Source organism: Carex rostrata, chromosome 9, assembly GCF_964058835.1.
Source record: "Carex rostrata chromosome 9, lpCarRost1.2, whole genome shotgun sequence".
NCBI classification, from domain to species: Eukaryota; Viridiplantae; Streptophyta; class Magnoliopsida; order Poales; family Cyperaceae; genus Carex; species Carex rostrata.
This window is the reverse complement of record NC_135926.1, coordinates 11,227,174-11,288,617: the sequence shown is the minus strand read 5'-3', so window position 1 is coordinate 11,288,617 and position 61,444 is coordinate 11,227,174. Positions and strand designations below refer to the sequence as shown.

The 61,444-nt window shown below is 33.6% G+C and overlaps 5 protein-coding genes across 10 annotated transcripts; 2 read left to right on the top strand and 3 right to left on the bottom strand.

Annotated features, from left to right (window-relative positions):
• Nucleotides 1–7,961: 7,961 nt before the first annotated feature.
• PP5.2 (protein phosphatase 5.2) lies at nucleotides 7,962–16,731 on the bottom strand. Its single transcript, XM_078308860.1, has 13 exons — nucleotides 16,492–16,731; nucleotides 15,940–16,069; nucleotides 14,833–15,002; nucleotides 14,335–14,406; nucleotides 13,523–13,673; nucleotides 12,678–12,786; nucleotides 12,336–12,453; nucleotides 11,520–11,667; nucleotides 10,853–11,101; nucleotides 10,259–10,384; nucleotides 9,737–9,837; nucleotides 9,201–9,275; nucleotides 7,962–8,278 (listed from the first exon to the last, which is right to left on the bottom strand). The coding sequence occupies exons 2-13, from the start codon at nucleotides 16,013–16,015 to the stop codon at nucleotides 8,219–8,221; spliced, it is 1,455 nt and encodes a 484-aa protein (XP_078164986.1). The 5' UTR covers nucleotides 16,016–16,069; nucleotides 16,492–16,731; the 3' UTR covers nucleotides 7,962–8,218.
• A 2,290-nt stretch (nucleotides 16,732–19,021) lies between these two features.
• Nucleotides 19,022–24,256, top strand: LOC144558936 (putative serine/threonine-protein kinase At1g54610). 6 transcript variants are annotated; one of them, XM_078307808.1, is made up of 8 exons: nucleotides 19,022–19,546; nucleotides 19,803–20,087; nucleotides 20,469–20,786; nucleotides 21,001–21,228; nucleotides 21,806–21,906; nucleotides 22,457–22,562; nucleotides 22,964–23,287; nucleotides 23,698–24,256. In XM_078307808.1, exons 1-8 carry the CDS (start codon nucleotides 19,190–19,192, stop codon nucleotides 23,983–23,985), a joined length of 2,007 nt encoding a protein of 668 aa, XP_078163934.1. In that variant the 5' UTR covers nucleotides 19,022–19,189; the 3' UTR covers nucleotides 23,986–24,256. The 6 variants fall into 6 exon arrangements, with proteins under 6 accessions (XP_078163934.1, XP_078163935.1, XP_078163933.1 ...); XM_078307809.1 differs by having other exon boundaries at nucleotides 19,023–19,546; nucleotides 22,460–22,562; nucleotides 22,961–23,287; XM_078307807.1 differs by having other exon boundaries at nucleotides 19,023–19,546; nucleotides 22,961–23,287.
• Nucleotides 24,257–25,861: 1,605 nt separating this feature from the next.
• Nucleotides 25,862–29,464, bottom strand: LOC144558938 (serine/threonine/tyrosine-protein kinase HT1-like). Its single transcript, XM_078307813.1, has 4 exons — nucleotides 29,136–29,464; nucleotides 27,893–28,911; nucleotides 26,902–27,375; nucleotides 25,862–26,443 (listed from the first exon to the last, which is right to left on the bottom strand). The coding sequence occupies exons 2-4, from the start codon at nucleotides 28,637–28,639 to the stop codon at nucleotides 26,189–26,191; spliced, it is 1,476 nt and encodes a 491-aa protein (XP_078163939.1). The 5' UTR covers nucleotides 28,640–28,911; nucleotides 29,136–29,464; the 3' UTR covers nucleotides 25,862–26,188.
• A 12,737-nt stretch (nucleotides 29,465–42,201) lies between these two features.
• LOC144559668 (transcription factor bHLH162-like) lies at nucleotides 42,202–43,095 on the top strand. The gene is made up of 2 exons (XM_078308769.1): nucleotides 42,202–42,399; nucleotides 42,730–43,095. The coding sequence occupies exons 1-2, from the start codon at nucleotides 42,280–42,282 to the stop codon at nucleotides 43,045–43,047; spliced, it is 438 nt and encodes a 145-aa protein (XP_078164895.1). The 5' UTR covers nucleotides 42,202–42,279; the 3' UTR covers nucleotides 43,048–43,095.
• Nucleotides 43,096–59,199: 16,104 nt separating this feature from the next.
• LOC144559432 (VQ motif-containing protein 4-like) lies at nucleotides 59,200–60,196 on the bottom strand. The gene has a single exon (XM_078308456.1). The coding sequence runs from the start codon at nucleotides 60,073–60,075 to the stop codon at nucleotides 59,476–59,478; it is 600 nt and encodes a 199-aa protein (XP_078164582.1). The 5' UTR covers nucleotides 60,076–60,196; the 3' UTR covers nucleotides 59,200–59,475.
• Between the last annotated feature and the right edge of the window lie 1,248 nt (nucleotides 60,197–61,444).

The window sequence follows — 61,444 nt, the reverse complement described above, 5'->3', positions numbered from 1 at the left end:
TTGGTGAACTTAAGTTTAAAATCTATTAAATCGGCTTCAAATGATGAATTCGAACCATTGAAATCCGTCTATCTTCCGAGTGATGCGTCTACATGTAAAAAAATAAATTAATTTTACGTAGAGTCAAGTGGTCAAAAAAATTCAAAAAATAAATGCATTAAATTTAATTTATTAACCTTCTAATTTTGACGGCTTGACTTTGTATTAAATTAATTCTAATATTTAAAATTTTCACACGTAGACGCATCACTCGTAAGGTAGGCGGATTTCAACTGTTCGAATTCGTCATTTGAAGTCGATTCGATAGATTAGTTCTACTCAAATATTAAATATATAATGGGACGCGGTAATATTCCATGTTGTGAAAAATATTTACCATTGTCCAACTAAAATTTGCACAATATCACATACATAGTCATAATTATTTAAAAATGAGTTGAACACGTCGTAAAAAATTATAATAAATATATTCTTAAAATATCCTTCTTAGTCTTCTTCAAAAAGTCGCTCAATTATCATTTAAAGGTGCTTATGCGAGAATAAAAAGTAGTTTTTATTGTCAGTATGATCACATATATTCTCGGAAATAGTAATTTATATTGGTGTACCTTTCAATAGTCACTTTTTGCTCTCGCGGATAGTGATAGATTTTTATAATATTATAAGTTAATGTTATAGATGATTTTTTATTGCTTCACATTTTTAGTTATTATAAAAAACAATTTACCTATTAAAAAGATATAGGTGACTAAAATGGTAAATATTGATAGTTTAACTCGAACATTGATGCACCTTTTTTTCCAAAGAAAAGGAGGATAATTTTTAAAGCAATATATAAAAATAAAAGAGTGTAGTAGATTTAAAGAATATACTATTTGGAGTCCTTGACAATGGATTAGGTGTTGGTTTTTGGGAGCTCTCAAATTATCTGTTTGACTAGATTTGCAAAACATATATAATTATATTTTACAATTTTTCTCTTGAGTATATATGTGTAGGTTCATGACAAGTGAAGTACTAGTAATTATACATCAATGATGAATTAATACATTGCAATATAACATCATAGATGTGGTCATGAAGGCACAAGATACTGGATAGCAAAAACATTAACTCAAAATTAAGGATAACTTATATGTAAGATTGGTAAAATAAACTTGAGATTGACCTAAGTGAGGTCTACCGTTGTCACGGTCCAGTGATCATGACAACAGAATAAATAAATCACGTACAAATCCCGTGACGCATAAAATAGATTTTAGCGTCACCGAACGCTAATCCTTCCAGAGGATTTCCGTGGTGGGAACCGTTGTAACGGTCATCTACCGTTATCAACAATGACCACCGTTATACTCCAAATTACTCCGATTGACCTACCGTTGTGACGGTCCCCTGTACCGTTACAATGGTCAGCACCACTTACTTTCTTTTTATCAGCTCTCTATAAATAGAAGCTATACCAAGGTTTAGGGTATCACTCTAGCTGCCTCCAACTTCAATATTTCGTATTTACAGATCTAGACAAAGCCGTTGTTGCTTGTGCACTCCAACTTCAATATACACAATCAATCTCAAGCTTATTCAATCAATCAACCAACTCCTAGAGTGATCCTGCATGATCGAATCATTTACTACTTCGAGTCTTGTGCTCATCTTGCAATCCTTCAAGTCCTTGCGACTCGGATTGTCCTGTTAGGGCCCTGTGACTTCCCAGAAGAATTGTAAGGGCTCACCGTAGTAATAATATTCTAGCGTGTCTACAAATTATTCTTGGCGGAAACTAGAATAACTTTGTCCTAAACTAAATGTAATATAAATAAAGTAAATAGTAGAGTTTAGAAACACTTGACACGAGAGTTGTTTACGGAGTTCGGCACTAACGCCTACGTCTCTGAGACTCGCGACCTTCTAAATGGCACGCCTTTCTTTACCCAATGAGAAAGGAGTACAAGGTGGAAATATAAAAAGACCTATTCACCCCCTCTAGGTGCCTTTGGGACTAATAACTAATAAAAATATTATATTAGTATTATCCGTTACTTACATGTTACCATTTTGTTATCCGATAATCAAAACGGATAAGTGTATGGTACAGATAAGATAATTTGTAGCGGGTAGGGTAGGATACTGATGGTAAAAATCAGAGCTAATAATATTTATAACTCTAATTGTTTAATTTACAATTGATTCACAAGCGCATCAATCTCTCGTGTAGTATAGATCGGGGTGTCTATCCACAGATATAGTGTATTAAGAGATTGAACAATAATTAAGTCTAGGTTTTTTATTGTTTGGATTGTTTGGGTTGATATTTTTTTTATAATATTTTATGAATCAGGTCAAAATATATTTAAAAAAAAAAAAAATTGTAGACACGTTATTAATCATTGTCATCAAACGATTTGTAGAATTGATCATTGTTAATTTCAAATCGTTTGATGAATGTTAATTTTTTTTTTATGTAGATAATATACACACAGTGTAAATTATATTGAAAATGTTGAATTTGAAATTTCAATTTGCTTTCTATGACTATCAAAATTGTGAATTTCATCCATTAGCAATAGATCTCCACCATACGCTATATCATGTCAATATAAGTATGCACTTGGCTCTGGTTTAAGTTTTTTTGAATTGAGATTTTTGTTGGTCTCAAAGGCACTTAGAGGGGGTGAATAGGGCATTTTTTTAATTTTTAATCTAAGTTATAAAGTCCTAGTGTGTCGTATAGTTATTCTTGGCGGAAACTAGAATAACTTTGTCCTAAACTAAAATATAAAATAAATAAAGTAAATAGTAGAGTTTAGAGACACTTGACATGAGAGTTGTTTACGGAGTTCGGCACTAACACCTACGTCTCCGGGGCCCGCGACCTTCAAGATGGTGCGTCTTTCTTTACCCAGTGAGAAAGAAATACAAGGTGGAACCGGTGAGCCTTTACAATCTTCTGGAAAGTCACACGGTCCGAACACGAGCACTAACGGCTCAAAGGAAACAATATGATTCGCGATGATTCAAGAATTGCAAGGTGAGTGTAAGGCTCAAGGTAGTAATTGATTTGATCACGCAGAATCACTTTAGGAGTTGTAGTATTGATTGAATAAGTTTTAGATTGATTGTGAGTATTGAAGTTTAAGTGCACAAGCAACAACATCTTTCTCTAGATCTGAAAATACAAATTATTGAAGTTGGGGGCGGCTAGAGTCTCTCACCAAACCTTGGTATTGCTTTTATTTATAAAGAGCTAAGAAAAAGGAAGTAAGTGGTGCTGACCGTTGTAACGGTACAGGGACCGTTACAACGATAGGGTAATTTGAACAAGTTTGGAGTACAATGGTATAGGACTGTTATAACGGTCCTCACAACAGAAGTCTCTGGAATGCTGACCATCAGGCGTCGGTTTTGATCGATTTAAACCGGTGCAGACTCAGCTGAGAATTTATTTATTCCGTTTCAACGGTTCTTGGACCATTGCAATAGTAGGCTTCACTTAGGTCAGTCTCAAACTTATTTTACCAATTTTACAAATTAATTGTCCTTAATCTTGAGTTAATTCTTCTGCTGTCCAATATCTTGTGCTTCATGACTACATCTTTGATGTTATATTGCAATTCATTAATTCATCCTTGATGTATATTTATTAAATCTTCAGTTGTCATGAGCCTACACAATGTCTCAAAAAGAAAAACTGTAAAATGCAATTTATGTATGTTTTGCAAATCTAGTCAAACAGATAAGTAAAGGCTCCAAAAGCCAACAATTTTACCTTCTAAAATAGTCATTTACTTGCATATAAAAGGTGATGAAATTTAATGTGAGTTTTTATCATGAGGAGGATTCAAATAACTCATATCTTTCATGTCTTATTGTGTCTTATATTATTTATCTTTTTTTTTTTAAGTCCAAACGACCAATCCGAACAAATCAAGATGATCTCCATATTAAGATGTGCTTGGAGACTAAATTTTGTACTTTTTGAAAAAAAAAATATTTATTTAGACAAGTCCAATATCAATGTTTTTGGACAATCCAAAACAGCGATTTTGTATCTATCTAAAAACAGTAGAAATTTTTTTGCAAAAAAATTTAAAACTTGTCTCCAAGCATATTTAAATATAAAGATAATATTTATTTGTTCATATCGGTTGTTTGAACTTTTAAAACAAAGATAAAATAATGTGAGCCACGATAAGACATGAAAGATAGAAGACATTTTAACCCTCCTTTCTATCATACATCAAACATATTAGATGACATTCAAATTGTATCAAAATTAATAGACAAAGCTACAAGATCAACACTATATTTATAATTTATATTTAATTCAAAATATATTGACAGGATTGTTAAATCAACGCTATGTTTAATGGATCCAAAACGTATATATCAATGTTGTAAAAAACGTCCGTTTAGACTGACTAATCGGCCGATTAGTTGTTGACGGTGATCAAACCGTTACGGATATTTTCTGACTAATCGATCGATTATTTTCAATTATTTCCAATTAGTCGTTTAGCGGTACATTGTCCATCCGACGACCACACACCGATATTTGCAACATTGGTATATATATATTAGTGGCCGCACGTGAGGATAGAATAGGAACAAAATGCCCGGAAAGGATAACCCATTTGAAAGTGATAAGAGTTCCATCAAAAAAAAGAAAGTGATAAGAGAAATATTCAATCAAAAAAATTCCCTTTCACATGCAAAAGCTAATTTAAAGGTGAACATTATCTTTTTGTTTTAACTTTCACTATCCGAAGTTACTTTTGCCAAGATGGATTCAGATCTTTTATTTACTTTCAGATGCTTCCAACTGATGTCATGAAAATGACAGTTTTAAATATGGATCGCTCATAAAATTCCATTTGAACTTTTTAATTCAAACTATATAGACACGGCTCCGTAGTGCTGTTCAATATGTGAGAAAAGCATTTGAAGTGAAAATCACTTAAAAAATATGTGCGTACTGAGTAGAGTGGAAAAAACATATCATGGCATGCTATATTGTAACTAATACGTTGTGATTTTGGTCTCGTGCCGTGCTACGTCGTGATCAAATTAATTTTTTACGTGTCGTGTTGTTCTGTCATCAAAATATCAAGTGTGGTCACGGCACGCGAATGATCACGACACGTGAGTCACACTGTGTCCAAACGTGAATGTGTCTCGCGTGACTCGCATGACCATTTGATCATAATTTAAATTAGTTTATTCAAGATTCACCATTTGATCAGTATATAATGGTCCTAATTACACGTGACCACGTGACTAGATGTTTCACGTGATGTGTCGTGCCGTGCCAAAATTTCAAAAGATGGTCACAACAATATGTGAATGGTTACGACACGGAATATGCGAATCATGACACGTAACTGACACAAGTGCCAAGCCGTTCCGTAACAGAACTGGCTCCGCTGTGTCATTTTTCCCACCAAATACTGAGTACTGAGAGAGAGAATTCAGATCAGGTGAGAGATATATTCCCAATCAATCCCGCCTATGACATACGGGATTCTTTAATATTAGTGTGGAGGGTATCTTGGTACAAATATCATCAAGTGCAAATATCTTGAAAAAACTAGAGCGTTTGGATTGTGTATTGCATCGGAGTCCGTGTCACCTCAGATATCTGAGGTACAATTTAAAATAATAGATGGTCCATGTTAATTTCAGCTAGAATGAACTCAATTCGGTGCCTGTTGTGTTTGCAGAAGCTAGGCTTTCTTTAAGATTTGTGCCGAGTTAAAAGAACGGTTCTTGCACTTCAACAGTTCAACTATCTGTGGTACGTGATACGGATTCATTGCATGATTACACATGTATTGTGCGGCACATTATCTCAATGTAAACATGTGCTTAATTTAAAAAGAAAAAAAAAAGGATTTTATTGAGATCCAAATTATGGAATGTCACATTAACATGTAAACATGATACGCTGTTTCAGTAATATATGAAAATTATGTTACGCTCAAAATTTGAATATCAAGTTTCCAAGGTAATCTCTTTCTTTCTTCGTTTTTTAAAAACCAATAGTTTGCAATATGTATTGCATCTTCAAAATATATATATATATATATATATATATATATATATATATATATAATTTTTGGCTAATATCATACCCAACGACAGTACCATATTAACCATTCCGACTAAACTCAGAGCTTGTTCTAGCAATAAATGTTCATCTTAATTAAACAGAACAACAGTATGCACTGAAGTGGATTTAACAAGCCTGAATTCTCAACTAATTATGACCCAGTGCGGGTAGAGTGGGAAAAATGGCACGACAGAGCCGGCTCCGTCACGGAACGGCACGGTTACGGCACGCAGGTTGGTTATGTATTGTGATTTGCGTATTTCGTACCGTGATCATTCGCGTGCCGTGATTATTTTTAAAAAATTTGACACGGCACGCGAAAGATCTAGTCATGGCACGGCATGTGATCACGCGAGTCATGTGTAATTAGGACCATTCGATCTTAATCAAATGGTAAATCTTGAATGAACTAACATAAATTATAATCAAATGGTCACGCGAGTCACGTTTGGCCACGGCACGGCGTCTCATATGGCAAGACCATTCATGTGTTGTGACCAACACTTAACATTCTAATCACAGCACGATACAAAACCAAAGTCAAGACGTATTAGTCATATCACAGCGTTCAAAGGATTTTTTTTTTTTTTCCAGGACAATTTTTCTTTATACTCATCCACCAATGAGACTTCGTCATGTATGTTGACTAATTCTGTGCAAAAACTCGAAGTTGTTTACGAAATTGAATCATTTCATTAGAATATGAACGTCTTATTAAAGTTTTTCTTGGACCGTACCGTGCCTTTTTTTGTAAAGGTATTATCGTCTTTCTGCCACATATTTTAATAACAAGAGAGACAATTTAGATAAGGATCTCGTATCTTCCAAAAAGGTAAAACACATCATCTTCAAAAATAAAAATATTAATTTTTACTCTTTGTTACAAATTGGTTACTCACATTTAATTTGCGACCATCATTGAACTTTATATCTGTTTTAATTAAATCACTCTGTTGCTATTTTTATCTAAAACACTATTATAATATAGCATAGATTCCACTAAAATCAAATTGATATATTTTAACTATATATAAAGTGACGAATTATATATGAGAATTGGATTATAACATGGCATAGATTCTACTAAAATCAAATTGATATATTTAAACTAGATATAAAGTGACGAATTATATATGTGAATTGGATACAGATATGGCATAGATTCCACTAAAATCAAATTGATATATTTAAACTAGATATGAAGTGACGAATTATATATGTGAATTGGATTATAATATGACATAGATTCCACTAAAATCAAATTGATGTATTTAAACTAGATATAAAGTGACGAATTATATATGCGAATTGGATGCTGCACCATATTTAGTTAGTATTCTAAACAAAAATAGTAAAAAAAAAATTAATTGGAAATAAAAAAGTTCAATGACTCAAAGATAAATCAAACTTGATAATCAATTTGTAACAAAAAGAGACAAAATGAGCTCTGAAGAAATTTACCCATATATTAAAACAGCTTTTTAAACGTTTTTTTTCGCAATATTAAGTCATCACAAGAGTTACCTTAAAAGGTGACAACTGATTCAATTTATGATTTACTGTTAAAACTCTAAAATGTCCTAACAATTTACTAAATCTTGGCAAAAACCAAAAAACAAATATCACGATTCACGAGTAGTATATATATACAAAAAAAAAAAAAAAAAAAAAATCAATGGACGGAACAAAAAATTCTTGTCAACTTTTACACAATACAAGTTGAGAAAACACAGCCTATAACTGAGGCAATGAAATACATTCTTACTGAACACCCATTATAGGATAATCTCATGAATAGGCCTTACTGCACCAGTGCACCCACTTCCTCATTCACAAAATTACCAAAACAGAAATATTTTGCATGTGTTGCTCTAAATTTAAAGAGCAATTTTGCCCAAGTCAACAAAATGTTTTACCCATCAAGTTAACATCAATAAATAATTTAACAGACCATGTAGCACAACTCAACAACACAAGAATAGCACAAATTAACATGAAACTACAAAGATCAAAATCATTGGCTCATCCTCAAAAATTATATGCCTACTAGATATGAGCCAATAAGCTTACCTTTTTCTTTTGCCCTATCAAATAACAAACATCTATGTTTAATCATTGAAACATCCTCAGGAAGTTGCTTGCATATGCCATTGGCTTCACATCCGGATGTGGCTGAAAATTGGTTTAACATTATTAACTTTTTTGTTCTATTAACATACTTGGAGCTTATTTGAAGATTTGGGAAAATTTAAGGCTTAATTTGGCACAGTTATTAACTTCAGACTTCAATGAACGATTAAGAGGACAGATGCATATTACATACACACAATATGGTGCTAACGAATACTAGCCATACTAAATATCTACTACAAACCAACTTCCCCCACGTTGACATGTCGACTCTGTACCACAACAGAAACATTTTTGACATGTTGACAGGACCCAGCCCGGTTTAGACAGACCTGCCAGGTTAATTTTTTCTGGTGTACAAGTCATCATATATCTCAACCCATTTGCAGGTCAAGCCAGGTCGATAGCAGAGAGATAAGGGTCAAGAATCAACATGCCCAGGTTTAGATTTGATTCAAAGATTTTATTTAATTTAAGGACCATGATCAAATAATTTTCACTCAGTAGAAAGATACCAACAAAGTCCAATCTCAGACTAACTATCCAAGCAATATTTGACCTGTTATGAGTCAAATCGACAGAATAAAGTTACCAGCACTCTAGAGGGGAGAGTATGACACGAGAGAAAACTACACAAAGTCAAAACTATGTAAAATGAGACGTAAATTTGACCCCCATAATGGGTAACTGCTGGAATGAAGATCAAAGCAAGAAAAATGACCAAATTTTCCCAGAAACATTTTTCCTAACTCAAGTACTGAACAATATTGCTTAAAGTTGCATCATATCTGGTTAGATAAATTTTAGTGCCAGCTTGGGCTCAGAATTAGGTCTGAGCAGGTTTAGGTAGGTTGACCATTTAACAGGAACATATATCAAAAGAATTTGGCTGTCATTTGCAAGGAAGAGAAAAGGAACTAATTAAGTGTGTAAACACCTAAAGAGCAAGAATAAAGATATATACCACAGCAGAGAAGGTCTTGATATCAGGCTTCAACTCTGGAGCTGTTAAACGAATGTAGGCACCCTTGTTGCCCATCTGTAATTATAAAAGATAGATAGATATTAGGATAGTAGCAACCAATGACTGACATGCAGGATATTCGTACTGTCGGACTGCTGATATTGCACCATCATCAGTTTAATCAATAGTACTTGATTTATAATGAATAGCATGGACTGATAAATGGTTCCTCTTGGTATTTACTATTTCCACTTAAATTAATAATTTTCAATCTCTCAAGGGAATTTTAGGTAAGAAAGATAACAGAAGCTTGGATGAGGTTAACTCCTTTCTGCATATGTATAGTATAGAAAATACTACAAGCTTGGGTATTAAATCCTAGCCTCCTAGGGAAATTCCTACTGGTGATGTTGTCATACTTGTGTTTGTGATGGAGGCAAATTTTATACACATCACATGTAGATTTTGTGTGCCAACTAATACAGTTATTGCATTTTGTGGTTCAATTTATTTTACAAGTAGATTCACAATGATACCTGATCACAATAATTGGGGGCAGAGAAAACAGTGATAAGTTTTCCATCATGCTCTATCTCATACCCTTCATCTTTAACTTCATGCGATCTTACCACAAGACCTATATTAACAAATGACAGGAAAAAAATCAAAATCATAATTAACTATTTACATTGACCCAAAAAAAATTTGGACGTCTAATCCAAGTTGGGTAATGTACTCATTAATTCAAACATATTCAGTACTTCATGTCTTTTCTTTTAATTAATTGAGTTGAGGTTTTGTGCAAGAACCATGCTTTGAGGCCTAAACATTAAGACATAGCAGTGGAAAAGGTAAAAAACCTAATTCTTGGAAACATTTACATAGATGGCATCTTGTCAGTTACATCACCTGGGAACATCATCATAATTTAATTTCAAAAATACTTCTAAATAGAGAAGCTAATTGAGGTAGTTTTCTAGTACAGGCCAAAGTTTTCCACTTTTCCCACACTAATTTTCACCAGACAAGCTAAATTGCTAGGGATAACAGTTACTGACTGAGATTATTGTCTTCTAGAAATCGTTTGGTGACATCAGCACCAAAGGAAAGACCAACACCACGTTTACTGGGGCCTCGGCCAAGCTGAGGCTGAGGATCGCTCCATAATATCTCGCACATTAACCCTGAGCGAGAAAAACACGAATAAGATGTTAGCCAAATTTAAGGTTAGCAAACCAAAATTAAAAGACATCATCCATAAATTAACAAATATTTCATACGCCAAATTTTACCGCCCTTTATTTTGTTACTTTGTTTTTAATTCTATCGTGTTACTTCACTATATAGTGATTTTTTAATACTCCTATTGATTAACATCTAATGTTAAAATGTTAATTTATGAGAGCATTTATCACCATCATTACATATTGGATAAATACATTAGATGGTTCTTGGATTAAGCTACAAGCTTTAATTAGTGAGTAGATAACAAGATATAACTTGGTCAAATCACCCCGAACTGCAACGGAGATGCTTTTTATTTAAAAATTGCAATGACAGTTTGGCTTGTAACAAGACAAAACAAATTTATTAAACACAAAGGAGAGTGGAAGTTATTACAAAAGAAAGGAGGATTAATATAATTTGGTCACCTTCCTCTGGAGGCTCGCAGAAGCGGTCAATGGCACGAATTTCATCGAGTTTGACACCATCTGTGCTGAAAAGGCCACCGTGCACCACAAACACCTTACCATTGATCACATGAGCCAGTGGTAGGCAGCAAAATACCTCGGCAAACAGATCAACAAAGGTGTCGGTCAACTTTGACCGAACCTCCCCCTCAAACCCATATATCTTATTCATCCCTCTGCTCTCATGGTTACCACGAGCCAGAAACATAGCTGCCCAAAATTAATGATCAATAAATAAAGGTATATTACAAATTATAACACTCTGCTAAAACAAATAAGTTAAATTTAACCAAAAGGCAGGTTAAATTGGGATAAAAAAAATGTTGGGACCATGTAACAGTTGTTTGCATATAAGAAACAACTTATAACAAGAAGGTTAATCAATGTTAGAAAAAGGTACGATAAAGGATTTTTTATTTTTTTCATTCCCCTTGCTCATTCAGGTGTTCTCCCAATTATTGAATCACCAAGTGTCACTGAAATTATATGACTGGGTCAGTTTTGGTAAATTGTTAGCATTACCAAGCTCAGCAACAAACATCCATTCTGGCCTGAAACAGCAAACAAACAAAAATACATACACAAATAAATGAACCAATAAATAAACAGAACGAAAAAAAGATGGTACCATTTGGATACAAGCACTTGAAAGCAAAAAGTGTGAGAATCACTTCAACAGAGAAAGAGCCTCTATCCACAAAATCGCCATTGAATAAATAGGGGTTCTCTTCTGACGGCAACCCATTCAGCTCAAATATGTTTACCAGATCATAATACTAAAACATTGAATAACCAAATGTCAGAACTTTTGATGATCCACAAATATCTGTCACAATGACAATAATGAGTAATTTCATATAACCTTGCCTAATATCTCGATAGGCGTAGTTGTATGTGATGGTATTTAACAGTATAATGCAACATAACAAGAAATATCAGTGTCCTTAGGTAAATGGGATATTACAACTGTTCCTTCACTTCTCCTTCATTCAAGAAGAAAGAGTGATCTGGTTATCCTTTGAAGAAAACTGGAGAAGCTGCAGGATACATATAAACTATATATGCACCGTATCATTTCCTATCAGGTGGTATGAGATTTCCACAAACAATAACACTTAATGCGCTTATGTTATGATAAGTAGAATGGAGAGAGAAGGAAATAATTCGTCCCATGAGAGAAAGGCAATAGAAACTAATGAAATATAATTAATCAGGTTACATACGGTGCCATTAATCATCAATAAAGTATTTAACATTAGATTAAAATACCAGTCTTATCAGATAATCATTCAAACCTTGTGTATTACACCTAAACTCAGTTTAAAAATCAGTTGTGCGACTAAATAATATAAAGCCAAGGAAAAGACATGCACAAAATGCATCAATTAGCAGTGCATAGAAACAGTGAATATGAAGGATAGGACTTTCGGAATAAATAGCTAACCTGCCCATGTACATCACCACATATTGTAAAATGATGGCCATCTGGGACAGTGACATCGACAAGCGAAGGCGTAGACTTTAGCAAATCTCTGGCTTGTAAAACTACCTGATACGCATACCTATGAAACCAGGAAGCACAAACTAAATTCACAAATGCACAACCAAACGGTATTCTACAGAGTGGCAGCATCAGTTTATGAGATTTTTATTCTTTGGTAGCTATACCCTCAGCTGTAATTTTAGTTAGATATTAACCAAAACTTTATTTTGAAATGCTCCAACAGCACTGCATCTGTCAGAATTGATGCCAAGCAGTGATACTCATAGCAAATTCCCAATGTACCTCTTGTGAATGCATTTTTGCTTCTTAAAGTCCTCCATCATGTGCTTCACAAAATCCAATGTCACCGTGTCGCCCTCTATTCTGGCCCCAGTGTACTGTGCATCTACCTCTGTCAAATTAAAATAAATAAATAAATATGAGTGCAGTCAAAAATAGAAACAATAAAGTAAAATTATATAAGACAAGTAACAAGCTATGTTACCCAGATATGGCTCTTTTGCCACCGCCCCTTCATAAATTATGCATCTAATAAGGACACGCATTACGATATGTGTCAGATATGCCTGCTGGCTTATTAAATATTAGATTATTTAGTTTCCAGCCGTTATGACTTATGAACGTGCCTTGATAAACATATCCGCACGGGCAAGACAACACAGAATTAAATGTTAAGTTCCTTGAAATTCTTTTTAATTTGCTGAACATATTTCCAGCCAATCACTTTTACCGAACCTAAAAAAATTTGCATGAATTAAATATGAGTTTTTAGGCATTCTCTAAGCATGCATTTTCTAATATTCAGAAAATAAATATACGCATGAAAAAATAACCTTCTGTTTTAAACCATATTAATGATAATAATAATAACAGGAATAATAAAAATTAATAATAATACATACAAAAAATAATGTTTCTTAGGATTTCAAAAATTGCACATCACCAAATTCACGTCACATAACACTTCAATACTTATATATGTACCATGCAACATAAGGACAAGAAAATTCCTACAAAAATATAGAAGCATCCTATCCTAGGATTCCAACCAATTGTGTACCTCAATATCCTAATGTATCAGATATAATATTCGTATCTCTATCCATGCAATAGGGGTAAGGAATTACCTATGCATTTGTAATCAATGGTATCAGCGACAGAGCGTCTTTCAAAATCTTGCGCGGAAATGGCCTCTTCAAATCTAATTTTCTGTACTGCTTTCTCGCACTCCTTCAGCTTTTTGCTAGCATCTGGATCATTTGGGGAGAGCCTTTTCACCTGTCCCAAATTAAGGAAGGAAACAGAGTGAGATTCACAGTTTCTACTACCCGTAGGCATGGAAAAACACCACGCTAATGCACTGCATCCTGATGGCCTGATCTGAAAAATGGAGGTTCTTAAAAGGAAATAGCACTCGAGTTCCTAAAAAGACAGAGGAGATTGTGCAGAGGTGGGCACACACTAAAAGTGAAGAATGACGAAGGCACAGGGATTTTTCAAAAAGTACTCTTTTAAGTTTTTTAATCACCTTTGCTTGTTAAATATATTAAAACTCCTCGAAATTAAAAGGAATGATCCAAATAAATAGACACCAAATCTAGCTCAAAACAAATTGTTTCCTATCTAAAAAAAAACCGGTTAAATTAAAATTATATTTTTTATTTATAACTTATTAGGTACCACAACATTACTACAGCTGACGAACTGCTAGGTCTTGGAACTACGATTGGGTTTCATTTCTAGTCTACCCCAACTTGTTTGGGACTAAAGGCTTGGTTGTTGTAGTATACTTTTTAAACTGAAATATGATACTTATACTTTTTAAACTGAGATATGATACCCATATATACAACACAAAATAGACCAAAAGAGGGACCAAACAAAAACCAACTTCCACTGCCCAATAATAATATTTTTGTTAAAACACATAAAAGTCAACCTGTTGGAAATCTTTCAAAGCCTCCTTAAACTTTCCCATTGCAAGATATGCGGCACCTCGCCTATAATAGCCCTGCCAAAAAATATGGAATTAAATTCAATTCACATGGTTGGTTCAAGTAGGAGAGGTGCAGCCGCCAATTAAAAGGTCAACATTATGAAAGTTTAGAGGTAGCAGATCAGCACATTACACATGAATTAGATCAGGTGAAATTGGTTTGATTCATGTACTCTTGTCCGAGCAGTACATTTCCAAGTTTAAACAGTTCCAGTCTCAGGTCACTTGGTAGCCTATAATTTTGTTACAAATTATTTGCAGGACTAACCTTGAATTTATTGTTGGTTGTTATTTTACAAATACCGGAAAGGGCCAATCAATAACAGCAAAATATCAGACAAGTCAGGGGCATTTACAATTATAATATATAGTACAGTTTGTAATAACAGAGAAAGAAAAGTATAGATGCATAAATTGAGTAACTTTCGGCCTCAATCTAACCTTAGAGTAACGAGGATCAAGTTCAATAGCCTTGGTAGCATCACTAATTGCACTGCCATACTCCTCGAGTTTTGTGTGGGCAAATGCCCGGTTGGCCCAATAAACCGCGTTCGACCCATTAAGCTCTATTGCTTCACTGTACAGCTCTATTGCTTGAGAAAACTTGTTCGCTATAAATTAAATTTAAGTTAGGATAGATATACAGGATCAAAAAAGTAAATAGTATTATTTTCATCATTCTGATTGGAACATGTGTACCTCAACGAACCAGCAAACCCAACTTCTCTCAATAAGACCTTAGTCTTCAATTTAACCAAACTTGTAAATCTAACCCTCAATTCTTGAACTCACTCGATTTTAAGTTTACCATAGTTTTTTTTTTTTAAATTGAGCTAAGCAGAACTAATTACCATTTTGTGACACTAAAAGAGCTTTGTATACAGCTTACCAATTTTTAGTTCCCGTAAACCAATTACATAGATCTGAAGCCATATTGGTACTGAACCAATCAGGCTCACTAATACAAATACAGCTGACATATACTGTAAAAAAATTGTTATGCAACTTAACAAGTATTTCTTTATCTTTGGGTCAAATAATTTTTTAAAACTATACATTCTACACTGAAGCTTTAGAACAATACTAATATAACAAAACAAAACAAAAATAATCTATAAAAGAAAAGGAAAAGGAAAAGGAAATGAGCAATGGACTGCCCACTCGTCTTAAAGGAGAAATCATTAAAATTGCAACAAGAAATGACTGTTTTACCGATAATTCCATTTGCAGTGATTAGAATATATTATTTAAGGTTAATCAGATCTTGAACCCTCGCCACCAATTTCCTACTAAATAATCTGTTATGACAACCTTTTTATATTTGAATACAGTTGATTGTAGTAAATGAGGTTTTTTCTATAGGACAAGTTCATTTATTTTTGTTAACACGTACAAAAATGATGGTGTGGCATTTTTCTCAGTTTTAAAAAACCAGAGCCACGCATTTTAAAACTTGATGAATCAATACGAAAGATTTGGTAAAACTAGCAGGACCACTTATGAAATTAACAAAAAGAGAAAAACCACAAATAAAAGCATGGTGCGCACCTTTGAAAGCCTCATTTGCTGCAGCTTTTAGCTCCTCAGCGCGTTTCAGGTTCGTGGTTTCATCTGTTCCGCTCATTTTGTGATCAGGTCCAAATTTTTGCACAATTTATTTCAACGCCGCTTAATTTACCTGTAATTGGAAGAAGCATCCATTAGAGCACGGGACTGGCAAATTTTCTGATGTGAAAACAAATTGAAATGATAATTGCAACTTTGCATAGTTCTTCTAATCACAAATTTCAATTGATCTTTCAATATTATTAGGCAACGCCTTGTGTTTACACCTCCATTCACATCTTTAGCAGCCTCAGTTTCCACAACTAGCTAAAAATTAGCTATTAATTGAAATATCACAAAACCATGATTATCAAAATTCATTCTCTGAAGCAAAACAGAGATTTTACCCATTGTTCGTTACTACCATGGTTTTGGAAAATCTAACAGTAGCCACGATCCAATTATTGGGCAATTTTCCAAACCCTAAACCCTAAAAGCGTTTTGGTCAAGGGAAGAATAACCCTTGAATCGGAACTAGGAAGAGAAGAGACTCACCTTATGTCCAAGCAACACCGATTATACTTGCTAGTAGTTGTTTGTGAGTGAGTAAGTGATTCTTCAGATTTGATTTATTTTACCGATTCAATTCTTCGGAAAGCCGCAAAGGGGATGTGATCGACTGATAGATAAGCAGAAGAAGAGATATTTGGGGATAGCCGATAGTTACTTAATAGGAGAAAGAAAGAACAAGGGTTTAGGGTGGGATCCGACGGCTAACAAATAGCTTGTTTGTTAGGTCGGTTAGTACTTACAACTTTTTTTTAAAATTTTAGGGTTGTTGATAATAGTTCAGGATTGTCTAAATAATTTGGTATGTTTGATTGTAAAATAAAAATAGTTAGAATAGTATTTTTGTCATTTTTTTATTATAATAGTTAAATTTAACTTTATGTATTAATAGATTATTATAATAAGGCAAAAGAGTTGAATTCATTATTCTAGCTATTTAACTTCATCCAGACAAAAAACAAGCTATTCTGAATAAATCTTGTTCTAAAAATAATATATTCTTACTTCAACCAAACAAATCCTTTGTTTCGGAATAGACATGTATACTCTGCGTGTACGATCTTTGATGTGCCATGTGTCTAATTTATTTTTTTTGTGACACATTAAAAATTTATGACATATATGAAAATTTGTGTGTAGTAGTAAAAAATAATATTTTCTAAATAACTAGCTATACTATAGCTATATATAATTTTTTGGACCATAAAAACTAAGCTATGAGATAAAAGTGCGCTAATTTAGTTATGACCACTATAGCTGTCATAGTTGACCGTTATTATCGTTACACGCTATGCTACGTGGGATTTTTTTTTTTTTGCGATTTACATGGACTTTTGTCTGTTATGATAAGTATGTTAAACCGAATTATGTGCTTCTGTTCCTATTTGTGATTTAGTCTCTTATTTTATATTAGAAAATATTCAAATATTAATTATTTCTTTTGTTTGCTCTTCGTTTAGTATTCACTTGTGAAATTATTGATGTTCGTTTCATTGAAAACATATTTGATTATTATAATATATAAAATGTTCAAATAAGTATACTGACTTCATTTCACTTATAAAATTAATTGCTCTTCATATATTATAATATGTAATACTATGAAGTGTGAACTATTTAATTATGTTATCTTGTAGATTCTTTTTCTTTTCTTCTTATTAGCATGATTGAAAAATGTATAGATTTAAATTAGTTGTTATTTAGTTGGTACTCCAAACCTCAAATATTGATCATGTTGATAATCAGTAGAAATATAGAATATAAATTTTGAAAGAAAAAAAATACTATGTGCAATAACTTTCGTTATAGCTACACTATTCACAATAGCTTTTTTTTTATCTCCTCGCTATGCTGCTATAATCGCTATTTAGAACCTTGAAAAATATACTAATAGTTTTTGACAATTTCTATTAATCAAAATAAATATGAATATATAAAATTTTAATGCGTCGTACAATATAAATTATGTATAAATTTTAATATGTGTACGGTACAGCTACCTTTTCGAACCTTTAAGCGATAGCTCATGGGTGATGTTTCTCATTTTCTATTTTTTTATTTAATTTGGTTATAAAGTAATTAAATGAATATTACGAACTTTAATATTTTTTATATTTTTATATTATTTTAATAAATATTCGATCTAATCCAGATCTGTATCTCTCTCTGTGTCCGTATCCGAAAAATTAAGAGATATAGATATAAATTTTAACACTGTCCGCTCCGCATCCGCTCACTATTCACCCTTAAATTATAAGCCATAATTTCTTTTGATTTAAAACCGACAAATCGGATCTATAACAAGCCCATATTAGAAAGCCCAGCTCAGTTTTCAACCCCTTTTTTTTCTAATAAATTTTGACCTTTCCTGTAACCTGTGACATTCGACGTTACCATCACTACTTGTTGCCTTGGTTACATTTTCGAAAGCGCAAAGCAAAATCAGTGATTGAAGAGCGGAAAGCAGGAGACATCCGCATTAATTACACTTCAACCCCCCACAATAAATTAATTATTAACCTCAGGTAATGGATAAATTTCAGTTTACATGCGGACCGTTCGATCTGCTTTGACACGAATTTTAATGAGATGAATTGACTCTGATTCTGATCGGACGGTCCACATATAAACTAACAAATTCTGTTATCTCAGAGGATACTGACTCGCATTAAATGACAAAACAGGACCAGCTCAGTTCAAAGCCAAATATGCTGTTTCCAACTCTGTGACATTATACATGTTGCTACCCACTAGAATCTATGTAAATAGAGAGAATAGAACCCGTTACAATATTAAAAGTTAACAAACTGCTACTAAATATCCTACTAACTCATGGAGTACAGTAGGAATTCAAATCACCTAAAATAACTCAAAGTTCGGGTTTACATGTTCACCGTCAGATCTGTTTTGGTACGAATATTAAAGTGACCCGGATTATGATCGAACGGTTACAATCTAAACGCAAAATTTGAGTTAATTCAGAGGATACGGACTCGTACAACAGTATTTGCAAAATTACAAAGAAACTCAAAAGACGACAAAGGTGAAGAACTGAGTCTTCACTCTGACCTATCAAGAGTTCAAGAAAAAGGAAAACAAAAGGGGAAATTAAACCTAATCTACCGATGGCGTTGCTCCGCCGTGCACCGGCAGCCCCGTGGCTTCGGTGATTCCTTGACGAGCCATGGGTTGCATTTGTGGCAAGCCTTCCCACATCAGAGACAGCCGTGAAATCACCACCTCTACCAGGGCAGTGCCACAGTCCGAGGCGTCGTCAGTGGGAGACAGGAGGGAGAAGCAACAGCTGAGCGGGTACGATGCTGAGAGAAGGAGAGAGAAGGAGAGGGAGAGGGAGAGAGCAGCGAGTTACTTGAGGCACAGTCATGGCCAGAGCCAGCGAGATACTATTGGAGCAATTTCGAAGGCGGTGCTGGGGGAGCAGGTGGCTGCGGGATGGCCGCCGTGGTTGGCAGCAGTGGCCGGAGAAGCCATTCACGGGTGGGTCCCACGCCGTGCCGATTCTTTTGAGAAGCTTGATAAGGTTTCGAATTTTGCATTTACTTTTTCTTATTTTTCTTTCTGGTTTCAAGGTTTGGCTTAACGTCTCCAAGAATTGTACTTAAGGCCCAAAATTTGATACTTTGAAATGCACATGTTGCATTCAAGAAGGTAAGACATTGGCGATTGTTAGGCAATGCTTAACTCCTAATAAAAATAGATAAATAAATAATGTCCCATATCCATTCACCCATTTTGAATGCACCAACAATTTGCTTTAACTTGTTTGGTGAACACAGATAGGGCAGGGGACGTACAGCAACGTTTACCGTGCTCGGGACCTCGATGGGAATAAAATCGTGGCATTGAAGAAGGTGCGGTTTGACAACTTGGAGCCTGAGAGTGTGCAGTTCATGGCCAGGGAAATCCTCATCTTGCGCCGTCTTGATCATCCCAACATCATTAAACTAGAAGGCCTTGTCACCTCCCGCATGTCGTGCAGCCTCTACCTTGTCTTCGAGTACATGGAGCATGATTTGGCCGGTCTTGCTTCTTTTCCTGACATCCAATTTACCGAGCCACAGGTGAGTCAGGGCTTTTTCCCTTGGTTGGTGTCTCTTTGGGTCTTTCAGGTCAAGTAGTAAGGATAATGCAATTCCGGCTAACAAGTTGAGTTTTGGCTATGTGATAGCGATACCAACCTGTCTTTACCTTAACAGCATAATTGAGTTGATTTGAACCCACAATGTTTTCGGTGCTAAATTTATGAATCAGACCTCGGGCTTTGTTGATTTGATGAACCCACACAGAGCTTAAAGTTTTTAACAAGTACATGCAAAGGTACAGTACCAGTTCATATTAGTACCAGACTTGGCAAAAAAAAATATTGTTACAATTAAGTAGGATCAGACCATCCAGCATATCTGTATTAAAAATTAATGTTATTTTGCTATTCCATGTTTCAGATAAAATGTTACATGCAGCAAATATTATGTGGTTTGGAGCACTGCCACAGCAGGGGAGTTCTTCACAGAGACATAAAGGGGTCAAACCTTCTGGTAGACAACAAAGGTGTGCTGAAGATAGCGGATTTCGGGCTGGCGAGCTTCTTTAACCCAGCACAGAAGCGCCCGTTAACTAGCCGGGTGGTCACACTATGGTACAGGCCGCCTGAGCTATTACTTGGTGCTACCAGTTATGGCGTGGCTGTTGATTTGTGGAGTACCGGGTGCATTCTCGCGGAGCTTTATGCTGGCAAACCAATAATGCCCGGAAGGACAGAGGTATGCTGCTCTCATTGTCGATGTGTAAAAGTGGCATTGTGTTTGTGTAAATTGTATTTTTGTGTGAAGAGTGTTTAACTGTTTGTACCCTGTTTATGATGTGTTTGTGTGATATGGCTTTTATGAATTTTTTATGCGTGAAAATAGCAGGTCAGATAATGCCCGTGGCAAAAGAGGTTTTATATGTTTCTTGTTTCTTATTTTGCATATCTAGGTGGAGCAATTGCATAAAATATTCAAGCTGTGCGGGTCCCCATCAGAGGAGTACTGGAGAAAATCAAAGCTACCCCATGCCACCATTTTCAAACCACAGCAACCGTACCCACGCCGTGTGGCTGAAACTTTTAAAGACTTTCCTGTACATGCATTTGCTTTAATTGATCTTCTTCTCTCCATTGAACCGGCAGACCGTGGGACTGCCAGCTCAGCTCTAAAAAGTCAGGTTTGTGTTGTGATGCCTTCTATAGTTGAAATCTTTGTAGAAATATGGAAGTGCAATTGAGATGCAAAATCAGTACCATACCATACAAATACTGTTTCGTTTGTGCACTGGTACCATATACAAGCTGTAGTTGAAATCTTTGTAGAAATCTGGAAGTGCAATTCTGGCCACTTTCTCCTTTACTGGGACTAAGTAGGGAGTAGGGATGTCATAGTGGATTTCAGTTCTGTCACTCTCTCTCTCTCTCTTTTTGAATAATTGGCAGGAGCTGCCAAATCTGTCGCTGTCTCTCTGTCTCTCTCTCTCTCTCTGTTTGTTTGTTTATTTTTTATTTGATTTTTCAATTTTGGTAAGTGTCATGTCATCAATAAATATCAAGTAAACTTAAATAATTGCATAACCCCTAAAGAAATCAATGAGCTGATCTATAATAGCATGACCTGGTGGTACGGCACCTGCACATCTGAAACCAAGGTCTACCTACATTTAGCATGTTTGTTCAGTATGTGAAGTTTCTGTTTCTGTCAATGCATATTTCACATGATAATTAATTATAGTTGCTCATATTTTATTACAGTATTTTATGACAAAGCCGTATGCCTGTGATCCATCAAGCTTGCCAAAATACCCCCCTAGTAAAGAATTCGATGCAAAAAGAAGAGATGAGGACTCCAGAAGGTATTAGCTTTAAATGGTTTACTATTTCACGTCTTCAAAATCCAATTTTTATTTTTGTCCCTGACACTCTAAATTCCGATGTTGGTTTAATGGTTTCATACGATGTCCTGTTTGGATGTAAAGGAAAAGACTATCAAAAGTAATTTCGCATTAAAAAAAGCAGCCAAGCAAGTTAGATTATTTTTCTCCGAATTATTATTTTCCTAAGTGAAGGTTCTTTACCCTAGGGATTCATACACATTCCTATGTTCCAAGCAGACCCCAAGTTTCTGTGGAATCCCTATAGAATTCAAATTGAGAAAACTGGGAAATGTTGGTTTGGATTATGGTTAGTCTCGTGTTGTAATCAGTTAGAACGATTAAATACTGATGGGGTATTAGTTGGAATTCTAAATTACTTGGCTTCTTATTTGCACAATAATCTGAAGGTCCCGGTACGTAAAATTGAATCCATATTATAATTATGTACATCTTTCAAATCATATTTTTTAGAGATGTTCTAAATTTTGTCGGTGCATTTAATAGCTGTATCCATTTTTGTCTGAATCAGTAGGAAAGGCAGCACAGTGATTAAAATACAACCAGAAAAACAACAAAGAGAGTCAAGGGCCATTCCTGCACCAGAAGCCAATGCTGAGTTAGCCTCTTCAATGCTGGTAATGGAGGGTCTGATGATTATATGCAGACTTTTTGTGTGGTATTCTCTGTAGCCCACTTTCTTGAAACTGTTCTTGTGTGGCACCACCTCTTTGAATTTCAACAGTTCACACAGGATGAATTTACCAGGCTTATTTTTAGTTTGGTTACCTCCTCCAAGAAACTTTATCAATAAATTTAGTATTTTAATGGGATGTATGATTTTCATTTGTGTAATCTATTAGCTGGGAGTTGGTTGAGTTTCAAGCCAAATCATTTCACTGCCAGAATTAGATGATGTTATACCAGTCCAGTCAAGTACTATTAATTTGCTGCTGCTGCAAATGTTAGCATATGAGCCAAAGACAAACCCATGTCTCATGCAATCTCTCTCTCTCTCTCTCTCTAACTAATTAAGCAGCGAAAGCAGGCTCAAGGAGGTTCAAAAAGCCGAAGTGAGATGTTTAACTCGCACACAGAAGAATCCGGTTCAGGCTTCCGTATTGAGCCCAGACCTGCTCACATACCTGATAATATGCAACAACATCCACATTTCTTCTCCAAAGCCGACACTCGCACATTCCATTCAGGTCCTTTGGTCAACCCGATTGTCCAGTCCTCTGCTGACAAACGAGACCCTCCACATGAGATGGTTGCACATGCAAGGAGGTCATCAGAGACAGGAAGAAACTACGAGGAAGAAGCCAAGGATCAGGTGGATGCCCATATTGATGCAACTGTTCTGGTACAATTTACATTTTCGATCCTTTAACCTTGTGCTTGTGTGTCTACTTTCTGAACCAAGATAATGGTCTTTTTGTATCCAACTAGCCTGAACAGGCATCAAACTAAAATTGGAAAATGCTTACCTGGCGTACAGATAATCAATGAAGCTATTATAATATGGAGTGAGGTTATGGTACTATGCATAGGTATACTACGTGCAAAGGCTATGGTACTATGTTAGCTGAGGGAAAGGCTTATTTTTAGTTTATGGTTAGATTGGATCAGAAAAGCTGAAAAAGTTTGGGGGGGGGGGGGGGGGGGGTGTAAGAGATAAAAATGTTTGTTAAGAGCAACAAAGGTATTTTGAGCTTCTTGGCTATGTATAATTTTGGTAAATGGTGACACTAATCATTGTAAATTCTATTTCAGGGATATGCGGGAAACAAAATTCACTACTCGGGTCCGCTGATTCATGCCTCAGGAAATGTAGACCAGATGCTGAAGAACCATGACCGTCAGATCCAAGAAGTATTCAGACGGTCCCGTGGCGGCAAGTCTAGAGCTAAAAAATTACATGGAGATGGGCTCCACCGCCACTTTGGGTACAAACCGGGTGAGCGTAGTGATGCCCCGCCTGTGTTCCCTTCAAGCCGTGGTACATCCATACCCTCTCTATTTTCCCACCGGTCCTTTGGCTCAACTCGTGGCCTTGGATAGTAGAATTTTTGTAATTTTTTTTTTAATTGGTGAGTTAGTGCTGGGGTTAGTTTGTAAGCAAGTTGGGATTGGCGGATGTGTATAGAGGTTTTTTCGGTGTGTTTATTTCAGGTAGTAAGGATGAAAATATGATTCGTTTATTACTTGGCAAGCTCGTGTTCTTACTACTTTTAAGTGGTCAAGTAAGAGACTTTTAATGTTATTAGTTGCGGTGTTAATTTGTCAATGTTAATATGTTCTTTCTATAAATGATGTATTCAAGTTGTAGTTTCATCTGTATCGTCCTTATTAGATAAATTTAACAAATAATAAATGAATAACGGATAATTCATGAATAAGTTGATGGCTTATATATTATAATAGCAATATAGCAAATAAATATACCACTTTAATCACATCATGTACATAAAAGCACAAAATATAAAAAATGTAATTATTGTTTGCATTATTTAAAAAAATATATATTGCTAATTAAATAAATTTATATAAAATATATTATATAAGTCAATCTCAACGTAATAATGTTATATATAATTAAAAGAGGAGGTTTCAAATGTCTCTACTATGTCTCTATTTTTAAAAACTTTAATAATTTAAAATTTAAAATTTAAAACTTAAAAGTTAAAATAAAATAGTTGAATATGTTCTACATCGTTTTATCTATGCACATGTAAAAAATTATGACATTTCAATTTTATTTTGGTTGTCATCAAGAACTTGTAAAAAACGTACTAATGTAGATAATTTCTAAATGTTGATTTTTCAACTTATTGATTCACATAAAAACAAAATTGAAATATGATAATTTTTTATGAGTACATAGAGAAAATAACATAGATCAAATCTAACGGTTTTATTTTGACATTTGAGTTTTAAATTTTGAGTTATTAAAGTTTTAAAAAATAGAGGCATTTGAACCCTCATCTAATTAAAAAAGATATCATGTCCATTCCTTATCTTATCTGTACACATACCCAATAATCTAATTAAAAAAAAAAATCTTACCCCCATATGTGCCTTATTGAATATGATACTGGTCAAGTAAATGGTTAAAAGGGTATCATTGGCACACCTACATTTAATATTTATAAAAGATATTCATCTGAATTTTGAACCCATGACTTTTTACTTAGGAGTGTTGTATTTTGCCTTTAAGATTCACCATTTTATTAAGATGTAATAGATCTAATTACACGTGATTCGTTGAGTTGAGTTGCTGCCATTCAAAAAGAAAGTCACCTACTAAATTTTCTAAAGGAGAGACAAATAGAATTAGGGAAATTTTCAATATATCTTAAAGTAATATTTTCCATGTCATCTATCTTACCAAAAACTAACTGTTTTTCCATTACCTATAATTGTTTATCCCTGATTCTATAACCTCCAAAAAGTTACAAAAAAAAAATAGCTGTAATAAGGTTTTATTAATTTCTTAACAAGGGATCTTTAAATGATAAGCCATTTTACTTAAAAGGTTTATATATAACTTTTAAATCAAGCATCCCTAATTCTTCTTGAGTTTTGCTTTTACAAACAATTCTTCAACAATATACTAATGAATATTTTTCTGTATATTATTGCCTCAAAATTAGAAGGATCTTCTTCTAAACTAGTCAATTATATTTCTTACCTTAGCACTTCAACAAACATTATGTAAAGAATTTTCTTCTAAACTTATCAATTCTATTTCTTACGTTAATTAAAGTATTAAAGTATCATCTATAAAGTGCAAATTAAGTATTATCATTATAATTAACACATGCTGTACTCGTAATATGTTTTGTATCCAAATAATCAATCTCTATCTAAAACCTCTACCAGATAATACTTTAATTAAAAAAACCCAATTTACTATAATAAAAGCTTTCTCAAAATCAATAATGAAAAACACTCCTTTTACTATATTTATTTTGACATGGAGAGAGTATTCAATATCATTTTCAGAATAATAATACCAGCAAGAGTATATTATCAAAACTACATCAATCATGTTCAAAATTGAATACTTAAATCTTTGATAAGATGCGATAAAAGAAAGCCACTACACACATTGCAGCACCGGTTCCCTGTTTAAAAATTGCCACCATTAAACTAATCTGGAAAAAAACACCACCACTACATGAAACTAAGCTGACAAAAGCATAGCTGGAAAAAAGAAGAAGTAATAAATGATAACCAATATCCTCCACAATTGAGTCTTTAATCAGCTCGAGCTCGCCAAATTGGAAGAGGGTGTCAGCTTCTTGATCAATTTGAAAAGCCATTTCTTCTGATCCTGGCATGTCACATGCTTGACCGAGTCGAGGGAACCCGTTTCAGCCAGAGCCAACTGAAACTGTTCAAGAACCTTCACAATTTGCCAGAACTCAGGCCTTTTATCAGGTCGTAAGGCCCAGCATTGTTCGATCAGGGCCCGCAATGCTGCAGGGCAATCAGGAGGGACCAGTGGCCTCAGGTTCTGAGGAAAAAGAAAAATAAGCATCAATAAATGAATGAATAAGAGATAACAATGTATCCCAATAACTCTATGCCCCTACCTTGTTGAAGGAAAGGCTCAAACTCTTCTTCATTTGTTTACAGTCAGTACAGAAAGTTATACACACAATACAGACAGTAGTTTCTGTTTCCAAAGTTCACATTTGTAAAACCATAAATAAGTACTCCAAAGAAAGGGAAAAAAGAAAACTCATATACTCTCCCAACTTCAAACACCATTGTTGGAACATTTGGTTCCTATATTGTGCTACTAAGAAATTGGGAACCATCAATATTTTTCTGGAACGACCAATGCTAATCCCCATCCCCCCCCCCCCCCCCCCAAAAAAAAAAATGGCAAATATAAATCACAAAACAAATAGATTCACATAAAGAATTTTGATAGGTGTGCATAAACACCGCACTGAATTTTCAATGTACCTTGTCAACAACAGCAAAAGCAGCCTGGATTGGTGTCATTTCCTCAAAAGGCATCCGCCCTGAGATCATCTCCCAAAGAAGCAAACCAAAACTGTAGACATCGACCTTCCTGCTGTACGGGCGGTGTCGTACCATCTCGGGTGCCATCCAGCGGTATGTGCCAGAGTCCTCCTCACCAACCTCCTCGCACAACCTCTCCTTGCATGAGATGCCAAAGTCGGCTATCTTGACATTCATACCGGCAGGGTCAACACTGCAGTCAAGGAGGATGTTATCTGGCTTCAGGTCACGGTGCACCACCCCTTGTGAGTGGATGTACTCCATCCCACGTGCTACACCGAGAGCGATCAAGACCAGTTCTGGGAGGGGGAGTGATGCATGGTTTTGCTTGTGAAGGAAGCTGCGTAGGGACCCACCTGGCAGGAACTCTGTAATTATGAAGAAGACAGGAGGGGCCTTGGTTGCACCGACCAACTGTTCATATTTTACGTGTGAAGAGAGTAAGAAAAATTGTACTTTGGTTAGCTTAAGTAATTGCTAACTGTTCTTTTCTCTCCTTGTTTGGAGTCTTTGTCTGATAGCTGCTTAATTGATAGTTCAGTTTATAGATGCATGTGAAGATGAGGCCAAAAAAAACACTCTAAAAAGTAGTTCCACGATTGATATTTTCCATCTCAAATTCTCAATACTGGGTTAGTACTATGCTAAATTAAAAATACTTGACCAAAGTAATTGGAATTGAGGTGACACAGTTATCGCACCTAAACTAAACCAGCATAGATCCCTTCTTTGATTCTTCCACATTTAATTGGAGAACTGATGGTAAAGCCTTTGAAACAAAATTTCTCAATTAAAATTAATGTAGGCTGAACTAACAAACCATAGGAATGAAGTGGTCTAAGTGAACTGGTAGTCATTAAAAGCTTGATTATGCAATTAGTTAGCTGAGGCTTTTAAGCTTAGAATCAGAGAGAATCACTATGACATGTACCTTAATAACATTGCTGTGGCACAGATGTGAGAGACATGCAACTTCCCTGTCATACTGCTTCTCCAGCATGGTAGACATCTCACCATTTTCGTCATCGTCAGACTGCGGACCTCGAATGATTTTCACAGCCACTTTCTCCTCTTTGTAGATCCCACGGAACAACCGGCTATGGGCTCCGCTTGCAAACTTTTCCCCGAAATACAGCCTTGACATGTCCACCGACCCATCAAACTCATTGCGTGTCTCCAGTGCACTCACCCGGCTCACGCCATGGTCAAAGTACTTCTTCGACCAGCGGCTCTCCTTCTTCAGCATTGGGGGTGACTTCACTGTTCTGTCTCCTATTCTCTCTCTGGGAGGTGGGGTCACAAACCGCCTTTTGGAAGTCTCCTTTGCCTCTCTAAACACGTCAGAGATATCTGTTGTTGGCATTGGGGAGATAGGTCTAAACTTGAATGCCGAACCTTTTTTTGTTGTCTTGGAATTTGCATCTGTTTGCACCTCATCAGTACAATCTCTACATGAGTTCAAGTTCGACATGCTAGTGCTTTGTCTGTCAGTATCAGAGACCTTTTGTTTGGAGGTCTTGCCACGAATGACCGGCATTGAAACGGAGGGGAGACTCGAGTTTAGGTCCTGGTATTTGGAAGCAGTAATGGTTATTTGTGAAGGAAGCATCCGGTGGTAAACTGCTGTAGAGTACCGGGTGCGTCTTAGCCAAGAGGTATTGTCATCAAGTAGGTCCATTAGATTATCTATCTCTCCAACCTTTCTCAAATTAGATGAGAAAGGGAAAGAGGGGTTAAGAGAAGGATCAATGGGGAAAGGTGTCTGAAGAAAGAGAGAAGAGGCTTTCTTGAAGAGAAATCTGAGCCATCACTATCTGGAACAGAATTTAATCTTTTTTCTTTTTTCCTTATCAAACACAGTTGCTTGCTTGCTACATCAAACCAAACAGGAACCCAACTGGGAGGAGGAGGAGAAAGATTCTACACCTCCAAATTGGGTTTTCAGGGATTCTACAAGATAAAAAAAAAAAAAATTAACAATCAAACAGAGTAAAATAGAACAAATCCATCTCAAATAATGGCAAGAAGAAATCGATCCTACCTAGAATCAACAAAGACAATAATTTCCATCAAAAACAACAAGAAGAGTTGGTCTTTGACACCACGATCAACAAAAACTATAAAAAAATCACATAAATTCCACCAAAAGATAAGGATTGGAAAGAAATACTCACAGCGCAGAAACCATAGTTGTGCTGAATCAATGCTACAAAGATCGTACGATGATTGCATGCGCTGTCATTAACCCTTCTCCCCCCAAGTGCAAGAAAATCAGAAGAGAAGAGGAGAGGAAGAAAGGGGAACTCCCTTCTTCCCTTCGAAATGAATCCCCTCTTTCTCTTTTATCAATCAACAAATTTCTCTCTATCTCAATGCCTTCTCCATATATATATACCCTCTCTTTCTTTCTCTCGACCAATTTGAGATCGTTCCCGAAATGGAGAAGAGCTTTTTTAAGGTTACAATTTCCTTTCCTATTTGATGATTTCTCCTGCCCCTGCGTAGATTTTGTTCAACAATCTGCTATTATTAGCTTCTGTGCCGCTGCTATTCTCATCTCCAGTTCTTTTTACTGGACGTGTCCATTATAATAACCTAACTCTCGGAGACTTTTGTTTTTCCCGAAGACTTTGATCTGTTAAGCCACTAATTTTTAATAAAAAAAACTAAAATTTAAACAGTATTTTATTTGAATATTTAAATAGACTATATATACTAATATCAGCCGCATTTACTATTACAATTATTAAGATCTATTGTAACTTGTAAGTAAAAAGCTTTCAATAAAATAAGTAATAGCAAAATCTTTTTTTTTGTTACAAGAGAAACGTAATATCAGGACGGTATGCGCTCGTCGGACGGACATGGTACTATCAAGCGAATAATTGAAAATAATCAGGAATAATCAACTGACTAGTTGGAAAAATCCGTAACATTTTGATCGCCGTCAACGTCCAATCAGTCTAAATGACTGTTTTTAACAACACTAATATTAGGTATTTTATTCTAATTATGCAATCAGTCATAATTATTGGAATATGTAAGCTAAAAAAAGTAGCATTTCTAATATTATTTCAAGTATTTATGGTAGTTTAAATTGTAAGTCAAAATATATATTGATGTGTGTAGAAAAATTTACGAGTTAATAAAATCAACATTTAATATTTAAGTAATTTGTAATTTATATTACCTATCAAAATTTCAAATAATTTATGCATTATTCTGATTGGACATTAATTTTTTGTCAAGAGGTAATGACTTGACCCAGTGTTTTGCTGAAAAACTGGAAGCCTGTTAGTAGTTAGTAAAATGGAGAAAAGGTAACAGCTGCAAGTACTTTCCGTTAGAATGCGTCCAAGGGCGAGATTGCTACATGGTGCAGGAGCATCACATCACATCACAAAATTCTCTTCTTTTTTTTCTTCTTTTTTTTTTGTCTTGCCTTTCTGTTTTCTATTATGTCATTTTTAGCCGAAATTTTTATTTATATCATATTAAAAACAAAAAAAAACAAAAAAAACCAAAAAAAACCAAAACATCCTAAATTCTGGTAATTTCTATTTTCCAAAAATCTAAATATATTTAATAGTGCAGTGCATTTTTAGTTTTTAGAGAGGCCTCCAAATCAATCTGCTGTTTTTCAAGAATGGGCCCACCAAACCATTCTACGGCCTGGTATTTTTCAAAATCTCCACAAATCATATTTTTTTTTTTCAATATGGTATAAATAAAAATTTCGGTATTTGACTGAAAATTGCTTGAGAAAAATTCAACATTTAAATTTATTAGTGGGGATACCGCATGCGTATGCAAGTGGGCATTTCGCTATTATACATACACATAGAATATTATTTCTAATACATTTCGTGTGGTTTTCATTTTAATTAGTTTAGGAATATCCTAATTAGAATAAAAAGAAATACAACCGGTTCAAAAATAATGGTTTTTGATACTTCATTCTTAAATATTTAAATTACATAAATTTAATTATTGTACTATTCATATGTTCAATAACATAAGTTATAAAAATTATTTTTGTTTTCAGATTTATTTATGTTTTATTTTGGCAAATACACATTTAATAATTTGCCGTTTTTAATAAATATTATATAAAAATGATATTATTGCATCCTTATTTATATTACTTTAAACATTATATACTTGTCAATGCTACATAGCTTACTTACATTGAATGGATCGGTTCGTTATGAATTTTTCCACAATAATTTTAATTTCGCTTATTCTTTAAAAAAAATTTGTAATATTTTCTTTCTTTTAAATAGTCATCGAGGTAAATGATGATTACTATTGATGCAAAAGAGAACTCATATTTCAGCCTAAATTGTCTCAATTTTTTTTTAAATTTTGGGCAGTGTTTGTATATGACATGATAAAAATATTAATATTCTAATAAATATTATAAAAAAAAATAATACCCATGAACATCTATATTTATATTGGTCCACAACTCCAGATATCTATCAATGCTACATAGATTTCTATTTTTTTAATTTAATGGAATTTATCATAAATTATCATAGATTTGAGCATCTTTATGTGATTTTGTTATCTGATTTTCAACAAATCTTGATTTGGATTTTTTTTTTAAAATAGAATCAAATTTAAATATTTTAACGAAACAAACAAGTTAAATTTGATTTTTATGGATCAGTGGTGGCAGTTTATTATGTTTACTATGCATGCAGTGGAGCAAATGTTTTTTTGCCTTCATCGATTCAGAATTAGTGGAGCTGTTTTTTATAAAAATAAAATTCAATGTACTGTTTCTTAGAAATATTTAAATTTAGTTCTATTTTAAAAGAAAAAAAATCCTCCATTTGTGTATATTTAGGATTCTGTATCTGGTTGGAAAATATTAATTAATAAAGTCTAAACCCTTGATATTAAACAAATGCAACAACGGAATCTTACATGACGTGTTGCACCAGGACCAATTAATAAATGCATCATCCAAAACGGCGGTGGTGGGACCCACTAATTCCTAAAGTCAAATGTACGATTATAGATGGTGGGAATTGCAAAATGGTCCCCGGCCTTTTCAAAACACTAAACTCTATGCACATGGTCTACAGTAGAACACTCCTCCTTTCTCTTCGTGGGTCCTACTTGCATATGGCTTGAGAAAATCGGTGTAATGCTACATGTGTTAACAGGGAAAGTACAGACTTAGGTTCGGAATTTAGTTTATTTCGTGTCGTTCTGTGAGTTGAAATAAGAATTGCGAAATGGATCGTATTTTCACGCAAGTGAAGGAAGTGATTGAAAATTTGAGATGGATCGTATTCACATTGTCGTTGGATTCGATATCCAAATTTAATTATTTAAATAATCAGTTAGTTTTAAAATTTAATATAAAGGGTTCAAATATTGTCCCCATAATTATTTTGAGAATCTAGTTGTGCAGGATCTAGAATTTTCATTAAAGATGGTAACAACATAACGAATCGAATTTGAATAGTTAATTGGATTCAAATCCATTAGCTAATATAATCATACCAAAAGTTAAGTGGAGGCAAATATAATTTCATAAGAAGGCAAAATCGGTCTGAACATGTAAATTTGTATAAAATTTTAAAATTCAGGGAGGGGCAATTGATCCCCCTGAATTAGGCGGTGTTCGTCTCTGCAGTGGTGAGTGCCAGACTGCCAGTAAAACAAATGTAGTTATTTTTTTTAGGTTCTATTATATATATATATATATATATATATATATATATATATTTGGTATTAAAAAAAAATCAAGTATATATACTATTATACTGTCATAATATGATAAAATTTAATGGATCCTCTTTCCAAACTCTTCATATTTTTTTTAAGAAGAATGATTTATTTAGAAATATATTTTTTAATATTTTATTGCTTCCTTAAAATAATACGATCAATAATACGATAAATTTTTTAATAAATGACTTTTGAGTATTGAATGATTTGTATTGAAGTTATGATAGATATCATACCGGAGAGATTTCTGAACCTTTTAAAAAAATATATAATCAAAGTCTACCACTAAGTCAAACGGAGAAATTATATTATAATTAAAGTGTACCTAATAGTTGATTCAAACTTTTGTTCGTATATTATACAAAAAAAAATAATTGTTGGGTGATCTGATTTATGATAGATCACTTGTCTTTATGGCTATATTGACTAGGTACGTAAAATACAGTTTTTTTTTTATGAAAAATAGGGATCAAAATCCCTATTTACTTTATTAATGAATTGTATGTAAAACATGTTTTAGGTTTCGAATTGAAACCTAATTTAAAGGTGAAATAAAAGTTCAATAGACTTGCACTTTTTACAATTTGAAAAAGAAAGCAAAAAAGGCTAAAGAGATGAAATGAATTTATAAAACTCTTCTGCTAACACCTCCTTGTGTCAGCTAATTGATGTTTGGATGCATATAACTCCACATATCTTCCACCTCTTCCAATAATTTGCTGATTGACTTGTATTCTTCTCTAAAAATTCTTGAGCATCTTTCTCTCCACGCTATAAATATCGTCATTGCCAGAATTTGTTTTGTTTTACTATCTACCTCCTTTCCCAGCAACCATCTTTGAGCTTCTTGTTGGTTAAAAACTGACAACCAATCTCTATTAGGTAAGTGGAATATGTCAACCACTGCTTTATAAAGTTGAATTGTAAAAGAACACTCTGAGAACAAGTGTTTTACATTCTCCCCTGCTGCTCTACACAAGAACACATGCTTGGTAGGTTCCATCCTTTCTTCATCAAGTTATCGGCTGTCAAGATTTTATTATAGAACACCAACCAAAAGAAGACTTTTAGGCTTGAAGGTATTTTGAATTTTCAAATTCTGTGGACTTGAGATTGAATTCTCGGCTGATCTTTCATACCCACATATGCTGATTTCACACTTAATGTTTTTGAGGTCTCTTTCTGCCATAAAGCGCTATCCTTGTCTCCTGTCAGAGGTTGCATTTAGTTCATTATTTCATTCAGTCTATTCCATTGTGATCTCCCTTGAACTATGGATTGTATTGATGGTATATTTGATATCAAATCAGAAATATTCTGCATCTGATAAACTTGCTGTACAGTGATGTCTTGATCTTTAGCTTCATTGTATATGATCGGCACTTCGTATTTTAAAATCCCATGTCCCCAATTGTGTAACCAGAACTTTGTATTCTCTCCATTTCCTAACACTCTGAGCATGCAACATTCACAAAAAGTTATTATGTTGTTGAGGATTTGTTTAAAAAATTTACTTTCCTAGTTGACTCTATATGGACAATTACTGTGTAGAGAATAGAGGAGTGTTTTCCAGGTCCTTCCTTCCAGTTTACACCAGTACCAGTACCATTTTGCCAATAGTGCCTCATTAAATATCTGAATATCTATTATCCCCAATCCACCAAATTTTTTTGGTTTGCACACCATCTCCCAATTCGCAAGTGAAATTCCTTTTCTACTCTCACTATTGTTCTTCCACAAGAAATTCCTTCTTGTTTTGTCAATTTCATGAATAACCCAAATAGGCAACTTAAAAACTGACATGAAATGGGTGGGGATTGCTTATAGAACAACATTGATTAGAACAATCCTTCCTGCAATTGAAAGTTGCTTTGACACCCACCCTTCTAATCTTCTGTTTGTCTTTTGTAGGAGGGTTAGATATGCAGATTTTGGTAATTTTTTGTCAGATAAAGGTAAACCAAGATAGTTAGAAGGATAGGAGCCTCTTTTACAACCAAGGATATGCACCAGATGTTGATTGTCTACCCCTGTAGCATTTTGTAAAATTAATTCAGACTTTTCCATATTGATACTCAAGCCTGATATTTCTTTGAAGACAGAGAAGACTATTTTCATAGTTTGCATCTGATTAGTCTCTGGTTTGATAAAGAACAATGAGTCAGATCTCATATTTTTGAATGGTAATCTCCAAGTTCCATTTTCCACCAATTTTGCTATCCATCTTGGTAAGAAGTCCATTGCCAAAATGAATAATAATGGCAATAATGGATCTTCCTGTCTTACCCCTCTTCTTAATTGTATCTTTTTTCCTAAAAGACCTTCAATTATTATCTGAGCTGAGCCTTGCAACACACAATATGTATATTACTAAAATATATACGTACAATCTTTTATAAATACTATCATATAGTTTGTTTAATCAAAGTGTTCGGAGTAGGTCCGATGTCCATCCGACCTACTTTGGTTCAATGGGTGTAGTGACCATCCAATTGCATCAAGATTCGTGTGCTCTGTATTAAAATCCGTGCATGCATGTATCAATTTCCATGCGCACAGATGTTAATGTTAATCGTACAGTGTTAGAGTTAATTGAACCTTAAAGTAGGTCCCATGTCCATCGAACCTACTCTTATCTCTTAATCATGTAGCACTATCAGGTTAAATGGAGGTTTCTAGAGGATCACAAAAAGCTCTTAGCTCATGATTCGATTGAGTCGATTTGAAAAAAAATTCTGCTTGAAACGAATCAAACTCAGTTCAGATTGAAATTGGTTTGAATCGAACTTGAACAGAATCTGACTCGGTTCAAAACTCTTATTTTTAGTTCTAAACTTTGCTTCAATTTCGAACTAGTTCGGTTCGAAACTGATTCGAATCGCACCGAATCAAACTTAAACTCTTCTTTTCATTTTGAAATCCCGCTTCAATTTCAAACCAGTCCGATTCGATTGGTTTGAACTCAAACTCCAACTAAATTAAGTTCGATTCGATTTAATTCATTTGCAGCCCTAGATGTTTGTACTATCGGAGTTCTTTTAGCAAGTATTATTCAAAATTACTTATATTGACCAACCAAATTTATCAGAGAGTTTTCTAGAAATTATTTTTCTGTTGTGTTGACGAAATTACAGGAACATATCAATTGCACATAAAAAAGATCTATAAAAGTTTAAATCGTTTGATACAAGACTAAATGCATGAAGAAATGAATAGATTGTGTAAATTATAAGTTTTTAAATAGCGATTATAGCGACATAGTGGGGAGACCAAAAAAAAAGACTATTGCAAATAATGTAGCTATAGCAAAAGCATAGCGTTTTTTTTTTTCCTTTTCAAATTTTATATTCTATATTTATACTAATTATCAACATAATCAATATTGAAAAATCAATATTTTTATCAATTATGCAAATAAGAAGAAAAAAAAAGATCTAAAAAGTAACATTATTTAATAGTTCATACTTCATAGTATTACATATTATAATAGAGCAATTAATTTTATAAGGTAAATGAAGTCAGTATACATATTTAAACATTTTATATATTATAATAATAATTAATATTAGCTTTTAATTGAAACAAACGATAATAATTTTACAAATGGATACTATACGAAGAGCAATCAAAAGGAAGAATTAATATTTGAATATTCCTCGATATAGAATGAGATAATAAATCACAATTAAAAACATAAGCACATAGTTTGGTTTAGCATACTTATCGTAGAAGACCATGCAGCATTAGAAATAGGAATAGAAGTACAAAAGCCCATATAAATTGCAAAAAAAAAGACCATGTAGCACAACGGTAGCAATAGCGCGTTGCGCATAGCGGTAATAGCAGTCAGCTATTACAGTTACAGCGGTCGTAGCTGAATTAGCGCACTTTTATCTCATAACTTAGCGTTTATGGTCCGGAAAAGCTATAGCTAGCTATTTAGAACACTGGTAAATTGTAATAAAGAAACTCAGTGTTAGGATTAAAATTTGCATGAAGATTTTTTGTGGATGTTAAAATAATTGGATGATTTGATCTTTATTTTTTTTTTCTTTTGTAAGTTATCTAGTATGTAGCCAGCTAACAATATATTAATATAAAAAAAGAGTTATTTACAACTCAATAATAAAAATAGTGTAATTATTTTTTTAATTTTTACTTTGTATTATAAATACTTGACAATTAATTTACAAAAAAAAATATTTGCGCATCACTAGTACGGAACAGGGGCAGATTCATATATATGGATGAGAGTCAATTGATCTCTATTTATGTTCAAAATGAATGTGCTTATACAATATTTTCTATATAATTTAGAGTAAAATGTTGTGAGTACTGACTAAACTGTAAAATTAATTCTCGTACATAGTATGAAAATTTTATATGATCAACTCTCAATGTGTTTTTCATCTCCATGACTTGAAATAGATAAAGAAACAATTTTATAAAGAGAACATTTTGTATAATTTCATTAATATTCTTAAAAGGAAAGCAATTAAGGAAAAAAGTTAAAAGAGTTAACCGAAATTTTTAAATATACTCTCAACCAAAAAAAAAACAAAAAAAAAATCAAAAGATCATTGTTTCTAAAAAATTCCATATTTATCAGAGCCGTAACGACAAGTGGCAAAGTATTCTTGGGGACCACCATGTGTCATTGCGGTCCCACAAAACTCAAAATTTTCATTTGTTTCCATTGAAATTTAATATATTTGTTTCCATTGAAATTTAATATATTTGTTTACTAATTTTAAAAATAGAAAGAATAATTAATAATTTGAATATGTTAGAAAGAAAATCAAATCAAATACATAAAACATCTTATAATTTAGATGTACTATAAGGATTCTGAAACATTTTTCAAGCATGATTTTTCTCGACTGTAAAATTTTTTTTAACTATTTCTTGGTGTGTTTTGGGAAAAATGTATGGAATTTTATTTTATTTTTCATATTTTTGAGAAAAAAAAAACTTGCTAAACTCCAATGGCAAATTAAAATCACCTTAATTAACATAATTTTTTTAAAACCTAAATTCTAGAATAGTTAGGTACAACTTTAGAGCTTCATTGACTTGAAACTTGAAAGTGACCTATTTTAAAAACCTAAATGCTTACGCGTCAAGTCTTGAGCACTGTCTTTTTAATGAATTTATTAAATATAAGAGTCTCCCAACTTTATCTTTGAGATTCATCATTCTAATTGTTTTTCTATTTAGAGTAACAAACAAAAAGTGGTTCTCATTGCTTTTGAGATTCGTCATGTAATTATTTTTCTATTTAAGTGATAGACGGTAGTTCCTCAGTTGTACAATTTAAAATATATTAACAAAACAATCTCCCTTGCTCCAAGCGAAAACGCAAGTATAGTGACAAATAAATAGTTCGGATTTGGTTCGGCAGGATCAGAAGTTCGTAATTCATGTATAATTCAGTACAACAAGGAAGAAAAAAAAAACCCAAACTCCCCACCCCTCAAAAAATAAAATAAAATAAATCACATTTTTTTGCATTTTTCTCATAAATAATTCGTGATTCGCGTTTTATTTGTGAATAAAATATCTTTTATATTTTTTTTGCGTTTCATTCAGAATTCGAATCATAAATATATATATAAAAAAAAACGCAAATTATTAACGAGTTTATCGAGTTTATTGTTACTATGAACCCAAATACTTGATTTGGATACGTACACATTTTGATAGGACATGTTTAAATTCATGCAAAGCACAAGATAGATGTGGAGAGAGCATTTTAAAAAGAGAAAAATTCAGGATGTGACTAGACCAAATTACCCTCCTCATTATCACATGCAATGAATGTGGTTAATATGTCAATATTTACACATTAAGATAACTGTTTATATTATTATGACATGTATATGTACCAGTGAAAATGGAACCAAATATTTATATTATTTATATAGAAAGTTGTTTTGTTAAAAAACTTTTAGTATGATGTTTAAACTTTGATACAAGTGTTTATCCTAATTCATGAATATTTCTGTACATAAATTCAGAGTAAAACTAGGGTGTTCTTTAAGTTCACCAAACTCTTTGGTGAACTTAAGTTTAAAACCCATCAAATCGGCTTCAAATGACGAATTTGAACCGTTGAAATCCGCCTACCTTACGAGTAATGCATTTACATGTAAAAAAAAAAAAAATTGCATAGAGTCAAGGGGTCAAAAAAGATTCAAAAAATGAATGCATTAAAATTAATTTATTAACCTTCTAATTTTGACATCTTAACTTTATACTAAATTAATTCAAATATTTAAAATTTTCACATATAGACGCATCACTCGTAAGGTAGACAGATTTCAACGGTTTGGATTCGTCATTTGAAGCCGATTCGATGGGTTTTAGACTTAAGTTCACCAAAGAATTTGGTGAACTTAAGAACACCCTAGTTTTACTCCATAAATTCATATTATAACTGAATCTTTTGCACATTAATTAATTATGGATCTATATAATCTTCTAAAAAGGTAAGGAATGAATGATGATAAATTTTGTTAAAAAGAGAAATTTGCCGAAATGCATGAAAAAGATGTATATGTGCTAAAGACGAAATGCTAGAAAAATGAATAAATACTGTTGTTAAAAAGGTGAAAAAGTGAAAAAACCAGAATAAACCAATAAAGAATGGCATTTGTATTTTATAGTTGAAGAAGTGAAGAAATTGCTTTTTGTTAGGATACATGTGTTGGGGTGTTCAAATGGTTCGGTTTTTTTGGTTTTAACTGAATTCAAAATTTTCAGTTTAAATGAATTGGTTCGGTTTAGATTTTTCAAAATCGACTAAATCAAACTAGCCGATTTATATTGGTTTGACTTTAATTTTATTAATGTTATAATAATTTCATTTAATCGAACCGGATCAAATCAAATCGAACTTTAGAAAACTTATTTAAATCATGCAATCAGAATACCAATAATTTTTCACTTACTGGAAGCATATATCGTTGGATTGTATTTAATTATCACACATAACATGCTTCTATTAATATTGTTTTAAATTAGGACCTCATTTATACTATCATAAAACAGAAAATTGTTTGTTGAATACTTTCAACCGCTTCATAATTTGGCAGTTGGATCTGAGCAGAATATTTGTTTAAAAATATATATATATATATATATTGACTTTCGGTACTTCAATGTGAACACACAGAAAGCTCGTACATATTAAAAAAAAAAAAAAATCCATGGAAGGTTCTAAGCTCAAATTAAAAGAAAAGAAAAATCCATCTAAGATTCTAACCTCGGATTTACACACTACATTATGAATTTTTCGTCCACCTATTGATAGCATTAGTGGAAAAAACGTGCCGTGTCGTGACTAACATGCTGTGATTTTGGTCTCGTGTTGTGCCGTATCGTCACCAAGTTAATTTTTCACGTACCGTGCCGTGCCATGATTAAAATATCAAGGGGTGATCACACCACGTGAGTCGCACTGTGCCTAAACGTGCTGTGACCAAACGTGTCTCGCGTGACTCATGTGACCATTTAATCATAATTTAAATTAGTTTATTCATGATTCATCATTTAATCGATATCTAATGATCCTAATTACACGTGGCTCGCGTGACAACGTGTTGTGCCGTAACGTGACTAGATCTTTCACATGATGTGTCGTAACGTGCTAAAGTTTCAAAAGATAATCATAACACACGACACACAAATCACGACACGTATTTGACACTCGTGTCATGCCGTTCCGTACTATTCCGTAACGGAGCAAGCTCTGCCGTGCTATTTTTCACACACTACCTATTGATTGCTCTCAAGTAATCTACATAACTATCCAATTTATGAAAATCTATAGGTGATCTGTTAACGTGGAGGCCCACTGGGCTTCTCTAAGGCCCTGAAATCAAGGTGTTTTTTTAATTTTTCTTTCAAAAATAAATAAAATTGCAAAATAAAATCTGTAACATAGATCATAATTGTTGAATTCATGGGTAAGAATATGATTGTAAACTTCCGATTTAATTTTTCTATTCCAAATTTCACATTCCATTCAAATCCAATCTAATTCCATAAATCAATTCTCCTTTTCCCTTTTAAAGAAAAGAGAGAGGAGGAAATGGAAGTGCTGCACAGCTGCAGCCAGTCAGTGTGACTTGGCTGCCTACCTTAATAGATTCATCCCAATCGCAATATCAGCCGTTGGATCTTGGTAGATCATCAGATGGACGATGTGGATCTGACTAAGAGAGGTTCTGTTGCATTGACTAACATCATCAGTCAACCTGACAATCTCTTTATGTCAACATCCACACGCCTTCATAATATCCCTTCTCCTATTACGAATTCTACGTGGACTCGGTCCAACGTGATCGATGTGGATTAACAACCAATATGCATGCCATATTGCCATCTCAAATATTAAGTATAAGCCACGTATGTAATAAAATATATGAAGCGCAATTTAAAATACTTTATTATAATTTTTTTGTTTGGAATTAAATAGTACTTCAATGGTAACTTAAATATATAAAAAAAATGTATTACAACTTTAGAAAAACTACAACGAATTAAAACCAATATTAGCTCGTGTAACCATAGTAACCAGATACTCAATTAATTCGTGAATTACTCGCGTTTAATTTGTTTTTTTGATGTTTTCAAACCGAACACCTAATAAAAGGCAAAATAACGTATAATACGTTTTATTTGCCAATAAGACGTGTATAAAACACGAATCACGAATTATTCATGAAAAAATGCGAAAAAAAGTGATTTTTTTAATTATTTTTTAGAATTTTTTTAGTTTTTTTTTCTTCCTTGTGATACCGAATCATTCTCGAATTATATCTGAATTATTACTAAATCACAAAATTTTAATTCCGCTAAATTGAACCTAAATATTCATTTGTCACTATGGGTGTAACAGCATCATGAATAGACCGAGACTATATGTAGAAAGTGAATTCCACACTCTCGAGTCAAAACTCAAAAAGGATCCACCGCAAGTGTCGACACTCGCTTTTGCAACAACTCCGAATATTCTCAGTTTTCAATAGTAATATTCTCTATCGTATTTTCTTGTCACATATATATATATATATATATATATAAAACTTGGCTACAGTGCTATGGGGAGCTAAGAGGCCTCCCGTGCTACGGCTCAATATTTGACTTTTTAAAATTCTAACGGTTGATCCGAACCGTTCATCTTGTTCTCCATATTAATATGTATTTGGAGACCAAATTTTACATTTTTTGAAAAATTTTACTATTTTTTTAGATTTATTGAATATTGCTGTTTTTTATGGTCCAGATTTATCTGAAAAACAGCGATTTTCAATAAATCTAAAAAAATAGTAAAAAAATTTCAAAAAATGTAAAATTTGGTCTCCAAACACATAGTAATATGGAGAACAAGATGAACGGTTCGGATCGATCGTTAGAATTTTGAAAAGTCGAATATTGAGCCGTAGCACATGAGGCCTTTTAGCTACCCATAGCATATTAGCCAAATCCATATATATATAAGACCCTAGTGCTTGTGTAACTGAAGCACAACCTGAGCTCAGTATAGAGATATCGCATCAACTGCACAAAATGGAGAGCTGCGGTTGCGCGCCCTGGAAACCAGATCGGAAAACCATGGAGAAGAACCGGCGAACTTATATCAAATCTCTCTACTCTACACTCGAAAGCCTCCTTCCGAGCGCAACAGAGGTTCACAAACTTCATATATATTTGTATTGTGTAATCTTTATATTATCAAAATATAAGTATTAGTGTACATGAATTTAGTTCATATAAACAGAAGAGGTGCAACAAGTTGCAAAAGGTTATTTATAAATTAATAAACAGCAATTATATATGTAAATGATCTGAGCAGCCTCAACACTTTTCTCTCTCATTTATTTTTCTTTTCCTTTTTTGAAGTTAAAAAAAGGACATGTAACTAGATAATTTATATATATATGATGGAAAATACACACGTAAACACACACACACTTTATAAAACAAGAAACATGCATATTGATTTTTTAAAATTTCTAGGATGGTTTCGCAAAATCAATACCGGACTCTATAACCGGGGCAGCAGACTACATAAAAGAGTTGAGAGAGACGGTCGAGAAGCTTAGAGAGAGAAAGAGACAACACATTGCCTTAGACTCAAGTACCAGCAGTGTTCAAGATCTCTCCGTCGGATTAAAAGCGGTAAAAGTGAATATAATTTCCAGAAATAATAGCTCCGGGTTTTACAATACGATTCGTTTACTAGAAGAGGAGGGAGTAGAGGTATTGAATGCGCACTTACCGGCCTTTGTACCTGAGCTATCGGTACATAACATCCATCTCTTGCTCAGTATGTAATGTAATGTAAGCTTCTTGTAATAAGATGTTTTTTTCCAAAAGAAAAGGGTGTAATGAAGTATTTTAGCTTGATATAACATACATAGCTTTTACTCTTCTCTGCAAAAGAATAAAATATTATATTAAAGAAATATGTAAATATTGAGATTACATATTACAAATTTGAAGAGAGAAAATTCACAAGTTCTGTGATAAACATAAAATGGGCCCCCTCTAACATTTTGGGCCAGATATCAAAGCCCAAGTCCTCCTTTAAGTTAAAATTTTACTTGAAAAAATTGTTAGTATATTTTGCACATGATTATTGATTTTTAATTTATTTATCCACACAATAAATTCTCCAAGTCAACTCAGCATGACATGGCGGAATGCTTAGATATAATATTTATATATTTTTATGTTTTTCTTTTTCTTTTTTCTTTTTCTTACTCTTTTTTTAAGGTAAATCAATGTAAATACTTGTACCATCTTGTTCCGTGCCTACAATATCCATTTTCTGTAAATATGCAAATGCAGAATGAATCTTTTACTAAGAAATAAATAGCATAATTATTCAGTAAGATTTTTTTCTTGTGAGAAATCCTTGGCAGTAGCTGTCAAGTCATTATTCAGTAAGATTTAGAACCTCAACATGAAAATGAATAACATAGTATTTATTGGTTTTAAAGGGATATTATATTTTGCTTGAATTCATCACTCTAGAATACCTCTGATTATTCTTTGCCAATAAAAAATAAATGTGCGGATTCATTTCAGTTCGGACAATTATTTATTTTTCTTTCATCACTTCAGTTCGATTGTACAATTAATTTTGTAGAGGCTACCAATTAATTACAGCATTCAGTAATAACTCAACATCTCAAATTGAAATTACAATCCATAGAGACATGTGGATGCCGTCTATCCAATTCCTTCTGATCCTATACAGTATCTCATCCACAGCTTTTCTTCTTACAAAATCAGCTGTACCAGTATCTTTGGGTGCTTCATCTTTTCAGAAAAAACCTTGTTGTTCCTTTGCTTCCACAGATTCCATAATGTGCACATGAACAAGAATGCCCATTCTTTTCTTTGCATCGCCCCCACTGTTATTTTCCAAAGATTTTTCCGATGTTTGCTGTACCGAGATTTCCACTACGAGTACCTCTTTCCCTTACTCCTTGCTATTTCTGGCCACACTGATGTTGCATATCTACACCTGAAAAATAGGTGATGTGCAGTCTCAAGACTGCAAGCTACACACATTACACATCTCAGTTGACAGTGCATTCGTCTCCTCGCCATAAATTAGACTTTTACAAGTAACGAATATGTGTAACAAGTACGTATCTAAATAAATTAGACTTTTACATATAGAAAAATATCAAAAAAGATGCATATAATTAAAAAAATACATAATGTTTGATTGGAGTCATTAGTGGATCACAATATTTATGTAAATATAGAAATTACGTATTTTCTCCTTTAAAAATCATAATATCATATTTATCCTTCTAAACTTTAAAAAGTCACAAATTTACCCATTTTAATGTCTTTTCAATTAAAACTCATTTTAAATATTATGAAGTACCCATTTTATCATTTAATTAAAAATAAAAAAATTCTATCATGTTTTAGAAAAATACCAGTCATCTAATGGGATGGTTTTTGAGGGCAAATGTGTCATTTCATTCTTCTGTCACTTATGTAGTGACATTTAGATACATGTTTGTATAAGTGTCAAAAGTAGAGAAATGACTTATTGCCTCAAAAATCAAGTAATTAGAAAATTGATATTTTTCTGAAATTTGGTAGTTCTTTTTTTTTAATGAAGAATAAAATATTTACTTCATAAATTTAAAATAATCTATAATAGAAAAAAAGATAATAAAATTAGTAAGCATGTGAGTTTTTGAAGTTTCGACTGATAAATATGATATTATGAAATTTAGAGGGGGGAATACATAAGTTTCAAACTTTTGAGGGTATGCATGAATTACCCCAACTATTTAGTAACGATGATAACAAAAATTGTCTTTATAACATTTCCATAAAAAAAAATATATATATATATATATATAATTTTTTGTGTCCAATTTGTATTAAGATGCGTGCACTTCATATTAGAATCCGTGCGCATCTACTTCAATTTCTATGCACATCAATTTTAATATTGATCGGATGGTGATGGAGCTCATTGGAACTAAAAGTAGGTCCGATGTCCATCGAACCTACTCTGATCTCAAACTCTAAACAATTAAGAGTAGATTTCATATCCATCAAACCTATTTCAATTCGATGAATTTAACCACTGTCCGATCTGCATTAAGATATGTGCACTCCGCATTAGAATCCGTGCACATCTACTTCAATTTCCATGTACACCAATTTTAATACTGATCGGACGGTGATGAGCTAGTTGGAGCTAAAAGTACCAACTCTGATCTCAAACTCTAAACAATTCAGAGCATGTCAAATACCCATCGGATCTACTTTGATTCGATGGATTTAACCACCGTTCGATCTGCATTAAAATCCGTGCACATCTACTCCAATGCCCATCAATTATCTTCAAAACTTGTCAGCCCATTAGAGTGAACCTGTATTAAATTATACGTGTAATTTATTTTTAATAAGAAACTTTTCAGTCATTATAAGACATTTGATTGATTGAATGCTGTTGATTAAAAAGCTGAAGTTGTCACTCTTTGATGCTGTAATAAAAGCACTGGCATATTATTCTTGCTTTGCTAATGCTGCCATTATTTATTGTAATATTGAGAAATGACATAACCTGATGCAGGTTGCAAAAGGCCCAGAAATTCAGATGCATGATCCACGAATAATTGCCTCGTTTAATATGCTTTATAATTAGAAAAATGATTATTGCAACTTATGTTCTAGATGCATTCTTTATCTTCATATTAAAGTGTTCATACTAAATACATTGCAGAGTGAGTCTATGGTACTATGCATATCACGGATTGTTACCGTGTTATGGCTCTATATTCAAGTTTTTAAATCCTAACGGTCGATCCGAACCGTTCATCTTGTTCTCCATATTAATATGTGTTTGGAGACCAAATTTTACATTTTTTGAAATTTTTTTACTATTTGTTTAGATATTTAGAAAATCACTTGATCTGAAAATTATGGACCATCCAAAAACAGTGATTTTCAATAAATCTAAAAAAATAGTAAAAAAATTTCAAAAAATGTAAAATTTGGTCTCCAAACACATATTAATATGGAGAACAAGATGAACGGTTCGGATCGACCATTAGGATTTGAAAACTCGAATATAGAGCCGTAGCACGGTGACAAATCGTAATATGCATAGTACCATAGACTCACTCATACATTGCATGTATTTAATTTTATAAATATCTATTATGTATACATAATAGACAAAATATGAATGAGTCAAATACCTTCACTTTTAATTTGTTCATTATTGTCTCCGTTTTGTTAATTTTAACAAGTTTAAATCTTAAATATCAAAATGAAATTGTTATATATGATATATATGATTTTTTATGCATATATATAAGATTACGACACTTCAAGTTTGTTTTATTTAAAATTAAGAATATTTAAAAGTACAATAGTGTGGATAAATTGATAGACGCTGACTGATTTACATAAACATAAGAAAAAAAGTGATAATTTTTTAAGTGTATATAGAGCAATTAATATAGATCACATATAATGATTTTATTTTAGCACATGAGTTCTATTTTGATTATTATAAAATTTTAAAAATAAAGACATAATGAACGCACAAAAATTGAAGGCATTTGAATCCTCCTCACATAGAGTGGAAAAAACGTACCGGGCCGTTTCGTGACTTTAGTCTCGTGTCGTGCCGTGCCGTGACCAAGTGAACGGTGACACGTGCCGTGTCGTGCCGTAACCAAAATGTTGCGGGGTGGTCACGGCACACGAGTCACACCATGACTCGCGTGCCGTGTCCAAACATAAGTTACATTTCTCTTCGGAAGAATTATAAGAAAGTATAAATATAATTTTTAGAATTTTTATTTTTAATTACATAAAATTGAAATAACTATCAAGTATAACTATTTTTTGATTTTTTTTTTAAATTTGACATATATATATATATATATATATATATATATATTCAGTGTTTAAAATTTTAATCTGGCCAACTGTTGTAGCTTGGGCGGCCATTTTTATTAATATTCTTAAAAAAATAGAAAATTTTAAAAATGCCCCTCTCTCTAATTTTTTTTCATACATGCCCTGACCGCCTGGGCCTGGGGCGGCCCAAAACAGCTAGTGAGGCGCCCCAGGGCCCGGCGGCCCATACCTTAAGTGAGGCGCCACCCCCTGGGGCGCCCCACTAGTCCTGTGATTTAAACGCATTTTCTGCCTCTGTCACTTCCCGATCTCAGACCTTCTCTGGAGGCGATAACTGGGGAAAATAGGTATGTTTTTTTAATTATAATAATTAGTAATTATAATTATAATAATTAGTAATTACTGTTCCAAATTTACTGTTGCACTTACTGTAGCATACTATACATTACTGTTGACATTTACTGTAGCGTACTGTACATTTACTGTTGACCTGTACTGTATCGTACTGTACATTATTGTTGGTATTTACTGCAGCGTACTGTACAATTACTGTAGCAATTGCTGTACACCTACTGTAGAAAAATTGTAATTTTTTTTAATTTTGTTTATTTATTTTTCAATTAGTCATTTATTAATGTACCCATTATTATGTCATGTAATACTTGTAAATTTTTTTTTTAAAATGTAGTTTGTTAAAGAAGAGATGTTAGTTGCACTGTATGTCGGCGGCAAGCTAGAAAAGGGATGAAGATGGCGTGCATTACACGAAAGAAGTCGCATTTGGCTTCGAGATTAATGAAAATACCACATTTGAGGAACTGAAGCAGCTAATATACGAAAAGACATCTGTAAACCCCAACAGGTATGAAATAGAGTTGGCTACACGGATTGACAACTCACGTGGGGGGGGGGGGTAGACCTTACTTTGTTAAGTTTCCAATAACAGATGCCAATTTGTGGAGAGTTGTGTATAATCAATTTGTAGCTTGTGGGGTCCCGGTAATGGACATATATTCGAAGAGGGTTCCCCGCACGAGGGCTGGACCTTCAAGTTCGGCTGGGGCTGGACCTTCAGGTTATGACAACCAGGGGTACCATCAGCACTCCCCTTATGACCACCAGGAGTACCACCAGCAATCCCCTTATGACAACCAGGGGTACCACCAGGAGTATCACAGCCCCGGTAATGACAACCAGGGGTACCACAACTCCCCAGAAAATACTGAAGAGTTACCACTACCACCCAGACAGACACCCATAATCCCTAGATTTCCAACTATGCCAGAGTCAGGACCGGTACCCGTTAATCGAAATGATGTTGATGTTGATGTTGATGCTATTGATGCCGTACCAGAAAGAGAAATGGAAACGGGGGATGAATACCAAGGGGTTTGGGAAGATGATGACTTATCAGATGGTGATGCAAATGTAGCAGGGTTGTCCAGGGCAAAAAAATTCCCGATTAGAGGTCGGGGGAATAAGCATCCGGTTGCCACATTCAACGACACCACAGCTTTCGAAGAGGCAGACATTAGTTTCTTTGGTCCTCGTGTTGTATACAACAAAGAACTTGCCGCAGGGCAAGTTTATACCAGCGTAGACGAGCTTGTAAAGAAAATATATGAGACTCATGTTCACGGCAACTGGGAATGTATAATACACAAAAGGGACCGAACAAGGTTAGTTGTGCTTTGTTCAACTCACCCGCACTGCGAGTTCCGCCTTTTTGCAACCCCTGCGGGTTCAGGGGAAGCATGGATGATTAAGAAGTGCGAACCACCTCATACATGCAAGTCTGCGTCTACAAGGACAGACCATTCAAATCTGATAGCATCACTAATTGCCGATGCAATTGAGGAGGACATTAAGCCGAGAAGGGTGGTAGAGATGACTAGCAGTTTTGCAAGGGTACATGCATTTCAATTGTTTACATATATTATTGTACTTTAAGAAAACAATTTTTTTTACTACAATTGTTTACTTACATTATTCTATTTCCTTATTTTCTATGTAGTACATGCCAAAGGCAAATCTCTACTTAATGAAGGTGGGGAAAAATAATCCCCGAGATGTCAACGAAGATCCAGCATACGAGAAAATATATCAATCCCGGGATGGAGGTTGGCGTTGGGGAATTATGACCACCAACGGATCCGAGTCGCTGAATGCAGTATTCAAGCAGAGCCGGATGTTGCCTGTGGCTGCAGTTGTAGAGGACACATTCTACAAGTTAAATGCCTGGTTTCAGGAACGGCGTGCTAAGGCCGCAGAATTAATAAGGATGAACCAGTCATTTTCAACAAGGGTGGAGGAGAAACTAAGACAACACAGAGACAAAGGTGCAACCATGACCGTGATCCCGATGGGTAACGATGGAACAGAATTCGAAGTGCAAAATCCAAATGAGTACGTTCCTACCACCCGTAAACCAGACGGCACTATGGCGTTTGTCAAGAGGGCTTGCAAGTACGTGGTTAAATTCGGAGATGCCAGGGCGGTAACCTGTACATGCCAAGGACCCCAGCTAAGTCACATACCCTGCAGTCACGTGATGGCGGTATGCCGAGTGAGGAACTACTGTGAGGATCACTATGTTGCTGACATGTACCGTACCGATTACCTTGCTTCCACTTGGGGTGGATCTTTCCATTCTTATCCTGATCAGCATGAGTGGCCTGCATATGTCGGAGATAGAATATTACCTTCAGAAGGATGGATAAGAAAGGGAAGGAGGAGACACAAGCGTATTGTAATGACCATGGACGAGATGGGTGGTAGGCGACCGTCGGGAAATCGGGCTCGCCGTTCTGTTTCCGACAGGCGCAGGGCAGGTACGTAGAATTGTACAAAATTTATTTATGCTTTAATTATATTACTAACTGAATTGCATTGTTACATTTAGATGCAATAAACGAACACAACGAAAGAGAAAATGCCAGAGTTGTTGCTGAAGCAACCGGTAGAACACAACCCCCTCCTCCTGTAAGCCAATCATCTAGTAGCCAAGCCTCTACAAGTAATGCCGCACCTGCCACTGGTACCAGAAGAACTAGTCGTTTGTTAGGTTTATTCAGACGTGGTGGCAGATAAACTTGCTATTTTGCTTATGCGAATTGATTTATTTGGTATATGTGTATGTGTATGTGTATGTGTATGTGTGTATGTATATGTATGTGTATGTGTATGTGTATGTGTATGTGTATGTGTATGTGTGAGTTTTTTTGTATGTGTATGTGTATATATGTATGTGTATATGTGTATGTGTATGTGTATGTGTATGTGCATGTGTGTATGTGTATGTGTGTATATTATACATATAGTTCACCAAAGAAATAAAAATAAAAATTAAAGTTATAAAAATTTACGACATCACTTCGTAAATATATCAAATATTATATTTTTTGGCATACACATACACATATACATAATATTTTATTTTTTGACATACACATATACATAAACCCAACACTTTTTTCAACAAAATTATTCAAATCAAAATACTAAGATTTCTCAAAAAAAAAAAAAAAAAAAACCAAATTACTAATGGGGCGCCCCAGGGGGTGGCGCCTCACTTGGGGTATGGGCCGCCGGGCCCTGGGGCGCCTCACTTGGTGTTTTGGGCCGCCCCTGGTCCAGGCGGTCAGGGCATATTTAAAAAAAAATGAGGAACAGGGTTATTTTTAAAATTTTCTTTTTTTTCAGGGATATTAATAAAAATGGCCGTAGCTTGGGAGAAGGTAGAGATGAGTGTAAGACAATAGCAAAACAAATATTTACAAAAAGACAGAATCTGATCCTGTTTCCCACCAAAACACAAATGGTGCTCTCAATAGGTTGCAAGGCAAATAGCCAATGGAATTAATGGTTTCTTGCCATTCCTAAGCCAATGCAATTTTCCCTTGATCCCAAATTCTCCCACTAATTAATGGTACTTAACACAATAATTGGCAATTAGAAGAAAATTAAAACAAATAATAAGAAAATTAAAAGTAATACAAGGATAGAGCTTGCGAGATAGTGAGCGAATCTTAAAGTTGAAGAATATTGTGCTGATTGATAGTGAAAAAAAAAAGCCCCAAATAGTATTTGAAGGAATGAAATTTGAGAATAATTCGACGAGATTTAAAATTTGTGATTATGATATAATCTAAAAATAATTTATTATTTTCGTAAAGTTAATTATTTATTAAAATATTGATATTTGAAGAAAGCAAATAAAAAAGTATCATTTCTTGAATAATTTAAATATAAATCATGAATAACACATGTATTGCCTAAATTTTTATTAATATCACTGTTAAAAAGGAAAAAAAAAACTACAAATTATGAAAAATTCAAAAAATATCAAGGCCTCCAATTCAATATGCAGCTCCATTCTTAAAGGAGCACAAATTGAATTGGAGGCCCCCAAAAAATTAAAAAATATACGATAATATACTGATAATTAAATTTTTGAGGGACTTCCAATTCAATACCTGCCTAGCTAGCAATGAACTCAATTACTATACAATGACATGCACAGTGTCACCCTTGTTAACTATTGTTATCACTATCATAACGAGAATCATAAATTATTTATTAATTAATTATAAAATTACCCTTGCGTACCATAAAATTAGATAATTAATTGGGTCGGAATCACAACATGGAACGGTGGTGACTTAAAGAATTTGGCACTAGACATCCCCTGCTTGCTCTTTTCCATTTTTTAATTTTAAGAATGTTTTCAATTCCAGCACACTCAATTCCATTTTTTTATATTTTATAATGTTTTTTATGTATCATACATATTAATACACAAATTATCAAGTTAATATATATTTTTTTTGTGTCATTCAACAGCCCATAGGCCAAAGAATTTAGTATTAATACCCTCGTTATTACAGCAAAGAGTTTCTTATATTCGGGTTTCCAACTCATCACTTTCCACAGAGAAATCATGTGTATTTTTCATTAGACCAAAGATTAATTCTTAATATTGTATTATTAGTTATAGCTTAAAATTTAATCTAATTTAATTTAACCGAATTAAAATTTGATTTATTTGATTCTATGTGTACTTCAATTGATGAAATTATTTTGTCGGTTTAATTTATATTTATGAAGAGTAAGGCTTAGATGCTATAGATAACATAAGGTTATCCGTGCTACGGTCTTAAAATTATATCAAATAAATTTCAAACTTTGATTTAAGTAACTCAGTAAATTTGTTATATAATGAACTTGTAGAATGCCAATTTTTACTATTTTTGAATTTTTTTTTTTTTTACTATTTTTTAGAATTTATAAAAGATGGTAAAAAATGACTTGAAAATAAAAGAAAATTGTCAATAATATAATCCATTTTTTTGCCATCTTTTATAAATCATAAAAAATAGTAAAAATTAGTATTCTACAAGTTTATTATATAACGAATTTATTGAACTACTTAAAAATTAGTATTCTACAAGTTTATCCATAGCACGCAAGTCTTATTCATTTATGAATGACTCTGAATCCTCTGCCCCTTGGGTGCAAGAATTTCTTGTCCCTACAGTCACTGTGTGTGAGACCAGTCACTGTTAAAGGGGACCGATCACTTTTAATTTTTGAACTGAGAGCCCACCTTGAACCCACACGCAATAACTCTGAAACAGGCCTCCGGGAAGCAGAGGATTTGATTCCTTTATGAATACAGAAGAGGGAGAAAAGTGAAACTCACAGTGTCATAGAATATGAACGGAGGAAAGGGAAAGGAATTTGAAGGGCTTGGAGCAATTAAAGCTGCTGCTATTCATCTGATCCATGCATTGTCAACACAAACAAACACAGCCTTTTGTTTTCTTGTCTTCATTGCTTTAGCTGGATTCGGATCTGATGTGACAGACAAAACATCACTACTCCTGTATTTTGTCAGATGGAAATCATTTTCAAAATTTCTATTAACAAAATTTTAAAATTCCAGGTCAGCTATAATGTACTGGGCCCCACTATACAGAGAGGTTTCCACTGTTGTTCTGTACAACCATGCGGTCTCAATTTAAGTTTTGTGATCGATTTCTATTTCTTTTCTCTGATCTTTTTTCTTTCACCGTAATTTTTTCATTGTTTGAGTGATCGTCTTTCTACTGATTGTTTTTCTAACAAACATGTTAGATGATGTCCGTCGTCAGTTGTATTTTCTATTAAACAACTTCATAGTTTTTTACATTATCAATTTATCATACTGTTGTGAACAGAGACTCAGTAAATGTGAACATTACTGTAAGTATGTAACAGAATCTTGCTGACTTTAGCAATGTGAACGGGGATATTGCTTTCTCGCTCATTTTGAATTCAAATTTGGGTTTCACGTACTCTCCAAGTACGATAAGCCAATCTAGACAGTGTAGTATGGTTTCATCTCCAATTAGATTTTTTTACCAATTATCATTAATATTGGATACATTTATGTTAAGCGAAAAGAAAATCACGTAGTTTTTCAGTCAGCTAATATAAAAAGGTAAAAGATTTTTTAATTACCTCATATGATGTTAAAATGTCACAGCTAATTGAACTTGATATATATTGTTATTTCCACAATTGTGATTCTCTCCCTCCAACTCCCAACTGAAGAAAATTTTATGGAAATAAAAATGGGTCACTTTCTTTAAATGCAAATAAAAATTAATTGTTGGTATGAATTTCAAAAAATTTAGGGCGTGTTCGGCCAGATCACTATTCACGTGGGAAAAAAAAAATTCAGTTCAACTGAATTTTTTTTTTTCCACGGGAACAGTGTTTTTCAGTTCAAATCCCGCGTCCGCGCCCATTCCCATTTGTCGGCCGAACACGCCCTTAAAGTGTCGCTAACTGCCACACACGATAGTAGCAGCTGCTTGAAAAGCGACGTAGAAAATACAAACAAATTCTTGGCCAAGGACAGATCTGCACAGCAAAATTGAAAGCTCGTTAAGTCGTACATACATGACACACATGGAATCTGATTTTTTTTTTAAATAAAATAAAATGTACATAAAGAAATTAAATCTGATTCAAACAACGCTTTTTCTCTCTGGTAAGTACGGAACCTTAATATTTGATAGCATAGTCACAACCGAATGGTTCGGGTTCGGTTCAACGAGGTTAAAATTTTATAATTCGAGTATAATTCGGATAAGATTCAAATATGCTCCTTTTCTTAAGAAAATGAGTACCCTTCTATTTCTCCATCCGAGTCGTTGAAAATCGATCGTACGGCTTCAATTACATCTGATTTGTTTTAATAGATTATATTGATATAAAAGAAAAAGTAATTGAAGCCGTACGATCGATTTTGAACAACTCAGATGGAGGAATAGAAGGGTGCTCCTTTTCTTAAGAAAAAGGAGCATATTTGAATCCAATTCGGATATAACTCAAGAATGATTCAATACAACAAGGAAGAAAAAAAAAACCCAAAAAAAAATCGTGTTTTTCTCGTGAATAATTCGTGACTCGCATTTTATTCGCGAATAAAACATATTATACTTTTTTTGCGTTTAATTCGAAATTCGGTTCGAAAACTTAAAAAAAAAACGAATAAAACATGAATTATTCGCATATATTGTTTACAATTTCAAAAAGAAAAAAGAAAAAGAAAAGAAACTTAACGCTTTTGATCACAATATTCGATTCAAAATCAATCCAAACCATCGAATTTTGACATCACATTTGCTATTAATTATATAAATTTAATATAATAATATAATAACGTGACAATTTGTGTGATTTAAATTAGAATTTTTTTTTAATTGAACCTAGTTCACCACCCAATTGGCTATTGGAGCTTGATTGAGCGGTGTTACCCTTACGGCCTTACCCCATATATTTATAATTGTAAAAATAGACAGGGGGCAATAAGAAAAGTTACCCAGTGGAATTTATTTATATTGAACACAAGTGAATATGCTATGCTCCTAAAAAGCTTGTATTCTCTTTTTATCCTCTTCAGTTCTAACAACACATCTTCCTTCTTCTTAGCAATTAAAAAGTTGGTGTGGGGCCTGTGGGCTAGAGCTAGTGAGCGTAAAACTGTCATTGATTGTGGGGCTCACCATTCCCTTTTCTTTTCTTTTCTTTTTAATTTTTATTTCCAACTAGTTTTTATCCTAGAAAAATATGTATTCCGAGTTTTGACTGAATACTTTTTTCAAGGTTCCACTATGCTCGGTAAATTACCCTTTTTATTTTAAAAAAAAAAAAGTTGGATTTGAGGTTTTTTACTTGTATATTATTTTCAGGCCTTTTCAGGTCTTTCCTAATGATCATGACCTCAAATATAACCACTTTTCTGTAATGATCATGACCTCAAAAAAATGTATAATACATTTTGTTCGCGAATAAAATACGAATCACGAATTATTCATGAAAATATATGAATTTTCATTTTTTGGGGTTTTTTTTTTTTTTGCTTCCTTGTGACACCGAATCATTCCGGAGTTATATTCAAATTATTTCCGAATCATTAACTTTTGACCCCGCCGATCTGAACTCGAACTATTTTTTTGTCACTATACTAGTAACATAACCAATTCTCTAAAAGGTAATTTTTTGTGAATTTTTTTAAGCAAATAAAAGAAAATTTAATGAACAAGCATGATATATTTTTCTTCCGAATTTAGAAGTATCGGATCAAATTTTCACAACACATCGTGCACAGGAGATCCAAAAAAAAGTGTACCAAACAAAATATCTGGTACATCACTTTTTTTTGTTTCCTTGTGTTTAATATAGTTTTTTTTTTTTTTTTTTTTTTTAAAAGTGTCCCGAATCAAATTTGAGTATATTGAAAATTCAATTTGGTACCGAGCGGGAACATACAAACTACGTAGCTTTTGATGTTGTGTTGTGATCAGGGGTGGATCTACTGTAGTACGCGGGGGGAGGGAGCAGTCTTCTTTGGATTTTGAGTTTTAGTGGTGATTTATATATTGGTATCGATCGACTTTGTTTCTCCCTGAAAATTTTTTTGCACCCCTCTGGATGTTTGATTTATAATTCGGGTTAAATTTAGTGTTAAAATCAAAATAAATTTATTGAATTATGATTGGTAATATTAATTATAAGTTATAGAATCATAAATTATAAGTCAGGGTATTGAAAAATATAAGTCAAAACATTATTTTTTATCGAATACCCAATTAGTTAATGGGTTTAAATCCGATAAGCTATTTAAAACCGATTCGATATTTTTTTGCTCTCCTGACGAAAATTTTGGGTCCGCCCCTGGTTGTGACAAATGGTGCACTGAATCAAATTTTCACAAAGTGCAACCCACAATTTGATTCGGTTTCAATACTTGCAAAATTTATATATATAAAAATACACCAATCCTTTTATGAAGAACCAAATTTTTATTTACTAAAAAAGGTCCTTTATTGAGTTGTAAAATAGCTAATTTGAAATGTAAAAATTTGTTTTTAATCTAATGACAAAGACACATAATTTTCATATTACAGATCATAAAATTTAAAACTTATAAAATAGAAAAATCTTATGTAATATACACAGAAGTTTATAAATGTGTTGAGCAACTTAATTTCTAGAATTTTTTTATAAACCATAATTAATTTTTTTTTTATGAAATCAACACGATTACTCTTTTTTTTACAAAAATTATAAGAATTGAAATGTCATTTCGGTCCATCTTTTTTATTTTAGAATCAAAATGACAATTCAGTCGGAGACATTTTCATAATAGCCAAGCCTGACTCTTCTTTTTATTACTATTGTAAAGTATTTTTACAGCAACCGAGGTGCTGAATTGTCTGAACAGTATATCTTCTCAAAGTCAAAAACATATCTTAGGTATTAGTCCCTTTTCATATCCAAAAGCTGCTGTACTTATTTTTCGAGGGTTAATTAAAGTTTTGGTGCTGTTTGATAATGTTTCTCAACAGTCGTTTTCAATATTCCTTAATATGCTATTTTTATAACCAAATCCCTGATGCATCATATATTACCAATCTAGTAATAATTCAAGTATCAAACTTTTTGTGCTATTAAAAAAAAAAAAATAGAATGATATTGATAACAAACTTATTTGACAAAAAAATGATAAATGTAAAATATTTTCTTTCTTTCTTTCATTTAGATATATGTGCATTAGATTTTGATATTGATGTAATTTGCAAACCAACATGTCCACCATTGAACAATCTGAAAAATTAATTATTCAGTTTTATCACTTTCTGATCAATTTTGAAATGACTTTAAATTATACGATATTATATGCTCAATATAAAGTAAAACAAAAGATACACTTTTTTTTTTTTTCAATTTTGATGATATGAGTTTGGTTGTCAATGTATTCTTTGACAAGTAAAGACAAGATAGGATACACAAAGTGTAAAAAGCATGATGTGTTGTTCTGTGACTAACAAGTCGTGACTTTGATCTCGTGGCGTGACGTGGCATGATCAACATGTTAAGGGGTGGTCACAGCACACGAATGGTCATGCCACGTGAGTTACGCTATGCCCAAACGTGCCTTGTGTGACTTGCGTGACCATTTGATTATAATAAGTTTTTCTTTTTAAAAAAAAAAATTCACCATTTGATCAATATTTAATGGTCCTAATTACACGTGACTCGCGTGATCACATGACGTGCCGTGATTAGATCTTTCACGCGTAATGCCGTGCCGTGCCAAAGTTTCAAAATATAATCACAATACGTGAATGATTACAGCACAAAACACGCGAGTCACGACATATAACTGACACGCGTACCGTGCTGTTCCCTACCATAACCGTGCCATTCATTAACGGAGCCTGCTCCGCCATGCCATTTTTCCACTCTAAGGATACCATGACAATCACTTAACAATTTTATTAATTTCTGTAATTTAGACTAGAAAAATGAAAAAAAAAAAAAACAGAGTTGAAAGTATACATGATATTGAGTAGTTAAGATTGCTTAATTATGAAGTGACCAGTGTCAGTACTGGATTGGTTTAGAACTATCCACTTAGGGCCTGTTCGGCCGACAAATGAGAATGGGCATGGGCACGGGAATTGAACTGAATTTTTTTTTTCCCACGTAAACAGTGATTCGTCCGAACAGGTCCTTAGCGGTTATAGTATTGTCTTCATACATGCATCAAATATAAATAGTGTTTTTTAACTTGTTACTTGTGATTACTTCCCATATGGTTAAAACATCAAACTCTTAATTTTACTTTTGATAGTGTTAATATATATTATGAAATAAAAAAGTTTATTAAGTCAAGAGATTGTTAAGGAATCATAACCCACTAAAGATATTAACCTAACAGCACTTTCTTTTGTCATTAATTTAGCATCATAACTCTTCTCTTCATAACATAACTAATAAATAAATGTATTATTATCATGAACAATTCAGTTGAGTTGATATTTTTTTTCATTTAATTTAATACACCATTTCTTTTATTGACTCTTGGCATTTATACAAAAAGGGATAGTAAATTAATAAACAGAACAAAAATTAAACAAACAAAAAAAAACATAATGGAATCGCCGTCATCATCTCTACTTAGGAATATAATCTCTTTTCATTTGAAATGCAGGAATATAATATCTTTTCATAATCCACAATCCACTGCACAACATCACTCATTCACTGGTTCATTTCATATATCATGTTAGAACCGAATCACCTGTCTCCATGTGGGTAGAAAATTAAAATTTCTGTTTCTAAAGTTACTGATACGTGATACGTGAGTCTATGGTGAATTTTGACATTAAAAAATTTGATATAATTTTGTCTCATAATTCACCTTATATCCACGTGTCAGTTACTTGAGAGACATGAATTTCATTCCCACAGCTGCACAGGAGATTCGGTTCTATCAAACATGCCTAGCAATCAAAGAAAAACTGTTCTTTCTCAGTGGTAAAATGTGAAAATTCAAAATTGGTTCACCACTTTACAAAATTACATGAAAGCTCTTTCATATTTATAAGATGAATCATTTTTTATTTTTTAAAGAAACAACTGGTTATCAAGCCATGAACTTCCCCATCATAATAAATATGTATCACAGAAAGACAACAAGAATTTCAAGTTATCAATCCAAAATTAATAACATTATAACGCAAAAAACCTACACATTTTTATTATTAAGGTTACAAGTGCATAAATATTTCAATAATGCACCGTGATCAGAAAAAAAAAAAAAAACTGAAAACCCCATTTGGGGCATAATTAATTCCTCACCAATTGCTAATTAGCATTCCAAGAGAGAAAAAAGATACACCATACAATGAAAATTGAAAAAAAAAAAAAAAAAACCAAATGAAAATGGGAAGAAGAAGAAAAACAACATCATACACTAGTACACAAGCTAACTATAACCTTCTAACAGTGTCAACCCGCTTTGGATCCAGCGGTGGGGGACGCAACAGGAAACAGGGGCAAAAGCCTCGGTGGTTCAGCACCACGTGGCGATGGGTGAAGATAAAACCCCTTGTCAGCAATGGCCTTCTCTTCAGCAAAAGTAGCAGCCTGTGACCCAGCCGGTGGCTTGTTAAATGGGTCGGGTACAAGCGGCGTTACCGGGCTGAGAACCAACGATGGAAAGTCCAACATGCTGGGTGAGAGCAAGGGAGATTTGGGCCCCGGTAAGGGACTTAACGAAGCGGGCATTACGTTAACGGGTCGGATAATTCGGAGATTCTTGGTGTGAGCACGGCGTTCATAGAGTTGCTGAGCGGGTTTGAAGGGGGTTTTCTTTGGGGCGGTGGCGCCTGTCGTTGTAGCGGGTTTAGATGCAGCCGAGACGGTTTGCGGAGACCCGGTAAGGAGTTGCACAACCTGCTTGAAGGAGGATGTGTCCGCCTGCACGAACGTTGTCGGGTACGGGTTTGCATTCGGATTCATGTTCGTGTCGTGGGGCTTGGGGGAGAGAGCAGCGGGAAGGAATGATGGATTCGGATTCGGATTCGGGTCGTTCTTCTGAACATCCATCGCCGAGAGAGAGAGAGACAGAGAGAGAGAGTGAGGAAGAAAGAGATGGGTATGTAATCTGGAAGTGCTGTTGGTTGCTCTCTTTTTGGAGTGTGATCTGGTGTGTACTGTTGAGTTGTGAAGTGTTGTGATGTGAGGTGTTGTGTGGGGTTTGGAGTTTGGACTTGGGAGTTGGATTTGGAAACAGAGGAATCGGGGAGTAAATGGGGAAGGAGATCTGTCGTTTAGTGAGCGGCCGTTGATTGAGGGGAAGGAAGAAACGGAGAGGGGTTTAGATTCTCTTTTCTTAACAAGTTTTCTCAGATTTTGTCACGAAATGGAGAGAGCCCTTCGTTGGGTAAAGATATTAACAGAGTACTTTTAACTTATGCAGCGCATTAAAGATTTAATCGAAATAGTATTGTATATAGTTTGTGGGCGGCATGAAGTCAAAACTACTCTGTTAAAATCTTAACCCCCCTTTGTTTTTTTTTATTAGGGATTCTTTTATTTTGTGTCAGCGGCCGACCCAGCAATATTTATTTCTTTCGCTGTATTATACAGCCTAGGTAGCTAGGTCAAAAGAAATAAACCTAGGTAAAGGATATTGACAAAATCATCAATCTATAATTTTTGACAATTCTAACACTATTTTGAAAAAGAGGAGGTTCAAAATTTCAAATGTATCATGATTTCTCAAATTATATATTTTTTAGAATTTTTTTACTATTTTTTTTTACATTGATATAATATCACTTTTTCGATGATCCAAAATCTCATTAAAACAATGATTTTGTACCTATCTAAAAAATAGTTAATTTTTTTTAACAAATATAAAATTTGGTCTTCAAGCAGATTTTATTATGAAGATCATGTTGAGCAGTTCGGATCAAATGTTCGGACTTTGAAAACAAAGATAAAAAATGTGAAGCATGTTGGAGCACAAAATCATGATGTACTTGAACCCTCTTTGATATTTTTATTTTGATTCAATATAAATTTAGGATTTTTAAATTTCTATAATTAATAGATTGTTTTGTATCTAATGTTATTTAAGATGTATTTACATCATATCCCATGCATAAATATTAGTACTTGAGTTAATATTTTTAATTAATTTGGACTGTAATTATAATTTTTAAATTATCATAAATAACTAATAACCTATTATTAATGTCATTTATATGTTTATAATTTTATTCGTACTAAATTAAATGGATACATTGTTAGGAGTAATGTTTAATTAATTGTTTGTTTCCAAAAAATTCTTAGCTGTGCAGATCATGGAAGCCATTAAATTATAAGGAACTTAAAGAACTTAATTGAACAGTTACAAGTGATAGGTTGTTGCTGGTTTAATGTACAATTAACCCCTTAATTAATGAAAAAC

Excerpts from the sequence above, each read along its gene's own strand:
- PP5.2 (XM_078308860.1), bottom strand. The coding sequence starts at position 16,015 with ATGAGCGGAACAGATGAAACCACGAACCTGAAACGCGCTGAGGAGCTA. Across the intron at positions 11,668-12,335 it reads GTGGTGATGTACATGGGCAG|TATTATGATCTGGTAAACAT; the intron begins GTTAGCTATTTA and ends TCAATGTTTTAG. Across the intron at positions 10,385-10,852 it reads CTGCGAGCCTCCAGAGGAAG|GGTTAATGTGCGAGATATTA; the intron begins GTGACCAAATTA and ends TTTCTCGCTCAG.
- LOC144558936 (XM_078307807.1), top strand. The coding sequence starts at position 19,190 with ATGGGTTGCATTTGTGGCAAGCCTTCCCACATCAGAGACAGCCGTGAA. Across the intron at positions 20,088-20,468 it reads TCCAATTTACCGAGCCACAG|ATAAAATGTTACATGCAGCA; the intron begins GTGAGTCAGGGC and ends TCCATGTTTCAG. Across the intron at positions 23,288-23,697 it reads ATATTGATGCAACTGTTCTG|GGATATGCGGGAAACAAAAT; the intron begins GTACAATTTACA and ends ATTCTATTTCAG.
- LOC144558938 (XM_078307813.1), bottom strand. The coding sequence starts at position 28,639 with ATGGACCTACTTGATGACAATACCTCTTGGCTAAGACGCACCCGGTAC. Across the intron at positions 27,376-27,892 it reads GCCACAGCAATGTTATTAAG|TTGGTCGGTGCAACCAAGGC; the intron begins GTACATGTCATA and ends AAATATGAACAG. Across the intron at positions 26,444-26,901 it reads CTTTTGCTGTTGTTGACAAG|AACCTGAGGCCACTGGTCCC; the intron begins GTACATTGAAAA and ends CTTTTTCCTCAG.
- LOC144559668 (XM_078308769.1), top strand. The coding sequence starts at position 42,280 with ATGGAGAGCTGCGGTTGCGCGCCCTGGAAACCAGATCGGAAAACCATG. Across the intron at positions 42,400-42,729 it reads TCCTTCCGAGCGCAACAGAG|GATGGTTTCGCAAAATCAAT; the intron begins GTTCACAAACTT and ends TAAAATTTCTAG.
- LOC144559432 (XM_078308456.1), bottom strand. The coding sequence starts at position 60,075 with ATGGATGTTCAGAAGAACGACCCGAATCCGAATCCGAATCCATCATTC.